This window comes from Harpia harpyja (genome assembly GCF_026419915.1).
Source record: "Harpia harpyja isolate bHarHar1 chromosome W unlocalized genomic scaffold, bHarHar1 primary haplotype SUPER_W_unloc_3, whole genome shotgun sequence".
Taxonomy (NCBI): Eukaryota; Metazoa; Chordata; class Aves; order Accipitriformes; family Accipitridae; genus Harpia; species Harpia harpyja.
The window spans coordinates 66,251-127,198 of record NW_026293185.1 but is presented as its reverse complement, the minus strand read 5'-3'; the positions used below and the strand labels follow the sequence as shown (position 1 = coordinate 127,198).

The window sequence follows — 60,948 nt, the reverse complement described above, 5'->3', positions numbered from 1 at the left end:
ACTGAATACAACCATCTGTTGTCACCTATTTGCACAAGAGGCACATGCTGCTTCAGCTTCTATCTTTCAGGCTGTTACCCATGAGAAAATGGAAGCATGTTTTATTGTAAGAGGAAACCTTTAATTGGAAAGCCAGTTCATGGCTTAATTTGCCTCTCTATGCACATATCTAGCGAATAGCCCAGGAAACGTTACACAAGTGATTAGCAAAGCAAACCCAGCACACCTCAAGAGATCCCGTAACTACACGAGTCTCTCTTTGCTTTTCACCCCAGTTCCCAAAGCACCGAGGCAGGAGCAGGCAGGGCAGTCACGCACTCGGCTCACACCAGGGAAGAGAGAGCAGCAACAGCCCTCTGTCACTCAGGATTAGTAACACCAATTTCTGCTCGCAACTGGGGCTCAGTCCATGTGCGGTCATGCGTTTGAGTTACGGCCTAGCCATGGTGATACTGCTCAGTTCAGGGTTAAACATGATACATTGGCCTTTAAGGAGGACAATTACTCCATAGCTTCACTATGCAAGCCTGATTATTTTGTATAAATTACGCATGCTTTGCTAAGGACTGTACCCTTGAAGAAGGAACTAAACACTGACAAAAAGGAAACATCCTGCTCCAGAAGGCACGGGATGATCGCCAAAGAACCATGAGCTAGGGGAAAAGTAAAGGCAGCAGGGGGAGATCACAACCACCGACTCAATTCAAGGCTGGAAGAACTTGCCCCCCGCCACTTGCAAGGAGGATGCGTGCTAGTTTACATAGCAAGTGAGGCTAATTTAAATATAACTGGCCAACAGTAGATGAGATGGCGACTACTAACCAATGAATGTAAATTTAGGTGTTTTTTTACTAATCCTGTAACAGAATAAATACATTGTTCTTCTTTGGTGTGGTGTGCCAGCTTTGTGGATTTACCCCCCAGCACCCATCTCTGCGCAGACATGAAAGAAACAAATTTCTCGGCTCTGCGTCTAAGATTGGCTTACTGCACACCGGGTACCGACCCCCGCTTGTGGGACAACACATCTGCAAGTACAGTACTGACCCAGATAGGAAACAGAGGGTGCCAGTTAATCCCAGGTGCCACATACACTGTACCTTCTTCCATCGCCTCCTCTCCATGAATTGTTTTCCAGTCTCTTCTGATAGATGGTAGTTGAGAGATATTCCAGATGTCAATTATATTTTGTAGTTTGTAAGCAATAAGTAGGTATAAGCAGAATGTATGGTTTCCTTTAACGAGATAAGACATCCTGTAACTCAAAAGTAATTAAAGGATGTGTAGATAGATTTGTGAGAACGCAGGAAAACAGACATATGGACTCAAGGACGAGGGAAACTAAGCATGCAAGTAAGAAGATAAGGGGTGGTTTGTTGGCATGAGAACAGCACTTTTGGAGGTCAAAGATTACTTGGCATGAAAGATACAAGAAGAACAAAGGAAAAACAGAAGTTTAATATGGAAATATTGAAAAGGGTAAAGAACGCTTAAGCAAGGAAGAGGATGATAAGACCCCCGAAGAACACCCGACGACCACCCAAGGCAACAACTGCGACTGCGCGAAGGGCATTTGCATACGTTAATTATTTCTCGGAAATGTAATGAATAAGGTTTCCTGGAAATATGATGAATATTTATATCACACATGTCTTTAAACTTCACTAACGAGCTTTACGGCGTGCACGATAGGTGGAGCGATCCCCCGTGTACCCAGCGCTGAAATAAACACGCCTGCTTTAGAACTCACTCTCCGAGTTGCAAAGTTTGTTGCGCGCGCCACTTCCACCTCATCCCAGCTCAGATACCTGCACGCTGGCTCGGGGCTGGCGACCCTCGGGGCAGCAGCAGGAGCTGCTCTGACCCTGGTGCTGGGGTTGTTCCTGGGGCTGAGCACTCGGGCCCAGGGCTGGTGAGCTGGGCCACGGCAGGGCCCACGGGTGATGAGGTCTCCAGGTCTCCCCCGGGCCCGTCCACACGGCGAGACCACCTGCCCCTGCCCCTGCCCCTGCCCCTGCAACTGCCCCTGCAACTGCCCCTGCCCCTGCCCTGGGCCTGGCCTTGGCCTTGGCCTTGGCCCTGGTCCCCCCCTCGCCCCGGCTGCCCCACCCCGTCTCTCCCCCACTTCTCCTCAGGCCACTCCGCCTCTGCCCCCTCCGGCCCCGCCCCAGGTCGGCAGTGACTGACAGGCCAACACCGGCTCCGCTGATTGGCTCCGCCGTGGCCAATGGCGCAGCTGTTGCCGGGCGGGCAGGGGCAGCCCGGGCCTCTCCTCACAGAGCTGCCCTGCGCCAGCTGCCCCCCGCCAGGGCAGCTGCTCCTCAGCCAGCCGGGACACTGGGCCTGCGGAGAGACGGCCTGCAAGAGGGGCCATTTCACCTGGAGCTGTTCTCTCAGCAGCGCAAGGTGTGTGCGCAGGTCTGCCCTCCCTCGGTCTGCTCGTGGGGTCTGGGCCCCCTCAGGGAGGGGACGTGAGAGGACAGGAGGGGATCTGCTCTGGATTCGCTCTGGATCGGCAAGTCTTTCCCAAAAGGCGGCTCTGTCTGGGCTCCAGCCACAGCCCCGGGCGGGAGGAGCTGCGTGACGGGAGCCGCTGGCCTCGGCCAGGCCGGCACCCGGCAGGAGACAGGGCTCTGGCCCCGGTCACACCGCCCGTGCTGAGCCCAGCACCCGGGGCCTTCCTCAGGCCTCGCCTTCCCCTGGGGCTGAGGAGGAGAGACACCCTGTCCTGGCGTGGCCCAGGGCATCCTCCTGCGGCCAGAAGGAAGGACGGAGCCCCGTCCCTCTCCCCACAGGGGCTGACCACTGTCCTTCCCTTCTGTGCCTGGGGCTTCAGGGCCAAGCAAATGCTGGGGCACCGAGGGCTCCTGGGGCAGCTTTGGGCATCTCGGAAGCTGAGGCGTGGCTGCCCCTTTGCTTCTGCAGATGCAGTTATCTGCTACCCGCTCCACGATCAGAACTGCTTCTTCGTCGTGGCACGTGGACTGGACAGATGCCACGTCCCTGTTAGTCTGGGAGGACTTCAGGGAAACAAGGAGGTTGCAGCATGCACCCAGGTAGGAGGACGGTGGAAAGGAGCCCTGACAAGGTTTTTCTGCTGTTTCAGATCTGAACTCTGTGTGCATCCCAGCACCAAAGTCTGCTTTTTTTCCTCCAAGCTGCACAGCTTTTTGCCAGCAAAAGCGAGTCGGCCTGAGCTGGTCTTTGGGATAACTTGGCTCCTTCCATTTTGAATTGCGTGCCTACGCTTTTCCTTTTTTCCACCAATGTCTTCCTTTCAACCCCCTTCCCCCCAGGTTCCCTCCTCTTTCAAAGGTGGTTGTGATTTCAGTTTCTAGACAGATCGTGGAGCAGGTAGACCCAGGATGTAAGTGTGGACTGGTCTATACCTTCAGAGCTGTAGGCTGAGCTGTTTTACCTTTAAAGGCTAGATAGAGATGGGCTATGGGTAGAGTTTCTGTTTGCTAATTAGTACTCCTTTTGGGGCCCTGTGACAGTGACAGTAAGTTTGTCTGCCTGCAGATCTGCAGCAGTTAAAACTGACACTGAAAGAGTTTCAATGATGGATGCTGTTCCGTGTGTTTCATTTTGGGTACCCATTTCACTGAGCTAGAATTATTCCTTTGCAGTTAGGTGATGGGGATCTTCTTGCACTGATCTTTTCTTTCTGGAGCGCATCCTGATATCCTTTGTCATCCAGAGCTTTCCCCTCTGTTGCTAAGAAGAGTGATGGTCGTGATGAGGACTAAATGCTGTGAGTAACGATTTCTTCAAGTCTGATTATGAAGGTGCCAAGCCCTGTTTGGAGAGTCCAAAGGCTTCATTTCAGGCCCAAAGCCTCATTTTTAGCTTCCAAAGCCTCTTTTTTAGGGACGAAATCCTCCTTTTCATGGACCATAGGCTCATTTTTAGGATTCGGTCTGCAATTTTAAGGGCCCAAAGCCTCATTTTGAGCATCCAAAGACCCATTTTTAGGGTGCAAAGCCTCAGGTTTTGGTACCAAAGCATCCTTGGAGGGCCCCAAACCTAATTTCAGGGTTCAAAGCCTCATTTTCATTTCTAAAGCACCATTTCTAGGGACCAAAGTCCCATTCTTAAGGCCTTGACCCTCATTCAGAGAGTCCAAACCCGTCTTTCACAGCTCTGAGCCTCAAATGTAGTGCTCAAAGCCCTGTATTTGGCATCAAAGCTTCATTTCGGGGGGCCACAGAGGAACCAATAGGTTCACCTTGTTGTCAGGGTCCAAAGCGTATTTGTAGCATCTCCCCCATTCTTTGCAGTGACAAAGCCTGCTTTTGAGGGCTGAAATCCTCCTTTGGAGGGTCCAAACCTGTCTTTCATTACCCATGGCCTTTTTTTAAGAAGCCACAGTTTCATTTTTAGGATCTTGTGGTGGTGTTTATGTCACTGCCAACAGGGCAGGCCCAGGAACCTGGCTTGTGCAGATGCTTGTGATGTCACCTGTGGCCAAATTCCTCTGCCGGAGAGGGCAGAGGCTGAGCGGCCTCAGGAGAAACAGGTGAGAGGTGGGCCAGGGGCAGCTGGGGCAAGGGAGGGAGCAGGGCCAGGACCAGGACCAGGGGTGCCACATGCACAGGAGCAGGTATCTCATTTTTATAGAGCAGCATCGCTTTTAGGATCCAGCCGGTTGCTTTGAGGGTCCAAGCTGCATCCTGAGTTTCCAAGCCCTCATGTTTAGGCTCCAAACCCCTCTTTTAGGGCCCAAAGCCTCAGTTTTAGAGTCCAAAACTTCAATTCCAGGGTTGAAAACCTCCTTCTTATGGTCCAAAGCCTCACTTTTGGAGCCCAGGGACTCATTTTTAGGGTTTTAATCTCTCTTTTAGGGTAGTATGCCTCATTTTTAGGTTTCAAACCTTCATTTTTAGGACTGAAAGCCACTTTGTAGAGTTCAAAGCTTCGTTTATAAGGCCCGAATACACATTTTTCAGTCCCAAAGCCTCATTTTGAGTGTCCAAATACTCATTTTAGGGTCCCAACTCTTATTTTTGTTAAGAAATCCTCATTTTGGTGGTCCAAAGCTTTATTTAGAAGCTCCAGAGCCTCATTTTGGTGTCCACAACCTTGTCTCTACACTCAAATTTTGAGGGTCCGAACCTGATTTTCAGGGCCCAATGCCTCATTTTCAAGGTCCAAAGAATCATTTTTACAATCCAGCCCTTTATCTTTAGGGTCCTGAAGCCACATTTCAAGGGTCCAAATACCCATTTTTAAGGTCCACCCCCCCCTTTTACAGTACAACCCCCACTTTTAGAGCCCCAAGCCTCATTTTGTAGCTTCCAAAGCCTCCTTTTTAGGATCCAGTCTGCAATTTGGAGGGTCCAAATGCTCATCTGGAGGGCCCGAAGCCTCGTTTTAGGGGCCAAACTCCTCCTTTAGGGTACGAAGCCTCATTTGGAGCCTCCAAAGACCCATTCTTAGGGTGCAAGGCCTTAGTTAGGTCGCTGCAAATTCAGCAACGGGTCGCTGCGCAAGCCTCCCTTCGGCACTGTCCTCCAAGAAGTGGGGTGGCGCTGGCTGCCTCCGAGTCAGCGGCTCAGCGTCAAGGAGGGAGACTGGGCCACGGCAGCAGCTGCTCAGCAGGCGATGACATACAGAGGATGTCGCTGCTAGCTGATTGTGTTGCTTGAGGACAGAGGATGGGTAAGTAAGTGATGACCTACGGAGGAGGTCACTGCCGGGTGATTGTGACCACCGCCGTGAGGGCGGAGGGCCAGTTGTCGCGCACAGAGGCCCCGGGCTCAGTGTGCAAGTCGCACTGTGTGGTGAGGTCCTCGTCCTCCCAGCTGGGCACGGCCATCTTCTCCTGAGGTACCCCGTGTGCCACAGGGCGCTGATGATGGCTTCTGCCTGGGAGAGGAACCATTACCACTCACAGCTGGAGAAAGCAGCAGCTTTCCTCCCCAGTCTCATTGTTGAGGACTGTCTCAGGAGTGACAATCCCATTCAGACTGTCCACGGAGTGCTGCTCTTTGCGGATATTTCAGGTGGGGGGAGCAGGGAGGAGCAACCACGGACAGGAGCCTTTTTGGGCCACACTAGGCCCTTTGGAGCCCTGCCCCGGCTCCTCAGACAGAGTGGCCGTCTTGTCACTGCTGAGGTCTTCTGCTGGGATGCCCAAAGAGAGGGGGACGGGTTATGTTGGGCGGTCAACCGCTGCCACCGCCAGCACTGAGCCAGCGCGTGGGAAGGTGTGACCTACAGGTTCTCGGGCCGGGCAGCATGGAACTGGCTGCCGGGTCCTTTGGCCCACGTGGGCATTTCCTGACTTCTGGGTGTCCCTGTTACAGGTTTCACTGCTTTGTCAGAGAAATTCATCCAGAGGAGCGGCCCAGACAGAGGCACTGATGAGCTGGCGCAAACCCTCAATGACTACCTGTGTGACATTTTGGAGGGTAAGAGCCGTGCCGCGGGACTGTCTGGCAGCGGGCCGTGAGGCTGCTCATGGAGGGTGGAGGTGGACATGCTGGGCAGCCTGGTCCTGCCTCCGTGCAAGGGCTGGGGCTTTCTGTGGCCTGCAGGAACAGCAAGAGCAGCCAGGGTGTCCTGGTGAATCAAGACCGGCACAGGTCCTTTCTGCTCCCCACTGTGGCCGAGGAGGCACCCGCTTTCTCAGCAGCTTCCTCTGTGCTTCTGGCATGAACACCCGGCTCGGTGATGCATTAGTGCCCAGAGCAGGATGGGGGCATCCAGCAAGTGCCAGCATGCGAGTGACCTGAGGATGCTGGCGCTGATATACGTGTGTGTGTGTGTGTGTGTGTCTGTGACACCCTCACGAGCCCCTTTTCACGGGGGACATCTTGACCCTTCTAAGCTGACCGTGAGCACATTGTGGCCACCTCTTTGGCAGCACCTGTAGAGCAAAGCAAGAGAGTCCTCAAAGATGATGAAGGGTCTGGAGCATCTCTCCTACGAGGAAAGGCTGAGAGAGCTGGGACTGTTTAGCCTAGAGAAGAGAAGGCTTGGGGAGTGATCTTAGTAATGTGTCTAAAACCTGAAGGGAGGGTGCAATGAGGACAGAGCCAGGCTCTTTCCAGTGCTGCCCAGTGTGAGGAGCAGAGGCCACACCCCAGGCATGCACTGAAACACAGGCCGTTCCCTCTGTACGTCAGGAAAGACTTTTAGAGTGTGAGGGTGACTGAGCGCTGGCACAGGTTGCCCAGGCAGCTTGTGGAGTCTCCCTCGTTAGAGCTCTGAAAAAATGATCTAGCCACCGTCCTGGGCAGCTGGCTCTGTGCAGCCCTGCTTGAGCAGCAGGGTTGGACCAGATGGACCCCAGAGGTCCCTTCCAGCCTCCACCTTTCTGAGATCTGGTGGCAGCTCGCAGCCCTGCCTCCCTGCCTGCTGTGCACGTACCAGGGCTGTGGCCCCTGTGAGCCTGGGAGGCAGGCCAGAGCGGTGCTTTCCTGAGCTGTGCCCCACGGTGCACCCTCACCTGGGTGCTCCTCTCGGGGTAGAGGGGCTTGCTCTGTGGCTTCTGGAAGAAGGTGCCCACATGACTCTTCCTTTCCTTCTCTCTGTCTGCAGAGATGCTGATTTTTGGAGGAGACATCTTTAAGTTTGCTGGTATGTACGCAGGACGACGATGCCCACGTGTGCTGACCTGCGGCATTTAAGCGCTGTGGCGGCCGTTTGCTGTGCTCTCCTTCTCAAGAGGCTCTGTGCAGCACCTTGAGCCAGCTTCCTGGCCACTCACGCCCCCCCCGTGCAGTGCCCTTTCTCCAGGCTTCTCTTTCTCCCTGGGCCTGCCTGCCTCCGGTTTGGCTTTGGCAAGGGCTGTGGCCTCCCTCATTCTGCCCCTGCTGGTAGGACCCTGGGCTGGGGGTGGGGGCAAGGAAGCACTGAGAGGAGGAGACCCCCTAGAAAGCACAGCCAAAGGTGTGTGTCGGGGGGGTGGTGAGGGGCAGGGAGGCCCTGGTGGTGGCGGAGCTCGGGCTGCCAGGCTGCGAGGGGAGGAGGCGGCCCTGGTGTGCTGCAGCTGCAGAGGAGCGCTCGGGGCAGGGGGTGCCACCGCTGCCGGCTGTCGGCCGCCGTGGCTGGCCCGGGAGAGGAGCGGTGTGCCGGTGCCCAGGGTTTGGCCCTCCAGGACGATGCCCTCCCACGGGCCCATCTTCCTCAGCACGTCAGCCGGTTTCTGCTGTCCCTGCCGCTGAGCGTAGGTCGGGGAGAGTCAGGTCTCAGCAGAGCCTTTACCTTTCCCTCACTTTCCCCAGGGGATGCTGTGCTGGTGCTGTGGAGAGCACCATCCCAGGAGCTGGCTAAGACCATCAGCCTGGTGCTGCAATGTAGCCGGCAGATCCAGAGGAAGTATGGGAATCGTGACACGCACGTGGGTCAGAAGGTCCGACTGAAGATAGGTACGGGCGCTGTGGCACGGGGTGCTTCTCGCTGGCAGGGAATGGGGGGATCCGTACTGGGGCTAGTGCCAAAGGAAAGCATCTCCTGCGAGCATTTAAGGGGCCAGCCGTAGTCTGGGCGGGGATGGGAGACCAGGCCTGCTGGGTTTGCGTGCGTTTGCAGCTGCAGAGGAAGCTTAAAGGCAAAGCGGGCGTCAGATCAAGTATGAGGGTCCTTGAATGTCTGATTTAGCACAGATGTCTGTGGGAGGTAGTTATCTTTCCATTTTTTCAGGTGGGGGCAGCTCTGCATCCTTTGCCCTGCTGGATTCTCCCCTGCCTCTCACAAAGAGCAAAGGGGAGCTGCTTTGCACATGGCTCTGGGAAGGGCTTTGGCAGGCTGTCGTGTGTTCTCAAGCAGACAGCTACAACCTGCCTGCATGTTGGTGGAGCAGGCAGTGACCAAGCCCGCCTGGTTTGCTGGGCTTCTGGGCAGGCTGCTGGGCTTCTGGGCAGGCAGCTGGCTAAGACAGCCGGCACTCTCAACACACTGCCTCTTTCTAGACACCCATTTCAGGGACCTGTGTCAGTATGCCCCTGAGGAGGATGGAGGATGCCCTCCCCTTCCATAATGCCCTCCCCACTGGGCTTCAGATTAGGTTCTGAACAGCTGAGATGCTGGGGGCTGTAGAGCTCCAAATCTTCCCTGTGTCAGTGCTGCTTCTCCCTCTCTCTCTCACCAGGGATCTCTGCAGGGCCCATGGACCTCCTGCTAGTCGGAGACAGGAGGCGGCAGTACTTCTTGATCTGTGGCCAGGCCCTGGATGAAGTTCGTGAGGCCGAAGAGCTTGCGAATGCAGGTGAAGTAATCCTCTCGGCCACCTCCTGGGAGCTCTGTGAGCAGCACCGGCTCAGGACCAGGCGCCTTGCAGGCAAAAGAGCTGTGAAGGTAGGTGGATGGGATGGCCTGTAGAGCCATTTTGAGGACCCAGACCTGGACATGAAGGAGGGAGGTGTCAGAAGGCTGAGGAGCTGGATGTGGAGAGAGTTGGGGCTGTGGAAGTGGGTAGGCAGCTGAAGCTCTTGTCCTTCCATCTCAGGGGTAACGGTGGGCTGGGCTTGCTTGGTTTGAGGGGTCGGGAGGCACTGGGAGGGTTTTGGCCCCACCAGCAATGTCCTCTGTGGGTCATGGCGCTGTGGTTGACAGCTGGGGGATGCTTGGATGATGCCTGCCCAGCTCCGGTGCTTCTGAGGAAGCACTGCTGTCCCATCCAGCCAGGTGGGCTTGTTCTCCCCTTTGCTGGGCAGTGACGGTGGAGGGCGGGCTTTGTCCCCTGGGACTCCTGGGGAGGCCAGTGGCAGTGCCTTCACGCTGTGTGTCTTCAGGTTACAGGCATGGATCGGATGTCTTGGTCAGAATGCCAAGACGCTTTACGCGAGCTTGTGCAACACCCAAGGAGCCGCCGCTTGGAAGGGGAAGGTGAGTGCCAACTTCACCTTGTTCGCGGATTGCCTGGAAAGGTGGGGCCTGGCTGCTTCAGGGGCCAGAGAGGAACCACCCCCGCCCTCTTCCTCCTTTCGGTTAGCACTCATGCTTTTGGCCCTCCTGTGCATCAGCTGGGGCAGTGGCTGCGGCTGCCTTCTCCCTCCAGGGGACAGCACTGCCGTGAGCATCTGGAGGTGGCAACATGAGCAAACGCAGAAGACTCTTTCTCCCCCATTTCCAGTGCCAGCCCCTGCTTTCCGACACCTCGTAGTCCCATCCTCCCAGCAACCACCTGCTTTTTCTCTCCTCAGGTGCCATGAGGCCCGCTCTTCCCCTGCCCAGCGGCCCTAATGCGCACGACATGCTTAGCAAGTACATATCAGAAGCTGCTCTCAGGAAGGTACGTCCAGGCCGCCACTGCTGGGGGCTGCATTTTTGGAGGGCAGAAGAAGTGGTGCATTGCAGAGATGGAGTTCTCACGAGAACAGACAAACAGAAGAAAACGCACCCTGAGACGACAACGCGGGGAAACTGAGCCAGGGGGCACTGGTGCTGCACCATTGCGTGTGTTGTTCTCAGAGAGATACGGGTGGTGGGAGGCAGACTTCTGTCTGTCTGTCTTTTCTGTGGGTATGGTTCTGGATGTGCTGCGGTCGTGACAGTGGGATAAAGGGGAGGTTGACAGTGACAGTGGGATAAAGGAAGTCCCCAGAGCATCCCTGCGGGTCGCCCCTCATGTCCATACCTGTCCCAGGATGGGGTGTTACCGGAGCAACTTTCTCTCCTTTGTCATTTGCGTTAACGATTCGGTATCCGCCTGCCACAGGCTGGGCAGCCTGCCCGCCATTTGCACCGAGAGGAGGATTTAGCCCTTCCTCGGGTAGTACCTGCTATTGCCAGTATGCCTGCTCTCCCTCGGTATCTGGTATGGGGAGTAAGCCCCCGGGAGAGCAGGCTGGTGAAGCCATCGTGCTCTTGTCTTCCAGCTTGATGACAGAGTGCCGCTGGACCTCTTCTCTGAGCTACGGCCAGTCACCAGCCTCTTCGTCCAACTGCAGTTGACTGCAGGTATCAACGCAGCGGCCGTCCACACCGTCGTCCACGATGCCAGCAGGATGATGCTGGAAATCCTCTGTCCTCACAAAGGCGAAATCAACAAAATCGTCCTGTTTGATAAAGTGAGTGTGTGGGAGCAATCGCTTCCCCCCACCCTGAGAGGGTGGGCGGTGAGCAAGAGGGAGAGGCTCCCTCTTAGGCACTGTAGCAAGATGTGCTGCATCTGTCCTTGGCAGGGCTGCACGTTCCTCTGTGTGTTTGGCCTCGGCGGAGAAAAGCTGCCCTACGAGAGCATTCATGCCTTGCAGAGTGCTATTCAGATCTTCAATTCCTGCTCCACCATGCTCATGGAAACAAAGTGAGCGTGTGGTGGGGGTGCATGCTGCCTGGGATGGTGCAAGGGGGCTTCCCAGAAAGAGACGCGTCTTCTAGCTTGCTCTGCCTCGTCCCTGGGAGGAAGGAGGCCAGTGCCCTGAGAGGTGGCAGGCGAGCCCCGGGCTTAGCCCTCGGCAGCCAGGCGGAGTCCCTCCAAGCACACCCTGCTAGCCACCGTGCTGGAACGAGCCCTTGCAAGGGCGAGAGGCTCCTTGGTGCCAGAGGCAGGCCCTTCTGGGCGACTGGCCCACGAACGGGATGGGGTCCAGCCACCTGATCTCAGGTTGCTGCCATCGCAGGCAGTGACATCATGGGTGCCTTCTTCCCTCCCTCTTTGCTCACGAGAGGGCTGTGGCCTTCTGCAGGTTGCAGCTCAGGGAATGTGGCCTCAGGGGAAGCGTCCAAAACATCCCACGTGCGCTCTACCCCTGTCCTTTGTCCCTTGCAACATGGGTATGTTGCGCCCCTGAGCTCTCCACGTCCCCAAGACCCACGCTGGCCGGACAGGATGGCGGGTGGCCCAGGCTAGCGCTGAGGGGAGGTGCGGGAAGGGATGAATCTGGGCGGGCAGGACTGCGCCTGGGGCGCTGCTGAAGCTGCGCTGTTTCCCTGTGTGCCAGGGCGGTGTCTGTTGCAGTTACCAGTGGGACGGTGTTCTGCGGAGTCACCGGCCACCCTCTGAGGCATGAATACACAGGTAGGAGGCGTGCGTCTGAGGCGCGGGAGGCTGGCGTGGGCCTGCTTAAGCATAGCACTCTGGAAGAGGAAGGCGGGCTGGGAGAGGGCTTTCCCAGCAGCCGGTCAGGAGCGGCCCAGGCAGTGCGGGTCCTGGCCCGTGGCAGGAGAATGGGCTGTGTGGCCGTTTGTTCCCCTGGGTTCTGCTGATCCCGCTGTGGGGTTGGCCTGTGCTGGAGGTGAGGCAGCCATTGGCCTGGAAGGGCGCCACGGGGCAGGTCGCACGGAGATGTCAACGCACGCGCGCTCTCTCTCTCTCTGGCAGTCCTTGGCCACAAGGTGAATTTGGCAGCCCGGATGATGGTGCACTACCCTGGGCTGGTGTCCTGTGATGCAGTGACCTACGCCTCCTCTCGGCTGCCCCCTTACTACTTCAAGGAGCTGCCGGAGAGAAAGATGAAAGGCCTCAGTCGTCCTGGCACTGTCTATCAATATGTGGGGATCACCAAGAAGAGGTGAGTGACCTCTGAGAGGGCTGGATGAGGGGATTGTGGCATCAAGGGTGCAGCCTTGGCCAGCAGAGAGGAATTAGGCAGAGAGAGACCAAGCTGGTCTCCCTTGCCTGTGGCTGAGACGGTGAGAAGCCCTGGCGCGGGAGGCTTTTTGCCTCTCTCCCCTGCTGTCTCCTGCTGCTAAGAGAGCGGGAGTGAAGCCACAGGGATGGGGAAGGTTTGCCTGTCTTGGCAGACACAACCTGGCCTTGCAGGCTCTGTCCAAATGGCTTTCAACTGTGCTTGCTCCACCACGTGCCCTGGTAATGCTGACCCAAGGAGGTTTTTGTCCCGGCTGCTTCCGAGCAGGAAGCTTTGGGCCAGCCTGTTTCCCATGGGGAAGTGTTGACCATGGGGACACTCTTCCTCATGTCTTCCTGCTGAAATGTCAGCTCTTCCTCTGGGCCAGGATTTGACCTTCTCTTTGGATGACGGTTTGAATGTTAACATTGCCATCTCTTGGAAACTACAGGAGGACTTGAGCCAAAGGTGCTAAGGTGCTTGGCATCCCAACCCGTTGAGTGACACAAGTCCTCCTTTGCAAGACACTTGTTTCTCTTTGCCAGCGTGTGCTAGCCAACAGCACGCCCTGGCTCCTTTCACATGTCTCCGATGTCTCTTGGTTTGGCCTCTGGTGGTGGACTCTTGATACGTTCTCCTGTCCTGCCATGGCCGTTGGGCTTCTTTATGCTTGAAGCTGTCCTAGCGTGCAGCTTGAACTATGGGTGGGGGTGCATACAGGGGAAAACATGCTGCTCGGAAGAAAAGCAGGTGCACGAGGAGCACATCCTGCCCCTCTACGCCAGGCTGCTTCTCTGTGTCCCCTGGCTTCTCACCAGCTAATTGACCTGTGTTTTCTTTTCCCCTGCTTCTAGCATATTTGGCATGGGTCTTGCCAAGAAGAGGTCAGAGTACGCCCCCTTACTGGGTAGGTGGAGAATGCCTTGCTCTTCTGAAGCCCAGTTTCTTCCCCTCGGTAACTTTTAGTGCCATGCTGGGAAGGGAGAAGCTTTTGCCGGGGATGGTGTTGCCTGCAGCGGCCCTAAGGAAGTGCGGCCTCTCTTGGCCCCTACTTGGTTGATCTCTTTGGGGTGGAAAGCAGGGTGAGGTGCCTGGTGCTGCCTTGCCGTGCTCCAGACCTGGTACGAAGGTACCTTTCAGCTACGGAGCTGCTCACACCTGGGGGCTATGTCTTTGGGATCAGGAAAGAGATTGCCTTCTGCCAGACTGACGGAGAGTTCCGGTGGTGGGTTCTCCCCCTTGTACTCCTCAGAGATCCTTTCTTGGCATCATCTGGGCGTAGACATGGAAACGTCAGGACACACGGGGTGCCTTTAATCACTCGGTGTCTTGCTGGAGGTTTTGGGCCCTGTTACAGGTTAACCCCGAGAGGCAGCTCAGCCCCACAGAGCCACTCGCTCCCCCAGTGGGATGGGGAAGAGAATCGGAAGGGTAAAAGTGAGAACAGTGCTGGGCTGAGACACACACAGCTTAATAGGTAAAGCAAAAGCTGTGCAAGCATGCAAGGCCGAATCAGGCATTCGTTCCCTGCTTCCCATCGGCAGGCAGGTGTCTAGCCATTTCCAGGAAAGCGGGGCTGCATCATGCGTAACGGTGACTTGGGAAGACAAACGCCTTAACTCCAAACGTCCCCCCTTCCTCCCTCTTTCCCCCAGCTCTTCTTGCCAAGCACCGCATCATATGGTATGGAATAGGCCTTTGGGCAGTTGGGGTCAGCTGTCGTGGCTGTGCCCCCTCCCAGCTTCTTGTGCGCCCCCAGCCTGCTCGCTGGCGGGGCGGCGTCAGAAATGGTAAAGGCCTTGACGCTGTGCAAGCACTCTTCAGCAATAACCGAAACAGCGCTGTGTTAGCAACAGCCGTGTCTGGTCACAAATCCAAACCAGAGCACCGTAGGAGCTATCACTGAAGAAAATTCACTCTAGCCCAGCCAAAAGACACTGAAGATGCTGCCTCGGCTACCAGGAAGTGCCCTGTGGCTCATGCTACCGCAAGGAGATGCTGCAGCGACTCGCATCATCTCTTCCAGTCTTGTGCTGGATCACTGCGGGGAGTTGCATGGGGCCAGCTGAACCTCTGTGCCTGTGGGAGGGCAGAGGGTGGTGGGACGGGGAAGAAGGCATAGGAGCTGCGCTGTGGGGCAGGCGGGCCCCCTCCCGCTCTGAGGAAGGCAGAGGTAAAAAAGCTGGGATGAGAGGGCAGGAAGGGGGCCTGGCTGTAGGCAGGCTGGTGGAAGTGGTGGCGGGACAGGGAACTGCGGTGGCGGGTGCCAGCCAAAGTGACATCTCTCTGCTTTTCAGCACACCCAGCAGCTGGTTTTCTTGTTTGTCTTCACAGGTCGGGAGAAGGAGATTGACCTCTTTGGCAGCTGCTTGAAAGCCTATGAGGACTTAGGACAAAGGCACATCCTGGCATTTGAGGGCACGATGGGCTCCGGAAAGAGCCACTTACTTACCGAACTGGCCTATTTAGGCCAGGCTGCTGGCCACAGGTACAGGTTTTTGACCTCTAGCTTTGGGACGCTGCCCCTGCCCATCACCTGGCAGGCATAGAACATTCCGTCCCCTCTGCCGGTGCGCCTGGCCCTTGGACTGCAGCCTCTCGAGAAAGCCTCCCTAGGAGCACCTGCATGCTCTGCTCCCGCCTCTACATCTCTGGGGAGTTGGAGGTGGCTTCTTGAGCCATGCCCTTTCCTCCTTCACTTCTGGGCCAGGCACAGATAGAAAGAAAGAGCCCAAGCCCAATGCTTTTCATCTGCCTCCAGACCCAACAGACAGCAGGGTGGCCTGTCTCGGAAGCCCTGCTTGCCCTCTGCCTGTTTCCCAGAAGGAGCACTGGGGCAGAAAAGCCTTCCTGTGGTCTGGGAAGCAGGCTGCTAAGGTCTGGAGCCCAAAGGCAAACCCGCCACTTGCTCCATCCTTGCCCCTTAGCCCCGTGAGTTCCTCTGCAGGGGGACGTAGCGAGACCTGGGCCGGCGCTGGGGAGACGCAAGAGTCTGGACCCGGCTCTCCCGGTGGCTTGGCAGCAACTGCCCCTCTGTGCCCTTTCTCGTATGAGGAGTGAAAAGCTTGGCCTCCTCTGGGAAGCACTTTGAGACGAGTGGCTGACGAGCCCCCCCCCCCAAGGGCATCTGCACCCCTTTTGTCTTAGAAGGCTTGGGCTGTTGGGGATCTCAGTCCCCTTTGCTTTTGCACGGCAGGGTAGTTGCCATGGAACTGCTAGAGGTCAACGTGAGGCAGTCCTTCTGTGCCATCCGTACGCTGATGGCCAGGGCCCTGGGCCTCCAGGACTGTGAACAGTGCGGTGCCAGGCAGCGCACGCTGCAGACAGTGCTCCGCGGGACAATTGAAGAGAGCAGCTTTTGCCTCCTCAATGACATTTTCCTTGTCGAGGTGAGAGCAAGAGGCCTCTCTGGCCCCCTGGAGAAGGCCTTCTCGTGAGCTTTTCTGGGTCTGATGTTGTGTGGGCGCGCTGCTGGGAGTGCCTTAGCTCAGGGTTGGGAATCGTGGGGGTCATAGCACAGGTTTCCCATTCCTGGGCCCTGGGGGGCTCCCTTTCTGGGGTGAGTTCATGTCCCACGCTGCGTCTGGTGGTGCCCGGTGCCTTGTTCAGCACCTTGGAAGTGGCACTGGAGAGAGGCTGGTGCTGGGCGAGTGGTCTGCCCAAGCGTCCTACAGCCAGAGAACCAGCTCTTCAGCCCACCCCCAAGCCCCAGCTCTGCCAGCGACCCTCAGCAGAGGGCCTCTGCTTTAGGCTCCAGGTGAAGTCCCCACTGTGGCTCCTTGCACCTGTGCTGGGGAGAGGTAAGGTGCTGAGGCCAGCAGTTTGCTCTGCGGTCTTGCTTGGTGGGTTCGTGTGCCTAGCCCCAGAGCGATGCTCCTCCCTGACTCTGCTTTTCTGGCCAGTTTCCCGTTTCGGACAAGGTTCGCGAGATGCGTGGAATTGAAAGAAAAAAGGAGTTGCACTCGACTTGGGCAAAAGTGCTAGAGAAGGTGAGCATTTCTCCTTCCTTTCTTCCTCCTGGGTCAGAGAAGGAAAACAAGCCTGCTGGCTGCGGGCTCTGCACCACAGCAGTGTGAGCGGGTGGGAGGACCACACGCCCGGGCCATCGCCCTTCAGGGCCTGAGGAACGCCCCCCCCCCCCCCCCGCAGCCCCACAAACACACCCCATAACTTTCCTCTTGTCAAGTGTACCCTGGACAAGGAGCAATGGCTTCTGCATTCCCTTGCCCAAGCTGCCTCCTTCTGCAGGTCAGGTGGTGTTAGGTGTGACCTTAAAATCTCAAAGAAATTAAGAGTCAGTAAGCTTCTGAGCAGGGAAGTGGCTGGGGAGAGACTTCCGAGCATCCTCTCAAGAGACAGAGGCTCAATCTCCTCCCCTGCAAGATACTTGGGATTCCACTGGATTGCCCTCAGAACATCCTGCTTTTTTTCAGACCATTGGAGGAGAATTTGGCATATTCGTCATCGACAATGCCCATTTCATCGACCCTGCCTCCTGGAGTATCATGTCACCCGTGCTCCGAAATGTCTCCTACTTCATGGTCATGAGCTTAGCGCCGGGCTACGCAAGAACAGAGGGCTTTTGCAAAGCTGCAGCAGACAACACAACGTCCCAGAAAATCACCTATCTTCGTCTGGATGAGCTGAAACCTTCAGCTGTGGTGCAGACAGTCTGCCAGAACCTTAGAGTGGACAGCATCTCCAGGGATCTAGCAAGGTAAGTTCGAGGCGGGGGAGCTCTTCCTGAGGGCTTGAACCTATGCAGACCACGGACGGGAATCAGCCCCCAGGAAAGGGAGCGCAGGGCCACTAGAAGCATCACCGACTCTAGGGAGTACTCTAGGAGCTGGGTTGCTTGTTATGCCTTGTCCTGGCAGGCGCGAGCTGAGAGTGGGCCACTGCCGAGACACAGAGCAGTGGGAGGTGTCAGCCCTTCGCGGCTGCACAGAGAGGAAGGGAGGAAGAGTCCTGAGCCCAGGCGTGGCTGGGCTGTGAAAAGGCCTTGGTCTAGGTGGCCGGGCTGTGGGGGAGATGCCCTGGGGCAGAGGCCTGCCCTGCTGCCAGAGAGGATCTAGGCTCCTGAGGAGAGGAAAGGCAGGGCTCGCTGCTCTGCGCTTTGGCCGTTGTCCACGATTCTTTTCCCATGGACTTGAGTGAAGGCTGGAGCTTCAGGGGGGCCCAAAAGCCTAAGCCAGCAGAGGACTGTCCCATTCAAAGGCGAGGTGCAGCTGTGACAAAGATGCTGGCTACCCTGTATTGCCCAAGTGACTCGCTGCCCACCTGAACCGTGTTTCACCTTACTCCCCTTGTGGTGGTCACTGCCGCGTCTGCTCCTGTCCAGGTTCCTGATCCAAAGAAGCTCGGGGATCCCGTATTACTGCAAGGAGCTGCTGGGCTGCCTTCTTTGCAACGACATGCTCCGCACCCGGAGGCGGGCTGAAAAAGCAGAGGACAACTGGGAGAGCCTGATCAGTAAGCACCTTTGCTGCTGACTAGCGAGTTGCTGTGGCGCATTCTCCGCAGCACAGTCTTGCCCCATCATTCCCCCGCGGGTCTGGGCAGAGTCAGATCTTGCAGCGGTGCAGAACGTGGTCTGGCGGAGGCGTGGGCTCCTGCGTGCCTTGCTGTTGGGACAGCCAAAGCAGGGGCTAGCGAGTTCTGGTGGCTTGGAGGGGCCTAAATTCTTGGGGCGGGGGCTGGGGGGCTAAAACAACAGGGGAAATGGTTCCAGAGCACATGTGTTTGTAGTGTTTCTTAGGCGTTCTAATGGGCACGGAATTTACCCTGGCCCAACGCCAGCTCACTTGAGAACAAACCCCAGCTTGAGGCGAGGGACGGGCCCGGGAAACTTGAATTCAAAACCATAAATCCCCACAAGGGTACTGGTAACGGAAGAAAACGGTGGCAATGCCACCGAGCACGCCATGCCAGCCGGAGTGCTGTGGCCTTGGGAACAGCCAGGGCTGATGCTGCATTTTGCATGATCCCTGGCAATTTCCCTGGCTGTGGAGGTAGCCCTGTCGAAGGCAGCAATGCTGCTGCTTTCTGTCGCGGGGCATTCAGTTGCCCCCTAGGCACTCCAGAAGCTTTGACTGAGGGGCTGTTTGGGAAAGCTGGTCTGAAGGCAGAACACCTGTCTGTCCTGGGAGGGCTATGCAAAGAAATGCTTGCAGTGGGAACTGTTTTGCTGTGCTTAATGACCACGTTCAGCACATGCAGGTCCCTGCGCTTGCACTGGGCCACGTCAAGTGGGACTTGTCCCCTCTCAGGCGAATTTTGAAACATTTGCAAGCCGCAAGTTACTTTGCACATTGCCTTATTCGTGTTCTCTTGCTCCACCCAGCTTCTGCAGTTGAGGCTTCACCCCTCGCAGCAACCTCGAGCTCCAGCGCGGGGAATGATGGCAGGGTCTGCATCATCAGACCAGACGTGAACCCGGAGAACACGGTGCTGCCCACCACCTTGAAAGGTGAGGGACCGAGAGCCGCTCTGCCGGCTCGCGGCTGTGCTGGGGCCCCTTGGCGGGGCATTGGCTAGAGGGAGGCTGGGCGTTTGTGTGCTGCAGAGTCACCCTCTCAGCTTGGGGGCTCTGCTGGGAAGGTGGCTCCAGTGCAACCAGAAACAGGCCTGGGGTTGCGGGCAGCCATTTTCCCCTCCTGGGCGTGGACCAGCTGTGAGCCTGCTGGCTGCTTTCCAGCAGCAGGTAGGAGAGAAAAGGCTATTGGTGCAACACTAGGATGGCTCCCTTTTCTCACAGAAACAAATGCTTTGCTGGGAAAAGTCTTTGACTTGCCGCTGACTCAGCTGTGATCGCGGCTTTGCCCTCGCTATTCTCTTCTTAAGCTCCCCAGCTAACGGTGCTCTCGAGGCACTTAATCCAAACCAAATCCATTGGTTTTTTTCTGTGGATTGGCACGGAAATCCCCCCATAGCCAGGGGAGCTGGATGGGGGAGCTGTCAACGACTGTCCCTCCTCTCTAGCCGTAGCCATTTGTATGACCCTTGAAGAAACGTCATGCTAAAGCGTTCCTGCTATTAAGTTGTTTTGTCCCGTCCCGTCCTGTCCCCCAAAACAATGAAAACCAAACAAAAGGCATAGTATTGTCTGGCCAAGTTAAGAGAGCCACTGTGGGGAGTTCTGCGTCCACCTCTGCGCTGGGGAAGGTTCTCTGTTTTCTGTGTGCGCTGTTGGGCAAAAGCCTACTCCAGCTGCGGTAGGGCGCATCATGGATGCATGTACCTGCTGGATCCTGCCCTCCTCACCCCAGGTGGGCGAGTGTTTGTTTGAGCGTCTCGCTCTTCCCCAGGCCTTGTGGCCTGCGATTCCAACAGGTGCGGAGCCATTTTGAAGACGCCTGCCCTGGGTTGCAATTGCCCAGCAGGTGCGGCGCCGAGGAGAAGAGGCCAAAGTCGACCCCATTTCATGTGTTGAGACTTTCCAGCCTCTCCAGCCTCAGCATGGGAAACAGGCAAGAGAGAAAGAGGTGTTGCTTCTTTTTGACAGAGATTGTGCTGGCCCAGCTGGACCGGATAAAGCCACTGAAGCAGATGGTTTTGAAGTTTGCAGCTGTCATCGGGCCAGTGTTTACCACCCAGCTGCTGTCGCACATCCTTCCTGACGGCATGAGGCACAAGACGAATTGCTTGTTGGACATGCTGGTGAGCGACAGCATCCTTAAGTGGCTGAAAACCACAGAGGTGCCAGAAGATGTCCGAGATCCTACCAAGGGGCCAGGCACCTCTCGGCAGGCAGGGAGTGGTAAGTGGTAGCAGTAAAGAGGCCAAGGGAGCTCCCAGCTGTGTCCTGGTGGGGCTCCCCAGGGCATGGTGCACTTCCCCCCTCTGCCCCAGTAATGGCTGGGTGGAGCTCAGGCAGGCATGGGGGTTCGGGATGGCTTGTTCAAAGATCTTACAAGTCAATCTCAAAGAAGACTAGCTTTGCGCTGGAGGGAAGTTCCCACCAGCCGTCCCAAGTGCCTCTGCTCCTCTGCCTTCAAGTGCTGCTCGTAGCGCAGGCACGGGAGGGCATCTGGAATCACCGATATCCTCTCCCAGTTGCCTGCGGCATCCAGATCAAAGATGCCCTCCAAAGTGCCCCAGGGCCTTTGAGAGGCTTTTGTTCAGCTTTGATTCCCCTGTGGTGCAGCAGGGGAAGCTCAGGAGGCTGGGGACTGCCTTGCCAAGAGCGGAGAGAAAGCACTGGCCGGGGCTTGCTTCGGCTGGCGGCAACATCCCCAGCTCCTGTCTGGAGCACAGCTGAGCGCTGTGTCCCCAGGGCTGTGCTAGCATCAGCAAGGCAAGGCGGGCCCTTTCGCCTCGTCCTGCAAGGCTCGGTGTGCAGCAGCGCCGGTTTGCTGCTAAGGATGCTCACCAAGGCACGACTTTCATGCCCCGGCTGGGACGGCCCTGAGGCCTGGCCCCAGCTCAGGCTGATGCAAAGGCCCTTTGCCCTGCAGGTGTGGAGAGACCCTCTCCGAGCAAGAAGACCACGGAGCGGCAGTCTGGCGTGCTGGTCTTCCGTGTCCCACTGCTGCGGGAGGCTGCCTACGAGCTGTGGCCCGAGAGACAGCGGGTCGCCTTGCACCGCAAGTGCGCCGCCTTCCTGGAGCGGCACGCGCACAAATGCAAGAGCTGCGGCCAAGGGGACTTTGTTGCCTTCCACCGCTTCACCGTCACCAGCACCCGGGAGGGAGGGAGCAGTCAGGGCCCTGCTGAGCAGGGCGACCCTCACAGCTGGGAGGCCTTGGTGCTGGCAGGAGAACAGCTGAAGAGGGATAGGACCCACGGCCCTGAGGGTATGCTGTGCACCATGCTCCGCAGCCTGGGCCCTCCAGGACCCCAGGGGGGCTGTGCTGGGGATGGGGTGGGAGGACATCTGCTAGGGACGAGCCCAGGAGGTGAGGATGGCCACTGCAGACTTTCGGCAGTGTGTCGGGACCCTTGCAAGGATCCTTGCGAGCCCGCTGGGAGAGGGAGAGTAGCTCTTCCCCTGTGGTATGTGAGGAGGTGTCTAACCCCCTGTTTTCTTTCCTGATGCTGCAGGTGCTCTGCAGCAGCAGCAGGCTTTCCTGGAGGAGGATTTTGGGTGAGCAGACACGGTTTTGATGATTTTGGAAGGCAGTGAGCTCAGGGTGTCCAGAGGAGACAAAGGAAGCGCCGCCATTTGGCTGCCGGTTGTGACTGCAGCTTAGGGAAGAGGCTTTCTGTGGGGTGGGAGCTGGGAGGAGATGGCCATGGAGATGAGGGAGTGCTTGAGGAAGCCCGTGGGCTCAGAGCCATCATCACACTACACTGGAGCAGCCCTTGCTTTCCGGTTCCTACAGAGTAGCACTGCAAAATCTGCAGGGGAAAACCTGCCCTGGGGACTCGAGTGGTTTGCCTGTGGGAAGAGGTGACAGAAAGCCCAAGCTTGTCTCTTTCTCCCTACCTACAAAGCACCTGTACGGGTCATACGTGCCCATGGCCTCGTGCTCTGCTTTGAACAAAGGGCTTCTGATGCCGTCTCTGTGGGGAGAAAGAGCAGTACAGGTGATGCCCGTGTATTCTTTGCTCTCTTCTTCTCCTGGGAACCGTCCTCTGACTAGTGTGGCAGGATGGTTTCTGGCAAAGAGCGAACAGACAGCTGAGCTGCCCAGCAAGACCAACAGGAAGCACAGCGGTACATGCTCCTGTGAATGCAAAGCCATCGTGGAATCGGTGCTTGTGCCTTTGGCTCGCCACTACGTGGCGATGGGCGATGCTGCCAGAGCCTTCTACTACCTTCTGGAGTCTGCGGCTGCCTACCTGCATGTCTCCAACAGCTACATGGTGAGTTGCCCTGCTTGCCAGCACCCACTGTGCACAGAGTCCTGCCTGCCTGCCTGGCCGTTGCACTAGGGCGTGCCTTCGCGGGACCTCGGAAAGGAAATGCTGGGGTCAGACCCTGACTTTTTCCTCTGGTTTGCCTCTTCTGTGGCAAGAGACACAAGGCACTGTGCCCTTAGCACGAGGGGCATTAGCAGGGAGGCAGTCTGAAGGATCACTGGTGCCTGTCTCTGCTCTGAGACAGTGTGACTGTGTTTGGGCGGGCATCACCAGGGGGAGAAACAGGCCCTCCTAAGACAGATGCCAGAGGCAATGATGAGGGAGGACAAGGCTGGCCATGGGCTCTGCACCCACGCTCACCTGCTCTCTGTGTGCTTGCGCAAAGGCCCTCATGAAGCTGAACGAAGCGGAGGTCCTGAGGAACTCGCTGGAGAAGAAAGCAAATGTGATCGCCTGCTTTGAAGAGGCCACCTTCTTCAGCCTCAAAGGGGAGGTAAGAGACGGGCAGGTCTGGAGGGATCTCCTGGGGGACGGAGCTGGATGCCTTCCCCGGTTGCAGGGGATATCCCTGGCATCTCCAGCCACTTGGAGGTTCCTGCAGTCTCCTGGGCAACTAGTCCATATCGGGATGTTTCCCTTTTCCTCTGCAGGTCTGCTGGCATATGGGGCACATGAAGCTGGCAGAGAAACTGCTCAGGAAGGCTTTGAGCCTGCTCGGAAGACAATTCCCCCAGACCTCCACTGGAACCTTTGTCAGGTCTCAGGTGGAAAAGTTGCCGTGTGCCACTTGTGTTGCCAGAAGAGCATCCTCCCTTCCGCAGGAGGCCCGGTAAGAAGCAGAACTGAGAAGCCAGGGGAGGAAGAGCCATTTCCCACCTGGTCCCAGGCATCCCGGCCCAACCTGCCTAGGCTTGAGGCCACCCTGAACCTGACACATAGGCCTTAGCAGGACCGAGGCAGTAAGGAGCCACGTGCGGGTAGACCGGGGGACGCCAGAGCCCCACACTCCCTCCCTCCTTGCGCAGTCACGGGAACAAAGCACGCCCTTGGGTCAAAAGCAGCTTGCAGCTGGGGGTGTGTCTGCCGGCACGTGGCGGCTGTGGCAGGGGGTTGGTGGTGGCTGGCAACAGAGAGCTGTAAACGGGGAGTAGAGGCTGAAGAGGGGCAGGGGGTCTGGAGGCAGGACCAGGACGTGGGGAAGGAGCAGTAGGTGGAGGTGAGGTGTGAGGATGAGGAAGCTCAGAGGGTGATACCCCTTTTCCTGCCGGTTCCCAGCTTTGCTTGGCCCCCCTGGCACTGCAGTGCCAACACGCCCTCTCAGGCGGTCAGCTTCCCCTGACACCGCTTCGTTGTTTGCCCCCTTCCGCTCCAGCAGCCGCCCCTCCGTCAGCTCCCTTTCCTCCGAGGAGGTGCACCTGGCTTGTCCGCCGCCCTGCTTTCCCCCGGCCCTGTCCCATTTAGCACTGCACAGCTAGAGCCTCCGGGCCAAGCAGTTTCTCTCGTGTGGCAGGAGGAAGAGGCTAGCCTGGCTGCTGCGGCAGAGCTGCTGTCTTTCCTTACTGGAGCACCTCTTCAGCCTGGAGGGCACTTCCAGCGGACAGACGTTCTCCCTCCTGGCAGCGCGCATGAAGGCCAACACGGACAGGGCAGTGGACTCCTACCAAGCAGCAGACTCCTGCCACAGATAGACTTACAACAGAAGGGTGGCAATGAAGTTACCTCATTAGCAGCTCCGTTATTATGACCTTTGCTGTCGGGCCTTTCTTTCTTTCTGAGGCACGGAGTGATACACTGTCTTATCATTTCTGTTGATGGCTACTGCGGCTCCATCAGCGATGGCTACAGCTCTCTCGCAGGCCCTGGTGCAGACTCCTGATGGAAGACGCTTCTGATTTGAGGTCACATTAAAACCAGAGACCTCTCAAACCCTAGCCCTCTCTGTTGTTCTTGCTCCTCACCACCTACGTACGGTCAGCTGGCTACTGCTGCTCCCTGTCTTTCCCCCGCTAAAGGGGAGGGCTTCCCAGGGTTTGGGGGTGTCGCGTCCCAATTTCTCAGGACAATGACTCAGGTTTGCCGATTCCCAGGTCAGGATTAAGGTGAAACAACACCAGGAATCCTTTAACTCACAAAACTCAACTTTTATTCGCTCACAACAAGAATTGGCATGCTCACCGCAAGAATTCGCATGCTCCCAACAAAAATTGGCATGAAACTATGTTGGTAAACTAACATGTGATAACCGTACATCACCAAACATACACTACAGGCCTTGCTCATTTGGGAATCAGTTCGGGGAAGACAATGAGGAGAGCCCTCCCGTTGAGTCACGAGGTTCAGAGCAGACCCCCTTGCTTTCTAGGCTCCTTCTCAGAGAGGAGCCTAGGGGCGGCTGGATGCACTCTTAGTCCCAGACCTGGTCAACCGTTTATGCCTAAAGGGATAAGATGTAGGCATTATGGAAAAGGAGAGGGGGCGGGAGAGGGAGAGAGAAGAAGATTTCACCAGTCCTGGGTCCAGCATTGGTTCAGTCAGCCGAGGGGTCCAGGCAGCTGAGGGGTCCCGTTGCAGTGGGCTTGCACACCTGGGGCTTCAGTTTGTGCGTCCTTTTGTCATCCTTGCCCCTCCTTTGGGCGGGCACTCAAACTCCTTACACTAATTAGGTAGCCTTTGGGAAACAGGTCTGTGGGCTTGGGGGTTGTTTGGGGAGTAACTTCCCCTTGCCTGCAGATGTGACCTTTTGCCATGCATGGTGAGCTGCCCTGCTCAGCACATCAAGAGCAGCGTATCAGAACAGGGAGCTGTGCACCCTCCAGCATGCCCTCTCCTCCCCCTCCTGTTGGGGTGCTGATGGGCTGCTTTTCACCTGTGGTTCCTTGCTGGGCAGAGTTCCTTGTTATGTCCCCGCAGAACTTGCCCCACCACAATGTTTGAGACGTTAACTTTTTCAGTCCCTCACAGGGGTCCCAGGTTTGGGGTCCCCAGGGTTTGAGGGTCCCAGATTTGGGGGTTTCCAGGGTTGAGGGATCCCCAGGGCTTGGGGGCTCTGGGATCTGGGGGCTCCAGGGGTCTGGGGGTCCCAGGTTTGGGGGTCTCAAGCTTGGGGGAGTGCCTGGGGTTTGGGGGTCCCCAGTGTTTGGGGATGCTGGGTTGGGGGAGTTGCAGGGTTGGGGGGGGTTGCCAGATTTGGGGGCTCCCATGTTTGGGCATCCTGGTTTTGGGGGTTCCTTGGTTGGGGGTCGCTGGGGTTTGGAAGGCCCGGGTTTGGGAGGTCCCAGGCTTGGGGGTCACCACGTTAAGGATCCACGGAAGTCTTAGATTTGGCTTCCAAAGCCTCATTTTGGTGGTCTGAAGGCTCTGCTGCAGTTGGCAAAGTCTCCTTCTTAGTTTCCAAAGCCGCCTTTTCAAGCTCCAAGGCCTCATTTGTATGATCCAGCCCGTTGCTTTGAGGGTCCAAGCTGCATCCTGAGTTTCCAAGCCCTCATTTTTAGGCTCCAAACCCCTCTTTTAGGGCCCAAAGCCTCAGTTTTAGAGTCCAAAACTTCGATTCCAGGGTTGAAAACCTCCTTCTTATGGTCCAAAGCCTCGCTTTTTGGGCCCAGGGACTCATTTTTAGGGTTTTAATCTCTCTTTTAGGGTAGTATGCCTCATTTTTAGGTTTCAAACCTTCATTTTTAGGACTGACAGCCACTTTGTAGAGTTCAAAGCTTCGTTTATAAGGCCCGAACACACATTTTTCAGTCCCAAAGCCTCATTTTGAGTGTCCAAATACTCATTTTAGGGTCCCAACTCTTATTTTTGTTAAGAAATCCTCATTTTGGTGGTCCAAAGCTTTATTTAGAAGCTCCAGAGCCTCATTTCGGGGTCCACAACCTTGTCTCTAAACTCAAATTTTGAGGGTCCGAACCTGATTTTCAGGGCCCCATGCCCACAAAATCAACACTTAAGTACCTAAGACAAGGACTTGCAGGTGTCACCTGCAGGTCCTAAAGCTGGCACCAGAAGTGCTCATTAGGAAGACACAGGCACACCTCAGGATGTCCACAGCCTCAGGAAAATCATGCTTCAGCTGATTGCATTACCAAAGGAAAAACCTAAGTATTCAGAGGCCCTTAATATTCAGTTTGCTTATGCCGGCAATATAGGACAATTCCCTCCAAAAGAACCCATGAAGATAGCAAAAGAAAGAGAAGTATTTGTAAATCTTCTTGTAATTTTTATGTATTACATGAATAATAATTAAAATGTATTATTATTGTTGGTGGTGTTGTTTCTATCGTTACTATTATCTCCCCAACATGGCCTTCCTAGAAGTTACTCCAGCCAAACAGATGACCATATACTCCATATTCATTTTAACTAGTATTAAGGGCCAGTGGGAGTGCCTGAGGCCATTTCAAATTAGTTTCCTGACATATTTTACTAATTTGTCTTTTTAATGTTTGATTCATTCTTTCCACCTTCCCACTAGATTGTGGTCTCCAAGGTGTATGTAAGTCCCATGTAATTCTCAAAATTCTACTAACACCCTGGACCACTTCTGCAACAAAATGGGAACCTCTATCAGAAGAGATTCCAATTGGTACTCCAAATGTCGGGATAATTTCTTGTAATAACCATTTAATGACCTCCTTTGCTTGATTGGTGCGACAGGGAAAGGCTTCTGGCCATCCTGTAAAAGTATCAACCCCCACCAGAATGTATCGATACCCATTCTGTCGAGGTAACTCTGAAAAATCTATTTGCCAATAATCCCCTGGTTCCATTCCTGATTTCAATATTCCCATTTGAACCTTCTTCTTTACAACTGCATTGGTTTGTTGTTTTTTTGTTTTTTTTTTTTAAACATATCTCACATTTCGCAGTTGTCATTTTAGCTATTTCTAGCATTTTTATTGATACCACTTGCCTTTTCAAAAGAGTTACTAATGCTTCTGCCCCCCAATGACATTCCTTATGTTTTGTCTGTACTGTTTCCCTCATTACAAATGGTGGGATTACTACTTGACCTTTGATGTCACCCACCATCCTTTCAGATCTTCCTTGCATTTAATAATCTCCCCAATTTCTCACCCTCCTCTGAATACTTAGGTTTTTCCTTTGGTAATGCAATAATTTTTGTAGGAATTAATGCCATTTGTAAGGCATTCCTTTTGGCTGCTTCCCTAGCTGATTTATCTGCTAATCTGTTCCCTACAATCTCTTTTGTATTCCCTGATTGATGTGCTTTACAGTGCATGATTGCTACTGCAGTTGGTTTCCGAACTGCTTGTAATAAATGCAAAATCTCCTCTTTATATTTAATGTTGGACCCCTGAGAGGATAATAATCCCCTCTCCTTCCATAAAATCCCATGGACATGGACCACACCAAATGCATATTTCGAATCAGTCCAGATATTCACTTTCTTTTCTTCACTCAATTCTAGAGCCCTTGTCAAAGCCACTAATTCCGCCTTCTGAGCTGAAGTTGTGCTTGGCAAAGCATTGGCTTCTCTAACTGATTTTTCAGTTGTCACCGCATAGCCTGCATAGCGGATTCCATTTTCGACGAAACTGCTACCATCTGTGTACAATTCCCAGTCCGGATTGTCCATAGGTACATCCTTCAGATCCTCTCGACTGGAATATACATACTCAATGGTAGTCGGGCAATCATGTTCCAGTTGTCCTTCTTCCTGTATAGAACTCAGAAAAACTACAGGATTAGTTAAGTTAGTGGTTTTCAAAATCACATTATCTTGTTCCATTAAAATTACCTGATATTTCATCATTCTGCTCGGGGATAGGCAATGGCCCCCTTTTGCTCCAGCACTGATATCACCATATGTGGCACATATACCACCATCATTCTTCTCAAAGTCAATTTTCGAGCCTCCTGTATTATCATCACAGTGGCTGCTACTGCTCTCAAACAAGCAGGCCAGCCCTTACAAAGTCCAATTGTTTGGAAAAATATCCAACCGGTCGCTTCCAACTTCCCATCTTCTGAGTCAGCACTCCCAGTGCAATGTGTTGTTTCTCATGTACAAATAACTGGAAGTCTTTAGTCAGATGCGGAAGTCCCAGGGCTGGTGCTGTCATCAGGGCCTGTTTTAGATTCTTGAAAGCTCTCTGCTGATCTGGACCTCATTCAAATGGTGGACCTTTAAGAGCTTCATATAATGGTTTAGCCAACAGACCATAGTTCATTATCCATAGCCGACACCACCCAGTCATTCCTAAAAAGGTTCTCAATTCGTGGGTATTTCTCGGCTCCGGGATACTACAAATTGCTTCTTTGCGGTCTGTTCCCAACTGTCTTTGCCCTTGTGAGATTTCAAAACCCAGATATATCACAGTCTGTTTTGCTAGCTGGGTCTTAGTTTAGAGACTTTGTATCCGCTTAGCCCCCAAAAGTTTAAAAGACCAATTGTTACCTTTATACACGCTGGTCTCTCTTCTGTCACTATCAATATGTCGTCTACATACTGTAGGAGCAAATGTCCAGGTTTGGGACCATCTCGTTTCCACATCTCAAGTTCTTTTGCTAATTAGCTCCCCAAAATTGTTGGACTGTTCTTGAATCCTTGCGGCAATCTTGTCCATGTCAATTGTGTTTTTCATCCTCTTTTTGGCTTTTCTCACTCGAAAGCAAATAATTTTCGACTTCCTTCTTCCACGGGTATACAAAAGAAAGCATCCTTCAAAGCAAGCACTGTAAACCACTGGTGATTCTCCCCTAGAGCTGTTAAAAGTGTATATGGGTTGGCCACTACAGGATGTATATCTTTCACTATCTGCTTTATCGCCCTCAGATCCTGTACTAATCTATATTCTCCTGATGGCTTTTTCACTGGTAAAATTGGAGTATTATATTCAGATTCACACTCCTCTCAAATTCCATATTCCCAAAATTTATCAATTAATTTCTTGATTCCCAATCTAGCCTCAGGTTTGACTGGATACTGCTTTAATCTCACTGGCTTCACATTTTTCTTCAGTTCTACCTTTACAGGCTGTGTCATTTTAGATTCTCCAAGTATCTCTGTGTTCCAAACTGTAGGGTTCACAGCATCATCAACTTCTTGTGGCATCTCCTGAATCTTAACCTTCTCCTGTATCATCAATATTTCTCCTGTCTTTGATTCTGGTATTTTTAAAAGAATTTCTCCTCCCGCAAAAGCTATCTGTGCATTTAATTTGGGTAACAAATCTCGACCCAACAAGGGTATTGGACATCCTGGCACATACAAAAGTTCATGTGTAATAATTGCCTTATTTCCAAATTTTAAATCAAGGGGTTGAAAGAATGGTCTATTTTCCTGTTTCCCAGTCGCTCCAATTATGTTAAGCTGTTTTATTTCCCAATTTCCCTTTATAAGTATTCAAAACAGAATATACTGCTCCCGTATCAACTAAAAATTCAACTTTATCATTTCCCAGCTTAATTGTAACCAGAGGTTCAGCTGGGTTCCCCTCCGGCCCCCTTCATTCATTTAAAGTCATCATTTTTGCAGCCTCTTGCTGGCTTGTTTGCAATTTAGGGCAATCCTTTTTCCAATGGCCATCCTCCTTACAATATGCACACTGATTCATTCCTAGAGGTGCATTAGGTTCCCGGTTACCAAAGTTTCTAAAACCTCCTCTTCCCCGAGCTCATCCTCTTCCTCTTGCTGCATTCCCTGTTAAGACAGCTATTAATCTACTGTCTCTGATCTTTTTTTTTCTTTTCTTCACTTTGCTTTTCTTCCTTCTCTCGATTATTATAGACTTTCCATGCTGTTTCTAACATTTTATTTAAATTTCTTGAATCCTCTCCCTCCAATTTTTGGAGGTTTTGCCTTATATCAGGTGCTGACTGCCCCATAAAAAATCGACGCCAATTGTTGTTGTTTTGCCTCTGTTTCCAATTTCAAATCAGTATATTTTCTAGCAGTTTCCTTCAATTTTTCCAAAAACACAGAGGGAGATTCATTTTTATCTTGCGTTATCTCATATAATTTAGACCAATTCAAAGCTTTCGGCATTGCATGCTTTACTCCATACAATACCTATTTTTGACATCGAGTTAACCTCCTCCTGTGTACAGGGTCATTTGGATCCCACTGGGGATCTCCCGAAGGAAAACTCTGTTCCAAAGTTCCAGAGAGCCTTTCATTCATAAGTGCTGCCTCTGCTTGTGCTTTTCCAGTTTTTATTACCATCTGTTTTTCAGTACTATCCAATAAATTATTCTCCCTGACTCAATACTCCTCTCCCGTGAATGTGAGGGAGAGAGATCCTGCTCCTCCCTTGGTGGGGCTATTTCTAATTCTAGTTCCATTTCATCTTCTTTTGGTACCGTACATCTAATGCACCTCCTTCCAATATCACAAGCTGAACAACAACTCTTAGCTTTCTTATTTTCTGAAGTTAATGTCATCACCAAATTGTCTCGACTAATTAACTTGCATTCTTTTTGCCAATCCGTTCTCTGCCTCAGATAAAAGAACAGATCCACATATGGCAATTCACTCCATTTACCCTCTCTCCTACAAAATAACATTAACTATAATATAGGATTATAACTTAAAGTTCCATTTGTTGGTCATTTTTCCTGATCTTCCAAAACATACAAAGGCCACCAATGATTACAATATTCAATCATTTGACTTTTACGTAAATCATCATGTAATTCACTCCAGTGTGCCAATAAACATCCCAATGGTGATGTTTTTGGTATCTTTTCATCAGTGGTTATATTTCCCATACTCTTACTCTTAAATAATTTGGCTAATGCCATTATACTTATATATCAAATACCAAATGCACCAAATATCAAATATCAAAGTTCCAAATATTAATAACCAAATATCAAATGCCAAATATCAAGTATCAAGTATCAAATACCAAACACCAAACACCAAACAAATGCAAATGACAATTGTCCCAAATACACAAATGTCCAACCCAGCAATAGCTTTCGCTTATGACTTACGGGCAGACGCCTAGGCTTCTACACAAACGGGTACCCTCTGAGCCCCAACCCTGCGAAGCTTTTGCCGCGCCTTACGGGCAGGCTATCCAAACAAATTTCAAAGAAGAAGTGCCTTACCCTTTCTCCAGGGAACGTTGCGAGGAGCTTTGTGAGTCGAGAGCGATGGTTCCCCCCCGAGAATCCCTCGGTGCCGGCTGGAGTTCGATCACCACTCGATCTCGTCCAGTCTCACTCGCAAGGTCCCATCTGGGTCACCAAAACTGTTGCCGAAATCCGGAATAAAACTCCTTAACAGCAATGAGAAGTTAAGAAGCAGGCACTCCTTTCTTGCAGCGCTGGGCACACGGGGGATCGCTCCACCTATCGTGTGCATCTGTCTGGTTTAACTATGCAGGTTAAATGCACACCTGTTATACATATTCACTACATTTCTGAGAAATGTTATACATAATCATTAGTTTTCCGGGAAACTATTAACATATGTAAATGTCCTTTACGCAAGCGCAGTGAAGGTCTCTGGTCTCTGGTGGTCTTCCATAGTCTTCCTCACTTGTCCGCTTCTTGACCTCTCTTCGGTGATTCTGCGCAGTACGATTCTCACCATCATCTATATTAGTTTACATAAAAATGCATACTATGTCTATTCTTAAATTTAACCTTTCTAATAATTGGTCCTTCAGTCACACCATCTTATTAATAGTCTTATGTTAAAACAATCGTTGGTTAATCTCACTTAACTCTACTGATTGGAATCCTCGATAATTAGATCGAGGTGGGAAGGGTAAGGGGTTTCCAGGCAGCAAACTGGCGTCCATAACGGTTTCCCTAGTTTCCTAAAACAAAACACTACAAACCAACAAATCTTTGCCAAAGTTTCTGTGGTTAACTGATTTTAGACAATACTTGAATTCTTATAGTCACACATAGTACATTTTCTAAAGTTCCTAAGTTCCTATGACTACATTTCAAACTTAACACTCCCCTACCTATGCTTCACAATTTTCTAATTCTTAATCAAACCAAACTCTCTTATATAATTAGATTTTAATTTCTTTATCAAAATATTTTCAACAGTAGATATATGGATGTAGATAAGAACTGTTTAATAATTATCTAGCTTATAATGAAGTTAAAGAAATTTCAATAGAGGTAGACATGGCCCAAGGGGATGAGAAGTGATGCTTAACGTTTGCATTGTTGAGGCTGGCTGGGGCAGGAGATAGGCCCTGATAAGAAGCAGCAGTCGACCCCAAGAAGCAGCCAAGACCGGCCTTGTGACTTCTTGGAACTAATTTTAATAGGAAGCGGGGATAGATCATGCCTATGTATAGGCGCATTGCAAAACTCTATGTATATGTAACACTTGACTGTTTAAATTTGAAGTAAGTTGCCGAGTCAGGCGCGCACGACTTTGGTGGGACTACCCCCCGCGCTGCCCAGCGCTGAATGAACATACCTACTTTACAATCTCACCGACTGTGGAGTCTGTTTTCCGCACGTCAGTTTGGCGAGCCAGCCAGGAGACTCTCTGCTCGGCTGCGGGACCGACTGCGGAGCGGACGCCCCTCGGCGCGCCCCGAGCGCTTTCCTCGGAGGAGCCTCCGCTGCCAGCCGCTCACCGCGGGAGCAGACAACAACCTCCTGAAGCTGCGGACCAAACGGTATGTGTCTCAGAGGGAGCCTGTAAATTGTACGGGCCGGGGCAGCTGGTAAATTGCGCAGAGACGTCTGGTGTGCAGCGTAGTCCCCGTATGGGAGGAGGGTACCCTGGACGGTAACAAGGGGGGATTTGCTGACCGATAGAGCGGCCGCTAGCGATCTTGGGGGTAGATCGAGCAAATCCGGGGTGACCGCTGCATCCCAGTGTCGGGAGCCAGGACGGACCTGTCGATGACTGGTATATAAGAGGCAGGAGAAGGGCAGGCGCACCCCCTCGCAATTGCGCTTAGTTTATGGGGTAAGAGGACCCCCTCGCAATTGCGCTTGGTTTATTTTTGCAGCTGCTGAAAGGTTGTCAACCGGAGCGATGATTGTATGATGTGAATGTTTGGAAATTTAGGTTGAAGATTTTGTGTGGGTGTGTGGAAATGATATGTTGAAATTTATAGGTGTATGTATGTTTGTTAATGTGTGAATGTCTTTACGTATTAATAGGGGTGATTCCCTGCTTTGTATGTGGGCTTGTAACTGCACTATATAGTAATTAGCATCCGGCTTGGGTTTTGTTGAAGTGTAACTCTTGTGGGAGAAGGTGGTACTGTAGCAGACGGAAAACAGACTGCCTTGAGTGTTTTCCCCAAATTCCACACTTTTATGATTGGGAAAGACTTCACTAAGAATCCAAAATAGTGAGATTGGTGTGTAAAGGAAAATCTAATTCCAGAAATTTGGGACATGTGGGAGGGAAACTGGGGGAAGACTATAAAGAAGTGTAAGGAACGATTTGCATAGAAGCTTATTAAAAGGAGAAGCCACAATCAAACTTAAGAATCATTAGGAAGAGTATTAAAATGGGAAACAATCAAGGAGGAGTATTGAGGAAGAGTCCTCTGGGTTGTGTAATTGCCCACTGGAAAGATATTGTTGGGACCGGAGGTACGGAAAGTAAAAAGAACCTTATTAAATATTGCAATCAATGGTGGCCGTTGTATAAGTTAGAAGGTGATGCTAAGTGGCCACTTAATGGGTCAATAGATTATAATACTCTATTACAACTAATGCTGGTTTTAAGGAGAGAAGGAAAATGGGATGAGGTTTCATACGCAGACATGTTTTTCACCCTCCAAAACCACCCGGAGTGGCAAAGGGACTGTGGAATGGTACCCCCACAGGACCCCATGGTGCTTGCACTTGAGCGAGAGAACAACAAGGAGCTTAGAGGTAAACTGAGGCGATGTTGTTCGGCATGTAGTATTGGACAAAGATGTACAAAGACAAATAAAATCCATCAGGCACCAGAACAAGATCTAACTGATTTGTTTAAGCCTCCCCCTCGACCACAGGAACAGGATGCAGACTCGGATAGAACTCCGACCCCCCCGGACAGCCCTGTATCTTCCCGTACTAGGAAGAAAACTACCTCAACAGCTTTACAAGTACCTCTCCGAGAGGCGGTGGGGCCGGATGGTGGGACGATGTTAATCAAAGTACCCTTTTCTACTGCTGACCTAGGGGAATGGAAAAAGGTTGCAAAACATTATAGGAGAGATCCGATAGGTGTAACTAAGCATTTCCAATTTATTGTAAAACAGCATAACCCTGATTGGAAGGATATACAGCTATTATTGGAATATATGACTGAGACGGAGAAACAGCTAATTTTAAAAACAGCAGGGAACAGTGCTGAAGATCATTATAAGATTACAGGAGGGGACATTAAGGAATATTTCCTTCTCCAAGACCCAAAGTGGGATGTTAATAGATCTGCATATATGGAAAGATTGCAGGGGTATCAGGAGTGGATTACAAAAGGAACAGAGAGCGCAATCCCCAGAGCTATAAACTGGTCAGCTTTATATGCAATTAAACAGAGTCCTTCCGAGTCTCCATCTGAATTCCTGGATCGATTGAGGGATGTAATGCGCCGCAGCACACCGCTGGATCCTGGGTCAGAGGTAGGAATACAACAATTAGTCTCCCTGTTTTGGGGGCAATCTACAGGGGATATAAGGCGCAAACTTCAGAAATTATGGCCTACAGAGAGTAGGAATTTAGAAATATTGTTGGATGAAGCATGGAGAGTATTTAGTGACAGAGAGGAAGGATATAGTCAAGGGCAAAGGAAATTAATGGCTGTCATCCAGGAAGAAAGAGGAAGAGGGCCTAGACGAGACTTGCCCCGACTGGGCAAGGATCAATGCGCTTTGTGTAAGAAATTCGGTCATTGGAAAAAGGAATGCCCAAGGAAGACGGAGGATCAGAGGGCTCAAACAGGAGGAACGGTAGCCCATGTGAAGGGAGATTGACGGGAACCTGGGGAATCTACCCTAGCGGATCCACTGGTTATAATTAAGCTAGGGAAAACACAGCAAGAGGTAGAATTTTTGGTAGATATAGGAGCAACATACTCGGTTCTGAATCAAGCTTTGATGCCCCTGGGAGATGATTATGTCATGGTGAAAGGAGCGACTGGCCAAAGTGAAAAGGCATATTTTTGTAAACCTTTAGAATATAAATTAGGAAAACAGTGGGACATTCATAAATTTTTATATATGCCCAACTCCCCAAAGGCACTTTTGGGAAGGGACTTGTTGGAACAATTGGGAGCAAAAATTGTATTCAAAAAGGGAGAAATTACTCTGGAGGTAAAAGATCAGCAATATATTCAAATATTGAGCCTAACCTTAACCAGTCTCCCCCTAGAAGGAAGCATTAACGAGGACACCTTAAACCAAGTGTACCTGGGGGTATGGGCTACCGATGCACCTGGAAGAGCGAAAAGTGCTCCACCTGTTGAAGTTAGGATCAAGGAAGGCCAAAAGCCAGTAAGAATTAAACAATATCCCCTACAGAAGGAAGACAGAGAAGGAATCTGGGTGGTGATAGAAAAATTTTTGCAGTTGGGATTATTAAAAGAGTGTGAGTCTGAATTCAATACCCCTATATTACCTGTTCGGAAGCCCGATGGGTCATAGCGGGTGGTCCAAGACTTACAGGCGGTGAATAAGATAACTGAAGATCTTTACCCGGTAGTGGTGAACCCATATGCCCTGTTGACTGTATTAACATCTGAATTGACTTAGTTTACTGTTTTAGATTTGAAGGATGCTTTCTTTTGCCTCCCTCTCCATGAAGCCAGCCAAAAATTATTTGCATTTGAATGGGAAAACCCCAAGAGTGGTCGAAAGACCCAGCTCACTTGGACAGTGTTGCCACAAGGATTTAAGAATAGTCCTACCATTTTTGGCAATCAGCTTGCGAAAGACTTAGAATCCTGGGAAGCCCCGTCTGAGGAAGGGAAGCTGTTGCAGTATGTGGATGATATCCTGATCGCCACCAAAACAGAGAAAGACTGTATGACATGGACAGTGAGTCTGTTGAATTTCCTGGGACTCCAGGGGTACCAGGTATCCAAGAAAAAGGCACAGGTAATGCAACGCAAAGTGAATTATTTGGGCTATGAAATTAGTGCGGGACAAAGAACTTTGGGACAGGCCCGTAAAGAGGCAATATGCCAAACTCGGAGACCTCAGACAGTAAAAGAGTTACGGACTTTTCTTGGAATGATGGGGTGGTGCCGATTGTGGATCTATAATTATGGATTGCTTGTTAAACCACTGTATGCATTGACAGCCACTGAGCAGAAACACCTTGAGTGGGACAAGGAGACCGAACGAGCCTTTGAGCTACTGAAAAAGGCTTTGATGTCGGCCCCGGCCTTAGGACTCCCAGATGTGAGTAAGCCGTTTCTTCTTTACTCCCACGAGAAGCAGGGCATTGCCCTGGGAATATTAGCACAAAACCTGGGTCCGTATCGACGGGCAGTTGCCTACCTTTCTAAGCAGTTAGACACGACTGCAGAAGGTTGGCCTGGATGCCTGCGGGCGGTTGTGGCTGTGATATTGAATATACAGGAAGCCCGAAAGTTTACTCTGGGCCAGAAAATGACTGTTTTGGTGTCTCACACAGTATCAGCAGTACTGGAAGCGAAAGGTGGACACTGGCTCTCTCCGCAAAGATTCCTGAGATATCCAGCTATATTGGTAGAGCAGGATGATGTGGAGATTGTAGTCACTAACATTGTCAACCCAGCTTCTTTTCTCAGCGGGAACACAGGAGAACCGGTACATCATGACTGTTTGGAAACCATCGAAGCAACATACGCCAGTCGCCCGGACCTGAAAGACAGCCCCATGGAAAACGGGGAAACTTGGTTCACAGACGGAAGCAGTTACGTCCTAAATGGTAATCGACATGTGGGATACGCCGTCACCACCAGCCAAGAGGTAATAGAATCAGGGGCTTTGCCTATGAACACCTCTGTACAGAAGGCAGAAATAATTGCTCTAACCAGCGCCCTGGAATTGGCCCAAGGCAAAGTTGTGAACATTTATACAGACTCAAAATATGCCTTTGGAGTTGTACACGCACATGGAGCAGTTTGGAAGGAGAGAGGACTATTGAGTTCTCAAGGGAAAAATATCAAACACGCAGAAGAAATTCTGAAGTTACTGGAAGCTGTCCAGCTCCCTAAGAAAGTAGCAATTATGCATATTAAGGCACACCAGAAAGTGAGCTCAGATTTGGAAAGAGGGAATGAGCTGGCGGACAGGGAGGCAGAACAAGTGGCCAAACAAAGGTAAAAACAGAAGGGGCCTTAATTCCTGATAGGCAGATTTCCCTAGAAGGTAAGCCAGAATACACCAAGGAAGATCAGAAGCTCATTACAGATTTAGAAGGGTCATATAATGAAGAGGGGTGGGCTCATACCCCACAAGTAAAGCTAATCGTTCCCTCTTGCTTATTATGGCATTTGATACGGGAGGAACATAGGAAAAGACGTTGGGGAACAGAGGCTCTGTATAATCATTTGATAAGAGAAATTGTGGCTAGAAATTTATACCCCACGGTGAGACAGGTGACTCAACAGTGTGATCTTTGCCTCCAGACTAATCCTAAAAATACCCCAAAGCTGGAAATGGGCCAGATTGGAAAAGGCAATGGGCCTGGACAACAATGGCAAATTGATTTTACAGAACTTCCAAGAAAAGGGGGGTATCAATATTTATTGGTATTAACGGATACCTTTTCAGGTTGGCCAGAAGCATTCCCAACAAGAACGGCTAAAGCTCGGGAGGTAACTAAAATACTGGTGCAAGAGATAATACCACATTTTGGGGTTCCAGCAACCATATCCTCTGACAGAGGACCACATTTTGTCTCAAAAATAGTACAACAAATTAGCCGCTATTTGGGTATAGATTGGCAGCTTCATACTCCATATCACCCCCAGTCGAGTGGTCAAGTGGAAAAAATGAACCACTTAATCAAACAGCAAATTGTGAAATTAGGACAAGAAGCAAATTTGACATGGCCTCAGTCTCTCCCTTTAGCCCTTCTGCGTATACGAACAAGACCAAGGGTGAGGGAAGGACTGAGCCCCTTTGAAATTCTGTACGGACAACCCTATGGGATACAGAGAGGGGTGTCTGTACAAGCGGGGGATGAAATTATGACTTCTTACATGGTAGCATTAGGTAAACAACTCAATAAAATCAGGAAGCATGTGGGAGGGACTCGAGGGAGAGGTTTGGATGGGCCTGTACATAATATACAACCAGGAGATTATGTGTATATGAAGTCTCTTACAGAAAAAACTCTGGAGCCGCAGTGGGAAGGACCATTTCAAGTATTACTTACCTCCTTCACCGCGATTAGGATCAAGGAACAGGGCGCCTGGATCCATCACACTAGGGTGAAGAAGGCACCCAAAGGACAATGGACTTCACAAGAAAAGGGACCTTTGAGGCTCAAATTTGCAAGACATTGATTGTCATGCTCCTGAGTTGGACCTTGCCTAAGGGGCAGGCTTGGGATCGAAATACTTATTTAAATATGACAGAGAGTATCTCGAAAGTACTAAATTTATCAGATTGTTGGGTATGTAATCCCCTTCCTCAGGGGAACATGGAACTCCCCTTTTTAGGAGTCCCAACCACAAATTGGACATCTCTTATTAAGGACGGGCCAGACAGGAATGGATTATGCCTTTATGGAAAGGGAAATACCCAGCGGGGACTCAGCTTTGATCTGGAGGTCCCTGACCCTAAAGAGGTCTTAATTACTGGCCGTTGCTTAAATATTACTGAAAATATTTGGGGAGACTCTTACAGTGAATGGAAAAAGAATCAGTTACGACGAAATCTCGAGACCAACAAATACTTTGAGAGGATGCTAGATAGGGAAACAATGTATTAGAAGTACTAGGATTAGATATAGTAAAAGAATTTACTATTTTCTAGAAAAGGGGGGACTGAGACAAGGGGAGTCAAAAGAATCTCAGTAGACATAATAAAGGGGGATGAGAGATGATGTTTAGCGCTTACATTGTTGAAATTAGCTGAGGCAAAGACAGTCTTTGATAAGAAGAGCTGGTCCCAAGGACTAGCCAATGAGGTAGAGACAGTTCCTGATAAGAAGCAGGAGCAGGCCCCAAGAGCCAGCTAAGACTGGTCTTGCGGCTTGGGTGAATACCAAGAAATCACTGAGCCTGCGCAAGAAAAAAGGTTACTAGCCGTGACGAAGAGGAGTCATCTATCTTCATCTCTGCGACCACCAGACGACCACCATAAAGAGGCACTGCGCAAGCGCAGTTGAGAGGAGACTATGGCAATGACCTCTCGGAGCTAATTTTAATAAGAAGCGGGGATAGGTCATGCATATGTATAGGCATATTGTGAATATGTAACACTTGACTGTATAAACTTGAGACAAACTGCCGAGTCGGGCGCGCACGACTTTGGTGGGACTACCCCCCGTGCTGCCCAGCGCTGAATGAACATACCTACTTTACAATCTCACTGATTGTGGAGTCTGTTTTCCGCACGTCAATACCACCTCCTAGCATGTTCTGCTAACCTCCCAAACACTGGCTGGAGCACCAAACTGCTCTCATGTGGAAGCATAGAAATCCAACCATAGGTTGTCCCATAGGCACGCAATGGTGAACGTCCTATGTCTCCTCTGTCCACAGGCCCGAGGATGGGAAGCCACAAGTGCTGTTCACTTACCCAAGCCTAAAGAGCTTTAGGATCTCTACTGCCTTTGGGGAAACACAAGCCTGAGAAAGATTTGCTCCATACCTAATCACCACTGAAACACTGAATCGAAAGGGAGACGAGGAGAATGGAAGACGCAGCAGGTCTGCCAAGCAAAGAAACCGAGGAAGTTTCTCCATGCACAGAAGCACAGCTGGAGACATAACTCCTGCTGGCACGCGGATTGAACTTCATCCCTTTGGGAATACCAAGCACCCGGATTGTTCTGGAGGATGCAGCATTTTACAAAGGGGACCCTCAGAAAGAATCAGAGAGGGGTAGCTTTATTGCCTGGGAAAGTGCCCTGACACACACCTGCTTCCCAGATAGCGTAGGACAATTAAAATCTAGTAACTCACTAGTAAGCGGGGGCTAATTTCTGGCCCATCATGATTCTAACAACAGCCAACAAATCCCTCCGCTAGTTTTATTCAGGCTGTATTTATGACAGTTCTTTTGCTCTACACTTTCGGGGGAAGCAGATTACACAGCTTGCCTCTTTGATGTGGAGGGCCGGGTTTCAAAAGAATACTACAAGCCCAAAAGAGCACAGCATAGTCCAGCTTATACATAAAATAAATATTACATCACAAGCCATACTGCACGATTCTACCAGAGAAAATGGTCTTTATGTAGGTGCATGGGAAGTGGGCCTTCTGCTCAAAAAAAAAAAAAAAAAAAAAAAAAAAAGAAAATCCTGATTTAAAAAGTTCATATACTAAAACAGTCACACGACATCCTTTTTGATTCGCCTCTAAATCCACACGTAGATTTTATTCCTTCACTGGCATCTGAAATCGTACTGCTTGAGGCACTTTTCATGTAAAACCAAGAAAGCTCAACTCAGAAGGCAAAGACCCTTCTTAATGGAACTGAGTAGCTGTGACTACAATACACCTTCCCCCTCATTTAACCATAACAGCATAGTAAACACAGTTTTTAAATTCCAAGTGGAGAGATTCCAACTTTGAAGACTACAAGACATTCTCCTTTTAGCACAAAATAATCACTTTCTTTTCACTTCTCTGCCAGCCTTACCCTCACGTTTCTTGGTTTTCATGCTGCAGCACAGGAAGCCCAGCTGCACAAAGACTTCCACTGCTCACACCAGTGTGCAAAGCATTGAGGAACCTTGGCTCAGTCTTGGCAGTACAGGAGCAATCCATCTCAAGTGCACTACACATTTGGCATTTGGGGGTATCACAGAGAGAGAGTCAATTATTGCCTTTCCTCCCAGTAACAACAGCAACAGAAAAAAGAAACCCTCCTCGCTTCCACGTCTCTTCTTTGCAGGCTAGAGAGTTCCAGCAGCGACTACCTATTTTACCCAACCTACAAGGCAACTTTTGAACGATTTTCAAAGCTGGCCCAAAAACCACATCATAAATAATCATCAGTGTAAAGAAAGACCAGAGGTCCCTGCACTACTAGAGATATGCAGGAACACTTATTTACTAGAACCCTTCGTAAAAACAAAATGTTTGTGATGGCATCTGAACTACAAATTTCTTTTTAGGCAGAAAGACCTAGTGAATGGGAATATCCTGCAACACTTTGATTGCTTGTTAGCACTTGCCTGGTTTCATGACTATGCTAATTATTTTATGAATATGTATGTATAACTTGCATATAAATTGTGTAACTGACTTGACGCGGTGCGCATATTAGGAGGAGCAAATTATCAGGTATTTATTTTGCTGTTGGTGCCAAGGCCACAGTTGTGCGAGGCATTACACAAGCAGATGAAATCCTTGCCCAAAAGAGATTGCAAACCACCTGTGTCTTAACACACTCACTGCATTTCAAGCCTTCCACCTGTGACAACATCCTCTCAGGGGGCACACTTGCCTGCTCTAATCAAACACTCACTCAGCAGAGGTAATACTGAACTGATACAAAAACTGGGCCCAACCTCTACATTCATGGCTGGGATACAAGACTCCTATCACAGAGCTCACTCTTCAGTCCCACCTGAGGTATGTACCTTAAATTGCATTTCCCACTGGTCAAATACTCTTCCTCAGAGCTCTCTTTAAACTGAGGGCTCGCGGTAAGGGAGAGAAGAGAGTTCCTTACCTCTTGTGCAGTCAGGGCATGTTCCCCTGCTAAAAGCAGCATACTCAGGCCTCCCATTTGTGTCGGATCTGTTAAAAGAGTAAAACCAAGCCTAAGGAAAACTTTAGGTTCTTCTGCAGAGGTTTAACTAGAATCTTGGCAACTTTATTTGGGACATGAAAGGTATTTGCACTACAGTACCATGTGCAGTAAAGGAAACCGGTCTTGCTGTTTGATTCCAACACTGCATCCTCCAACAAAAAGAGGCTGCTATGTTTGAGGAACGTGGATGGAAACTTCACCTGCCATCCCAATGTTACGCTGTGGCATTTTGTCACTTTTTGTCACTTTCCTCGGGCTTGGTAAATCTTTTGCAGAGTCTGAAGCAAAGGCCCATAGCTTTTTCCTGTTTGTATCAGTGGATGTCTGGGATTTCACAGGTCGGTTTGTTGTGGGGCACCACCTGTACCCTGGATTTGCCTTCATAAATGCGTCCTTGTACTAGAAAAGGAAAGGAAAATTGCCAGTCATGGCATTATACTATCCACAAGGCAATAGAGTGCACTGCTTGTAAGGGGATTTAACACAGTAAGTAATCCTTAAATATCCTGATTTTTTAACAGTTTAGTCACGTGCTTAGAGTCTGACTGCCAAAACAATCTAACAAGAAGAACTATTAAGACAAGAAGAGCTGTATTTAAAAGAGCGGGGTTTCTCTTTCCTCTCCTGAGGGTTTACCACCCAGAGCAGGCTGAAGTTCTGATCCTGCATACTGCTCCCCAGTGCTTGTATGCTCACTCTGGGAAAGAAAGACAGCTATTCCAATTCTTTTGCAGGTACAATCTTTGTTTACTTTCTAGTTTGAATGAAATGAAAACAGGTGTTTAGCAATAAATGCAACATGATGCTCCTTACCTTGCACTCCTTTTTCTCTAATAGATCTGTATCTTAGAATATTTGAGTATATTCTTTCCCAAACCAGGCACTGAAAATAAACCACTACCAGTATCGCCTCACTTTCAGGAACTTCTGATACATCATCCCAGTGGTCCTCCCAAAAGGTACCAGGCTGCATGAAATAAAGTGGGAACACTTAAAACTGTCTTTGGCCTGGAGCACACGGCACACATCTCAGTTGTTTGCTATATTCTTGCTATGAGGCAGCAAAATGAACAAAGCCAGGCTCCACACAGGGGGGTAGTGGGAAAAGGTCTGGATCCCACACAGTTTGTGCGGTAGGGGGAAGGATGGGAACCTATTTTATTCTCAAGATGCAACAGTGATGCTTTCTAAATACCTTGCTGACCAGACCAAAACAAGATGTTTGAACATTAACAGCAATAAAAAGAGCACATTTCAGTATTTTAAATGTGTTGCTGTGCAAGGTGGAGAATGGACCAACCAGAGGAACATGCCACATTGTCCTGGTTTCAGCTGGGGTAGAGTTAATTGTCTTCCTAGTAGCTGGTATGGTGCTATGTTTTGAGTTCAGTGTGCGAAGAATGCTGATAACACTGATGTTTTCAGCTGTTGCTAAGTAGTGTTTAGTCTAAAGTCAAGGATTTTTCAGCTTCTCATGCCCAGCCAGCGAGAAAGCCGGAGGGGCACAAGCAGCTGGTACAGGACACAGCCAGGGCAGCTGACCCAAACTGGCCAACGGGGTATTCCATACCATGCAACACCACATCTAGTATAGAAACTGGGGGGAGTGGAGGCGGGGGATCGCCGCTCGGGGACTAGCTGGGTGTCGGTCAGCGGGTGGTGAGCAATTGCACTGCGCATCGTTTGTACATTCCAATCCTTTCATTATTGCTGTTGTCATTTTATTAGTGTTATCATTATCAGTATTAGTTTCTTCTTTTCTGTTCTATTAAACCGTTCTTATCTCAACCCACGAGTTTTACTTCTTTTCCCGATTTTCTCCCCCATCCCACCGGGGGGGGGGGGGGGGGGGAGTGAGTGAGCGGCTGTGTGGTGCTTAGTTGCTGGCTGGGGTTAAACCACGACACACATGTTCCAGCTGCAGATGTTTGCCTAACAACTGACAGGGGAGCACAGCACTGGCTGCTGTGGGAGTCCTTGCATTGGCAAAGACGCATGCACGATCCTAACCAGGAGACTACTGCATATTGTGGTTAACAGGAGAAGAGGTAACGGGAGAAGGCACGGCCCTGGCGCTGTGCAATGCTGCAAATAGAGCTTTGTCTTCAAGCCTGGGTTGTGCTGCATATATCCCTTGTTCACAGGATAACCTCAGGCAGCTAATTGTAACAAAGGAGCCTGTAGACAGCTCCTGCTCCTGGCAATTACACGTCCTTGTCTCTATCACAAAGTGAAGCAACAGGTTCTCAAGTGAACATCCTTTTGTTTGACAGCAGAAATGATGAATGGTATTATTTTGTTCTAAGAAAATCCTGGAAGAGCTCAAAAGATCAAGTTGCCATTGGAACCTCTCCACAGGGGGGAACTGCACCACGTGCCGTGGCCTGATTGGAGGTCCCTCTGACCACACCACTTGGGGTTCCCAGCATCTGAAGGACATAAGATTATCTAAACCATTCTCTTCTTCCTTCTGGTGTTAGCTTCAATAAATGGAATTCTAATCAATACATTACATAGTCTGAGGGCCTTTCTTACAGGGATCACAAAGAAAACTATGTCCAGTGCACTACTGTTTCAAACCCCAAAGAAGGCTTCCCAGTGTACTGTTTAGGGCTTAGAGTTTATTATCTAAGGATTTAGACCTTTCCATTTAACGGGAAGTCATCCAGCCTGAGCCCCAAAGTGATAAACCGTAAACATTGGAACCCAAATGGTCATTGGGGATTTGAAGTTTATGGATGAGGTTAGATTTGAAATCCCGTGCCCTGATCAGTAAATGAGGAAACTGCAAACCCTGACTGGTAAATAACAAGCCCCACAAAATCAAGTAATAAACCATGGCTCCTGAGTGAGAAACCCTCAAGAACAAACTCTAAACTATAAACTGGAACTGAAAAATCCTGAACCTTCAGTTTTTAACACAGTTGAAAACACATTGAAGAGCATCCATCTACGGATCCAAAGCTACAGCACTAATTCAGTACTGAGGCACGATCAACACCCACTGCAAGGTCCTGGGCTCCCTTTCCCACCAGATCTGTCTGCGTTCCTCATCCTTAACCACACAGGGGTCTTATTCTCTCCCTGATCCCCTGGGAGCCTACCCAGTGCTCCGCTCCCTGACCTGGACCCACCTCTAGCACATACCCATGCCTCCATCTTGGTGTTCTGATTTTGGCCAGCACTTGAGCTTACCAACTTCCTGGCACCCTGTCTCAAAGCCATTCATCCCTACGCTGGTCCCCTGCCCTGGTGAGCAAGGTCAGACTTTTTTCTTCTGCTCAGAAGAAATGACTGTCCAGCGTTACATGGCCAACTCATCTGTGAAGAACACACACATGCAAGGCACGTCCCAAGACACCAGAGCACTTGGAACAAAAAGTGGCCTCATCGTGCCAAATTGTGTCAGCATTAGAACCTTACTGCCTCACCTTTCTCTGCACTCCTATAGCAGCATTAGGTGGCTCAGTAGAGGTTCTTTTTGTACACACTGAAAGTTTCTGGCCCTCGCTTTCCCTTTGCAGCCAATTCACAGGTTGAACAGCACTGGGGATCTGTGCTTGCCTCAGCACTGAAACGTCTTGTTATTCACATTCTCTGCACAGCCTATTTCCAAAATTGAAAACGTCCAGCTAGGTCTCCCACAAGGAAGGTTCCAGACAAGAGAAGGCAAGAGGGGCTTAGGAGGAAGAGGTACCACAAGACAAAGGTCAGCAAGAGGAGGAGGAGGAGGCAACAGTGGGGGAAACAAGTGGAGGCACTAGGAGGCCACAGCAGGACACAGGAGGTAAAGGAGGAGGAGGCAAAAGGAGGTAGCAGGAAAAGGAGGAGGAGGAGGCAACAAGAGGCAACAGAAAGCGAAAAAGGAGGAGACCACAGGATGCCAGATGGGGTAACAGGAGGCAGGCGGAGGATGAGGCAATAGAGAGCCACAGGAGAAGGAAAAAAGAGGAGGCAAGAGGAGGACATAGTAGGACACAAGAGACAAAAGAAGGAGGAGGCAACAGGAGGCAAGAAAAAGAGAGAAAGGAGGAGACAATAGGATGCAACACTAACAAAGAGAGGAGTAGGCAACAGGATGCTCTAGGTGGCAACAGGAGGAGGAGGAGGCAACAGGAAGCAACAGTGGGAGGGGGAATAGTGGAGGCAAGAGGAGGACACAGCAGGACACAGGACGTAGAGGAGGAGGAGGCAACAAGAATCAATAGGAGAAGGAGGAGGAGGCAACAGGATGCCACAGGAAGCAACAGGAGGCAATAGAAGTAAGAAAAAGATGAGGCAACAAGGGACACAGGAGGACACCAGACGTAAACCAGGAGGAGGTAAAAGGAAGCAAAAGAGGAGAAGGCAATGGTATGCCATAAGCTGCATGAAGAGGAAACAGGATAAAACAGGTAATGGAGGAGGAGAAAGAGGTGGAGGAGGATGAGGAGGATGTAGGAATCAGTGGAGGCAACAGGAGAAATAGGAAGCAATGTGAGGAGGGGGGAGGCGACTGGAGGCAACAGCAGGCAACAGGAAAAGGCGTCTTCCTCCTTCTCGGGACTCCTCTTGCCTTTTATTGCCTCCTCCTCCACTTGCTTCAGTCTTCTGCTCTTGTCTCCTGCTGCCTCCTCTTTCCTTCTCCTTCTCCTCTTCCTCCTCCTTTGGCCTCCTTTTGCCTCATCATCCTCTTGCCTCCTCTTACCTCCTCTTGCCTCTTCCTCCTCCTCCTGTTTACTCTCTTCGCCTCCTAGTGCCGAATCTGGCTCATGTTGCCTCCTGTTGCATTGTTCCCCATTTGTTTCTCCTCCCCCTCCTCTTTCTTCCTCTTGCCTCTTGTTGCCTCCTCTTGCCTCCTCCTCCACCTCCTGCCATTGGTTCCTCTTGCCTCCCGTTCATTCCTCCACCTCACCCTGCTCTTGCCTCCCCCTCTTCTTCCTCGTATTATTGCCTCCTGTTGCATCTTGCTGCCTCCTGTTGCATCCTCCTCCTCCTCTTGCCTCCTGTCTCCACGTCCTCTTGCCTTCTGCCGCCTTTCCTTGCCTGCTCTTCCCTCATTCTCCTGGGACCTCCTCTTGCCTCCTGGAGCAGAAGGGAACATGAGGGGGAGGCCGAGGACAAAACAGGTAGCAAGAGGAGGCAAGAGGAGAAAAGAGGAAGAGGGGAAGGAGGAGGAGGACACACCAAGGGTCAAAAGAAGGCAGCCAAAGGAGAAGGAGGAGGAGGAAGCAAGAGGACACAAGAGGAGGATGAGGAAGTGAAGGCAACAGGAGGCAGCAGAAGGCAACAGTTGAGAAGAGGAGGCCTACGAGATGGAGAAAAAGACAGAGGAAATAGGAGGCAAGAGAAGGCAAGAGGGGCTTAGGAGGAAGAGGTACCGGGAGACAAAGGTCAGCAAGAGGAGAAGGAGGAGGCAACAGTGGGGGGAAATATGTGGAGGCAAGAGGAGGCCACAGCACGACACAGGAGGTAAAGGAGGAGGAGGCAACAGGAGGCAGCAGGAAAGGAGGAGGAGGCAACAGAGAGAGAAAAAGGAGGGGACAACACGATGCCAGATGAAGGAAGAGGAGGCAAGCGGAGGAGGAGGCAATAGGAGGCCACGGGAGAAGGAAAAAAGCAGAGGGAAGAACAGGACAGAGTAGGACATGGGGCTGCCAAGGGAAGGTGAGGGCCACCAACAGCTTTCAGTCCTGGCACCTTGCATGTGGGAGACCGAGGTGGTGGGTGTCCATTTTGGACCCGGGCTCTGGCTGGGCTGAGGGAGTAGATGAGGGTGATGGTTAGGTGGTAGAGCGAGCGCAGAGCCCCTTCCCCCTCCGCTGCCTCCCTGTGACAGAGTAAGGCTTCCCACGCGCTGCTGGTTAAGACACAGAAAGGCTTTCCCTGTGCTGACTCATCACGACACAGAAAAGCTTCCCCTCTCCTACCTCGGTACGTCACAGGAACCCTTACCCTGTGTTGCCTCAGTAGGACACAGAAAGGCTGTCCCTGCACTGGGGCTGGAAAACACAGAAATGCTTCTGCCACGCTGCCTCGGTGTGACACAGAAAGGCTTCCCCCACAATGATTCGGCTGTCTTGGAGAGGTCCAGAGGAGCCACTGGGCATGGACCTACTTCTAACATTGACAAAATGTCTCAGGTAGCTACCCTGGAGGTGTCTGGGGCTGCTACTTGGCACTTCACTTGTCTCTCGAGGAAGTCTAAAAACTCTTTGAGAAGTCCCGGGGAGATACAGGGCACGGATATGCCTCCAACTTAAACAACGCTCCTCGGGTGGCTACCTTAGAAGAGTCTGGGGCTGCTACCTGGAAGCACACCTGTCTCCAGAAGAAACCAAAATGCTCCTGGAGTTGCCTGGGAGGAGCACTGGGCAGCCAGAAGGCATGGACCTGCCTCTAACGTGGACAAAATGCCTTGGGCAACAACCTTGGAGGAGTCTAGAGCTGCTACCTGGGAATTCCTCCTCCACAAGAGGCCAAGACACCCCTGGAGATAACTGGAAGGAGTAATGGGGAGCTACTAGGCATGCACTTGAGTCCTACATGAAGAAACCTTGTCAGGCTGAAAGGAAGCTGCTGAATCTTGGATCATGTAATTAAGTTTCTCTTAATCACCCCCAAGACCCCTTGACCTATGTATTAACACTAATCAATAACCTACTGTTTAAAAGTAGATTGTTTAGATTATACTTTAATGAAAAAAGTAATTAGGTTTTGTAATTGATCAAAAAACTGTGTAGAAGTTATACAATGAATAATTATGTTATGATATGGGGAACCAAAACCCACAGATGTGCAAACAGATAAGTCAACCATAAGCAGAACAAAGAGAAGTAAAACCTTCATGTAAGCAATAATGACTAATGCATGCATCGGGAGCTGCCAACAAGAAAACTTCAACTAAAGGACAAAGGATGAAGAAGATGATACGACCACTAGATGAAGTCAAGGACCACCAGAGAGGCTGCGATGTTTAAATGGGACACTAGATGGCAGCAAAGTCCACGAAATGAAAGACTGTAACATGATGACATCATTTTTTTAGAATAGGCAGGTTTATGTAAAAGATTGCCAGGAAGATAACGTGGCTATGTAACAACTTTGTACATATAACTTGTTTGAAACCATCGTTTCGTTGGAGCACTTGTGGTGGACCAATCCCCAGCGCTGCCCAGCGCTGCTAATAAAGAATACCTGCTTAACAGTATCATCAAAGTGCTGTTAAGTTACATTTCTTGGTTTCAGGCCACTACCAAGGAGGAGTCTGCAGCTGCTACCCAGGAAACCCCCAGCTGTGCTCCAAGTGTTCTCCTGGCACAGGCGCAACTCTGGGTGTGCTTGGTGCGTACCATGCCTCCTGAAGGAGAACAGCAACACTCAAAGTTCCTCCTGGGCAGCGTCCTGCTGGGAAGAGCAGATTTCAAGGCAGGCTGGCAGCAGACCCTGAGGCTGTGCCAGGGCTGGCCACATCTGGCTCCTTCCAGCAGGATTTAGGAAATCCTCTTCCCAGCTGTGAGTGCCAAGCCAGGGGCAGAAACAGCCCCCACCTTCGAGGGCCCAGCTGGCCTCTGACCCCAAACTATTCAGACTTCCACACAGGCTCTCCCTCTAACTCAATTCTCTTCAGCTTTGAGAAAAGAAAGCATATACTTCCAGATTAAGTAGTCAAAGACTGTCAGAGGGCGATTTTGGCTTCAATTCCAGAACAAAAGAATTTCCACTACAGAACCTCAGCCACCACCTCCTTGATCATCTTGTCAGTGACCAACAAACACCATGCTGGAAAAAATCTAATGGCTAATAAAAAGTATCCTCTCCCTCCCAAATCTTTCCTTCTCTTATACCCTCAGACTAGCGCAGTAATAATCATACAATTATTCTGTAATTACCACCAATCTGAAACCCCTCTAAAGCATCGTTCACTGTTGATAAGGGAGAACCATCACTAACCATGCACCTACCCTTTAGTCCTTTTGCAGCAAGGCCTCTGTGACCAAGCACGTCTACATGGATATCTCTGCCTGACAGGAGATGACCGGCCAGAAAACAAAAATCTTAGGTCGTCTTGGCTCTAGTGAAAGCAAAGTATTTAGAATAATGATACAAACAATTTTAAGATGATGCAGGATCGCGGAAAAGGCAGAAGAGGTGATGTGTCGCACCCACCTCTAACTTCAGAGGAAGTTTCAAGGGGTTTTCTTTTTTTTTTTTTTTTTTAATCATAGCCCAGCACAAGCAAAAAAGCACACACCTGCTGCTTAAGGAGAATGGAAAACCACAAGAGTAAGACTATCGAGTCTGGGTAATTACTCTTCTTTCCAGGACACATTGGTCTTTTTTTTTTTTTATTTTTTTATATCTCAGTGGAGAGCTTTAATGGAAAATCACTGAGTTCTGATATGGGAATAGCAAAACGTCCTCTGTAAATCTTGGAAAAGAACAGTACATTGAAGGAAAACTGTTCATATAAACTGTTAATGACACGTTTCCGCTGTCAAAGATTCTAACGCTTTTGAGCATCTTTGCCATCCTCATCTTCCTTCCCTCCACTTTCTTCTGATCGCACTATAGCTACCGTACCTCAGCATAACATTAAACTGTTCAAGGACTCTTGCAAATCGTATAAAATCCAAAATACCACACACAGATGCCTACAGGTTTTGCTATTACCATCACGTTAACGACACAATTGGTCCTGCCAAACCTACTGTCGTGGTTTCAGCCCAGCCGGTAACAAAGGACCACGCAGCCGCTAGCTCACTCCTCCCGCCCCCCTCCGGTGGGATAGGGAGGAGACGGAGGAGAGAAAAGAAAAAAAACCTGGAACCTCGAGGGTTGAGATAAGGGCAGTTTACTGGGACAACACAAAAGAAAAGTTACAACAACAACAACGGTACTAATGAAAGAATATACAAAAAGAGTGATGCACAGTGCAACTGCTCACCACCCGGAACCCGATGCTCCGCCACTGAAAGTCCCGAGCCCTCCACCCGCCCCGCTCCCCATTTATATACTGAGCATGATGTCACATGCTATGGAATAGCTCCTTGGCTAGTTGAGGTCGGCTGCCCCGGCTATGCCCCCCCCACCTCCCAGGTTCCTGTAAAAATTAACTCTATGCCAGCTGAACCCAGGACATTATCCACCCCTTATTCTATACCATCTACATCATGCCCAGATCTTACATTTTCCAATCAACTACTATCACTTTCCTTGTCTTATATATATATATGTATATGGACACCTCCCCCCCCCCCCCCACACACACACAAATAGTATTCCCTTAGTCGATGGGCTATCCCTCCAATGTGTCCATCAATTTTATTTAGTCCATGACTTTGGGGCTCCATCTGTTGTAACAGTTCTTCAGGATAAGAGAGATGGTGTGAGGTGTTAGGTTGTTGTATGCTGCCTCTGGAACTTGTGGCTGGTACATTTGGTGCAACCCACACCCTTGGCCTGCAGGTCGAAGAGGCTGATCTTGAGGAAATTGCTGGGCACCAGTTCAAGTTCTATCACTGTTGTACTTGGCTCAGTTTCAAAGTCCATCCTTCAGTCATTTGGGTAATTCTTACAGTAATACCCTTGATATGGCATATAGACACTAGAGATACAATGACATACATTGGCAGGTTATTTAGCAGTTAAATATCACACAGCCTAATTCACTGGCTATTCTCTCCCAAAATCAAATCTCCCTGAGGTACACATCGAACTTCCCCATCCTTCTGCATCACCCACCAGGTGTACCCAGGTCCCTGAGCAAAAACAACCCCTTGGATGGGTTTGTCTCTGCTTGAGGGGGGACTAACCCAGACTGCCTTTCCTAACATACTTCTCATGCGCACTACAGGGACTTTATCCCCTTCTACAGTATGTGGAAGTCTTGGTTGGGCAGGGCCAGCCCGATTGGCAGATCCTCTAGTATTAACTAACCAGGTGGCTTTTGTTAAATGTGTATCCCAATGTTTGAAAGTTCCACCCCCCATTGCTCTCAATGTAGTTTTCAGCAGTCCATTGTATCGTTTGATTTTTCCGGAGGCTGGTGCGTGATAAGGGATGTGATATACCCACTCAATGCCATGCTCTTTGGCCCAGGCGTCTATGAGGTTGTTTCGGAAGTGAGTCCCGTTGTCCGACTCGATTCTTTCTGGGGTGCCGTGTCGCCATAAAACTTTCTCTTCAAGGCCCAGGATAGTGTTCTGGGCAGTGGCGTGGGACACAGGATACGTTTCCAGCCGTCCAGTGGTTGCTTCCACCATTGTAAGCACATGGCACTTGCCTTGGCAGGTTCGTGGGAGTGTGATATAGTCAATCTGCCAGGCCTCCCACTGTTTATATTTCAGCCATCGCCCTCCACACGACAGGGGTTTTAACCGCTTGGCTTGCTTAATTGCAGCACATGTTTCACATTCATGGATAACCTGCGCGATAGTGTCCATGGTCAAGTCCACCCCTCGATCACGAGCCCATCTATATGTTGCATCTCTTCCCTGATGGCCCGAGGTATCATGGGCCCACTGAGCCATAAATAGCTCACCCCTATGTTGCCAGTCCAGGTCCACCTGAGACACTTCAATCTTGGCGGCCTGATCTGCCTGCTGGTTGTTTTGATGTTCTTCAGTGGCCCGACTCTTGGGTACATGAGCATCTACGTGACGTACTTTTACCACTAGCTTCTCTATCCGAACAGCAATATCTTGCCACAGTGCAGCCGCCCAGATGGGTTTACCTCTGCGCTGCCAGTTGCTCTTCTTCCATTGCTGTAGCCACCCCCATAGGGCATTCGCCACCATCCATGAGTCAGTATAGAGATAGAGCACTGGCCACTTCTCTCTTTCAGCAATGTCTAACGCTAGCTGGATGGCTTTCACCTCTGCAAACTGAATTGATTCACTTTCTCCTTCAGCAGTTTCTGCGACTTGTCGTGTAGGACTCCATACAGCAGCCTTCCACCTCCGATGTTTTCCCACAATGCGGCAGGACCCATCAGTGAACAGGGCATATTGCCTCTCATTTTCTGGCAGTTTATTATACAGCTGGGCCTCTTCAGCCCGTGTCACCTCCTCCTCTGGCGACATTCCAAAATCTTTGCCTTCTGGCCAGTCCATGATCACTTCCACAATTCCTGGGCGACTGCGGTTTCCTATGTGAGCTCGTTGTGTGATCAGTGCGGCCCACTTACTCCACGTGGCATCAGTTGCATGATGTGTAGAGGAGACTTTCCCTTTGAACGTCCAGCCCAGCACTGGCAGTTGGGGTGCTAAGAGGAGCTGTGTTTCAGTACCAACCACTTCTGAGGCAGCTCAAACTCCTTCATATGCTGCCAATATCTCTTTTTCAGTTGGAGTATAGCGAGCCTCGGATCCTCTGTATCCCCGACTCCAAAACCCCAGGGGTCGGCCTTGGATCTCCCCATGTGCTTTCTGCCAGAGGCTCCAGGTAGGGCCATTCTCCCCAGCTCCAGTGTAGAGCACATTTTTAACATCTTGTCCTGCCCGGACTGGCCCAAGGGCTACTGCATGAACAATCTCCCACTTAATTTGTTCAAAGGCTTGTCGTTGCTCAGGCCCCCATTTAAAATCGTTCTTCCGGGTAACTTGGTAGAGAGGACTTACTATTTGACTGTAATTTGGAATGTGCATTCTCCAAAAGCCCCCGACACCTAAGAAAGCCTGTGTTTCCTTTTTATTAGTCGGTGGGGACATAGCTGCTATTTTGTTGATCACATCCATAGGGATCTGACGACGCCCATCTTGCCATTTTACTCCTAAGAACTGGATCTCCTGTGCAGGTCCCTTGACCTTACTTTCTTTTATGGCAAAACCAGCCTTCAAAAGGATTTGGATTATTTTCTTCCCTTTCTCAAAAACTTCTTCTGCTGTGTTGCCCCATACGATTGACGTGCGGAAAACAGACTCCACAATCAGTGAGATTGTAAAGTAGGTATGTTTATTCAGCGCTGGGCCGCACGGGGGGTAGTCCCACCAAAGTCGTGCGCGCCGCACTCGGCAGTTTGTCTCAAGTTTATACAGTCAAGTGTTACATATTCACAATACACCTGTACATATGCATGACCTATCCCCGCTCCATATTAAAATTAGCTCCGAGAGGTCATTTCCATAGTCTCCTCACAACTGCGCTTGCGCAGTGCCTCTTTATGGTGGTCGTCTGGTGGTCGCAGAGATGAAGATAGATGACTCCGTCACCGCTAGTAACCTTTTTTCTTGCGCAGGCTCAGTGATTTCTTGATATTCACCCAAGCCACAGGACCAGTCTTAGCTGGCTCTTGGGGCCTGCTCCTGCTTCTTATCAGGAGCTGTCTTTACCTCATTGGCTGGTCCTTGGGACTAACTCTTCTTATCAAAGACTGTCTTTGCCTCAGCTAATTTCAACCATGTAAGCGCTAAACATCATCCTTCATCCCCCCTTATTATGTCTACTGAGATTCTTTTGACTCCCCTTGTCTCACGATGATGCCATCAATGTACTGCAGGTGCTCTGGAGCTTCACCTTTTTCCAGTGCAGCCTGGATCAGTCCACGGCAAATAGTGGGGCTGTGTTTCCACCCCTGGGGCATTCGATTCCAGGTGTACTGGATGCCCCTCCAAATGAAAGCAAACTGTGGCCTGCACTCCGCTGCCAAAGGAATGGAGAAAAATGCATTGGCAATGTCAATTGTGGCCTACCACTTAGCTGCCTTTGATTCCAGTTCGTATTGAAGCTCTAACATATCTGGCACAGCAGCGCTCAGCGGTGGCGTGACTTCATTCAGCCCACAATAATCTACTGTTAGTCTCCATTCCCCATTAGATTTCCGCACGGGCCATATGGGACTATTAAAGGGTGAGTGAGTCTTGCTGATCACTCCTTGGCTCTCCAATTGGCAAATCAGCTTATGGATGGGGATCAGGGAGTCTCGGTTGGTGCGATATTGCCGCCAGTGCACCGTCGTGGTAGCAATTGGCACCTGTTGTTCTTCAACCTTCAGCAACTCCACAACCGAAGGGTCTTGAGAGAGACCAGGCAGGGTAGACAGCTGTTCAATCTCCTCCGTCTCCAATGCAGCTATACCAAAGGCCCAACGGTACCCTTTTGGGTCCTTGAAATACCCCCTCCTGAGATAATCTATGCCAAGGATGCACGGGGCCTCTGGGCCAGTTGCAATGGGGTGTTTATGCCACTCATTCCCGGTTAGACTCATTTCAGCTTCCAATACGGTTAGCTCTTGGGATCCCCCTGTCACACCAGAGATACAGATGGGTTCTGCCCCTTTATAACTTGATGGCATTAGGGTGCATTGTGCACCAGTGTCTACTAGAGCCTTATATTCCTGTGGGTCTGATGTGCCAGGCCATCGATTCCACACTGTCCGGTAGACTCGGTTGTCCCTTTCCTCCACCTGGCTGGAGGCAGGGCCCCTCTAATCCTGGTTAGAATATCCGTTACCCACTTTTCGCACACGTGAATCAGAAGTCCCTTCAAGAGGATCAGAAATGGGATCAGCCCATCTACTGCGTCTGGGGGACTGCTCACGGGAAACTGGAGCAGCAGTTTTCCAAGAAGAATCCTCTTTTCTGGTTGCTTTTTCTCGCAACTCCTGTACCCGTGCATCCAGGACTGAGGTAGGTTTTCCATCCCACTTCCTCATGTCCTCTCCATGGTCACACAGGTAAAACCACAGGTTAGCCCGTCGTGTGTACTTTCTCTCTCCTCTCTCTTGGGCAGAGGAATGCTTACTCCTAATAGCTGCGATGCGGGCCTGTACAGGTGGGGAGGAGGACATATCCACTTTGAATTGCTGGAACTCTCGGGACAATTCCTCTACAGCCGAGACACAGGCCCGTAGGGAGGAAGAGAGACTTCCTTCGTATTGCCGGAGTTGGACAGCCAATTCGTCCACCGTTTGTCCATAGCCTTCTTTCCAGGACGTTACTGCCAATGAGTTGGCATAGGTTGGTGGTGCGCTTCGTAGAAACTTCCGCCACATCGGTTGTGCGCATTGGACTTCATCTGGATCTGTGGGTGGCTGCGCATTTTCTGGATCATTATAAATCACCTCCAGCACGGCTAATTCCCTCAGGTACTGGATACCTCTCTCCATGGTGGTCCACTTGCCTTGGTGACATGTAACTTCATCCTTGAAGGGGTATCTTTCCTTTACACCTAACAGAAGTCGCCTCCAGAGGCTGAGGACTTGTGTTTTTCTCCCAATCGCCTTGTCGATGCCCCCTTCCCTAGACAGAGATCCCAACTGCTTGGCTTCCTTACCCTCTAATTCCACACTACTAGCCCCATTACCCCAGCATCGGAGCAGCCAGGTAACAATGTGCTCACCTGGGTGGCGGCTAAAATCTTTTCGCATGTCACGCAACTCACTCAGGGATAGAGATCAGGTAATTATTTCAGGTTCTGCCTCTTCCTCCTGTTCTCGCGATGACCCTGGTTCATCTTCACCTCTCACTAAGCGAACTGATTTCTTTGTGTGTTTCTTTTTCTGTACAGGGGTGACTGATACTGGCACAGGTTGGTTCTCTGGTTTAGCTGCAGTACCTGTCACCGGGGTTGGGGTAGCCACGCTGCCTGTTGTCGGCGTTGGGGTAGCCACGGTGCCTGTTGCCCTGTTTTCCATCTTTTCCCCCTGAGGGTGCTGCCTAATACCAAGCAGTGTTTGGTAGATACTGGCCAGGGCCCAGCACAGTGCAGTGAGTTGTGTGTCTCTGGAATAGCCACAGCATTTTCCTTTCAAATATTCTACCACTTCATGAGGGTTCTGTAGTTGTTCGGGAGTGAACTTCCAAGCCACTGGAGGTGAGAAGTTCTCTAGATACCTGCCCGTATCCTCCCACATGCCGTGCCACCCATGAATATCCAGCTTTGGGGCAGATCTCTGGATGGTACTCTTAAAGAGCCTTTTTGTAGCCCTAAACAAGACCTGAAACACATTCAGGAGGCATAGCACTAACAGCACACTGGCTTGCACATCCCAAGGATATTCAAAATTCTCAAAAGCTGTTGTAATTAGTCGGAAGGAGAGAAGGGAGGTGAATGGACGGGGGGAAGTATCCCCCCCTGACTTCCCCATGGATTGGGTGTAATTACCAATAAAATCCGATAGAAGGTGCCCGAAGTATGGAAATGATATCACTGCCTCATACAGATACCAGCTTAACCTCATGACCAGTGATGTAATCATTTCACAAGTCGACATTGCCCAGTACAGCAAAATGATAATCCCAATCACTCTCCCAGAGGTGAGAAACGTAACTATGTATTGCCTGTAGAGCATATAGCAACTTACAAAATGCCACCATGTAAACAAATGAACCAACATTGTGACTAACATCTATTTATCTAATATAAGAAATGCGTATGACAAATTTGTTTCAACACGCTCTGGCCAGATCCGTTGTTATCTCAACCCTTCGTGCCCCACGTTGGGCGCCAAAAAGGACTGTGGTGGTTTCAGCCCAGCCAGTAACAAAGGACCACGCAGCCGCTCGCTCACTCCTCCTGCCCCCCTCCGGTGGGATAGGGAGGAGAATCAGAGGAGAGAAAAGGGGAAAAAAAAAAATGGAACCTCGAGGGTTGAGATAAGGGCAGTTTACTGGGACAACACAAAAAAAAAGAGAAGTTACAACATCAACAACGGTACTAATAAAAGAATATAGAAAAGGAGTGATGCACAGTGCAACTGCTCACCACCCGGAACCCGACACTCCGCCACTTCCCCCACCGAAAGTCGAGAGAGAGCTCCCCCCGGCCCGCTCCCCATTTATATACTGAGCATGATGTCACATGCTATGGAATAGCTCTTTGGCTAGTTCAGGTCAGCTGCCCTGGCTGTGCCCCCCCCACCTCCCAGGTTCCTGTAAAAATTAACTCTATCCCAGCTGAACCCAGGACAGATGTCCCAGACAAAGCCCTGTCCAGCAGCATGTCCTGAATTAAAGCAATAAAGTTGAGTGCATTAATGAAGATTTGAGCTACCCGATGAAGGCAGGATCCTTGGAAGAACTGTCAACTGAAATGAATAGGGTTATATTATTATTATATAATTTTTGTTATTATGCTTCTAGGAATTACACGTAAATCTTTTATACTCAAAGGTGACATTTAATGAGTGTATCTTACTTGACAAAATTCCTTTACAGGATGATGTTTGATTAACATATTTTTGTCTAATAAGAATAGTACAGCTAATCTCCGTGTTAATTTGAATAAGGCTGTTGTTTTTGAACAGTAGTTTCTTTGTATTTTGGTTTAGAAGTTACGACCTTTTCTTGCATTGCTTCTCATAAGCACCTCTAAACGGATGTTTAGATACATTATTTGAGCAATTTTCGTCTTGTGGTACCTTTACCTACTTATTGTCATGCTGTTAGGTGATTGGGGATTATTTTTTAGGAACTATTTCTGTCACTTAGCAGCCCTCAGTGTCTTCAAAAACCTTTGTTTATTTAGCTCCTAAGTAATTTTCTTCTTCAGAATGGTAGTACAAATTACAGATATAGCAGTGTTGATAGCATCACTGATACAAGGTACTTGTTGTGTATGTAGCCCACAACACAAAAGAATACAGAATACAAAAGCCCAGAATACAAAAGTTGGGAGGAAGGAGTGGCTGAGTGGGACTCCTATGGCTGGCAATTCCTGTAAGCCTGGAACTCCCTGTTGTTGCTGTTTAGGGGGGGTCTGCCTTCAGTGCAGCAAAACTGAAGACCAACCCAGGTGAATCCTGATGTAGTAGGTGGAAACTGCTGGGTTTGGCTTGGGAGGAGGGACTGTGACCTGAACACAGCTCCCCAGGGCATGATGCCCTTCCCCCCACCGTGCCCTGGTGATGGGGGGGGTGGGTGTTTTGATGACTCAAAATGCACGTATCACTTCCAAAAAGGCAAGGAACTCAATCCAGTGTTGACCAGGGATATGGTCAGAGATACAACCAGAGATCCAAGGCAGGGCAGGGGCTCGGCTTTGCTTTCCCACCCTCATCCCTTCGTGCCCATCCCGTGGGCCTGGCCACGTCCAACGCCACAGGCTGCTCTGCACACAGCAGGCTGTCTGCCCCCGGGTCTCTCCCGGGCACCGCGAGGCACCGCGGGAGTCCTCCCTTGGCGCTGGGAGTTCAGACCACTCTCCTGGGCGTGGGAAGCACAGCAGAATCACTGCCACAACTCTCTGTCCTCCTTGCAGACCCTGCGAGCCATGGACACCATGCTGGAGACGATGGTGCGCAGCTGTTCTGCCACCAGAGTCAGCGAGGAGCTGCAGAGTATCTTTCAGGTCTGGCATGTGAAAGGGGGGGCTTCACAGGGGCTGTTCCTCACCCTGGGGAGAAGGGGGTGTCCACTCTTGAGTGCATGGTCCTCACCCCAGTGCCATGCAGAGAGAGCACGCTGCAGGGAGGCTGCCCACCTCCCTTGGTAACCAGGGGCTGCCCAGCAGGCTCTTCTGGAGCACAGTGCCTGCAGAGGGTGGCATCTGCCTTCCTGCCCGGCCACAAGGTTGGCCCGGGGGATTTGTCCCAAGCCCGCGAGGGACCCTAGGGGCAGGAACCCCGCTACAGGCTTTGCTCGAGATCCCAGGCAGCCTTGACGGGCTGTGAGAGTCCAGCCCGGGAGCCGAGCAGTGCTGCTTCTGCTGGAGGCCATGTCTGCTCCCAGGGCACACCAGCAGCTTCTCTCTTCCCAGATGCTGCTGAACTTCACCAACTCTGAGAGAGCAGCTGTGCGGGAGAGGGCCGTGGGGAGGATTACGATTCTGAGCCTTTTGCTGTCCAAGAATCCCACACTGAAGGTGAGGAGCCAGGCACCCTCCAGCCAGGCCATCTCCCCCTCCCTGCACACCAGAGCAGCCTGCAGCTCTGCCCACGCGGGGCTGCTGCCCAGCTAGCTGCTTTGGGAGCCGCGGCCGGCACGGCCCTGCAAAGCCCTGACTCACCGGGGATCCGGCCCTGGGCGCACTCTTGGGTTCAGGGCTTTGGCACCAGCTGCCTGCCCTCAACCCTTCTGCTGTTCTGCCTCCCTCGCCCAGGCTTGGCACCGCTTTGGACAAGACCCGTACGGCCCTCTCTGCTATGGAGACGTCCAGATCCCAATGCTGGGACAGCTGCTGGGACGTCTCCTCCTTTTCCGCTCTTCCAAGGAACAAATAAGCTGTGCCGCTTCTGATGCTGTTTATTTGCTCCATGTATTCATGCATAAACAAAAAAGTAAGGGGAGTTGTGGTGGGCTTCGTCCCTCTGCACGCAGACATCTGCTTCTCCTCCTGACCTCCTTTGCCCCTCACAGCTGCTCCCCGTAGCATCCCAGCTGTCGTTTTGCTGCAGAACCTGAGCGCTCTCCTGAAGTCCAGGACCTCTTCTCCGCTGCTCTCCTTCCTCCCTAGTTTCAGGATCTTGAAGCCCGCTGTTTTGCAGTCCCCACAGCCAAAGCCACCATTGATTGCCATGTCCCAAAGCCACGTCTGCCCTGTTAGTGAAGAGCTGATCCATCTGTGCACCACCACGGCTGGCCCCTCCAGTGCCTGGAGCAAGAAGCTGTTCCTGACACCCTCCAGAAACCTCCTTGACCGCTTCTGTCCTGCCATCTTGCAAGCAGCTCTGAGGGCCGTTCGGTAAGCTTGCTGGCAAAGCTGCTGTGTCTTACTGACTCTTCTGTGTCCCTCCCCGCTGTTTAGGCAGGTCAACGCTAAAGGCTAAAGCACCGCGGCTCCGTTGGGAAGACGAGATCACCTCCTTGCTGCGTGTGACCGCCATCAAAGACATGGTA

General features: G+C 50.9%; 1 protein-coding gene and 2 long non-coding RNA genes across 3 annotated transcripts in view; 2 read left to right on the top strand and 1 right to left on the bottom strand.

The window, feature by feature from the left end:
- Nucleotides 1–6,286: 6,286 nt before the first annotated feature.
- On the top strand, nucleotides 6,287–24,166 carry LOC128138156 (adenylate cyclase type 10-like; the record flags this gene model as incomplete). The annotated part of the gene is made up of 23 exons (XM_052779462.1): nucleotides 6,287–6,413; nucleotides 7,546–7,584; nucleotides 8,232–8,375; nucleotides 9,098–9,303; nucleotides 9,741–9,834; nucleotides 10,152–10,240; nucleotides 10,827–11,018; nucleotides 11,133–11,254; nucleotides 11,892–11,968; nucleotides 12,272–12,461; nucleotides 13,373–13,425; nucleotides 14,853–15,006; nucleotides 15,715–15,907; nucleotides 16,421–16,507; nucleotides 16,952–17,235; nucleotides 17,860–17,990; nucleotides 18,871–18,987; nucleotides 20,023–20,277; nucleotides 20,975–21,313; nucleotides 22,111–22,325; nucleotides 22,708–22,815; nucleotides 22,973–23,151; nucleotides 23,833–24,166. Coding segments are annotated over 23 exons (3,573 nt in total), but the record flags the coding sequence as incomplete, so codon positions are not given.
- A 17,539-nt stretch (nucleotides 24,167–41,705) lies between these two features.
- Nucleotides 41,706–42,588, bottom strand: LOC128138150 (uncharacterized). Its single transcript, XR_008233965.1, has 2 exons — nucleotides 42,394–42,588; nucleotides 41,706–42,180 (listed from the first exon to the last, which is right to left on the bottom strand). It is a non-coding gene; the product is annotated as an uncharacterized LOC128138150 (long non-coding RNA).
- Nucleotides 42,589–58,028: 15,440 nt separating this feature from the next.
- LOC128138151 (uncharacterized) overlaps nucleotides 58,029–60,948 on the top strand; it is an 18,176-nt gene continuing 15,256 nt past the window's right edge. Inside the window, exon 1 of the long non-coding RNA XR_008233966.1 lies at nucleotides 58,029–58,085. This is a non-coding gene — a long non-coding RNA (uncharacterized LOC128138151). The remainder of the gene's footprint in view (nucleotides 58,086–60,948) is intronic.